The sequence below is a fragment of the Amblyomma mixtum genome, chromosome 2 (genome assembly GCF_055824585.1).
Source record: "Amblyomma mixtum isolate Tamu chromosome 2, ASM5582458v1, whole genome shotgun sequence".
In the NCBI taxonomy this organism is placed as follows: Eukaryota; Metazoa; Arthropoda; class Arachnida; order Ixodida; family Ixodidae; genus Amblyomma; species Amblyomma mixtum.
The window spans coordinates 301,985,329-302,057,097 of NC_143013.1; the positions used below are offsets into that span (position 1 = coordinate 301,985,329).

Sequence of the window (71,769 nt, forward strand, 5' to 3'; positions counted from 1 at the left end):
TAGCGACCTTGGAGGGTGCGAGCATAAAAAAAAGTCGCCGGAAAAAGTGTATTATTGAGCTCAGGTCTTTGTGACAACACAATTCAGCGATTGAGCTAGTTGATGTGCTCTCCTCGGAAGGTGTTTTAGAGCCCCTTTGAACACATGGCATAGCAATATTCTGACTATCATAACCAGGTAAAAAAACAGGAGCAATTTGAATAGTTTTGTGCCTTTTAATCTGAATAAACATGTGCTGGTTGTCTTTGCAAAGTTAGTGTCTTGCTGGGTTGATGTTGCCGTGCTGACATCACGAATGCGAACCAGCAGTCAGCCAAGCCTTCATTTTAGGCTTAAGAAATAGGACGTACGATGTAAAACTTGCCGCTATTCATATCGTGCAATGTGATTCACGAGACGCGTTCAGAAGAGAAGAACCAAAATTAAACCCTGGTTCGGCATCGTGAATTTGATTGCAGGCTACTGAGGCATAAATTTCACGAAACCTTATAGTTCTACGTCCGAACTGATTGAAAAAGTCCTACTGAACTAAACTAAAAAGAAAAAAAGAACAAGAAGTCCGGGAGCCATAGCGTTAAGCGCTAAAAACAAAGACAGGAAAAATGCTTAATGCTGCCAATTTATTCTGGTGGACTGCTTAAAAAATGGCAGGAAACAGCTGCTTTAAAGAACCCTCTGGCTTTCTTTCATGAGCTGGCAATTTATGCTGCCATAAAGTTCTAATCAAAGACAACAGAATTTCCGTGATGATACATACAGTGTGTTCACTTAGACAACGAGACATGGCTAAGCTTATAAGCAGATGGATGATATGGGCATGTAGTGATTTCTTTCATTGCTTATACTCTAGCTTTTGTCATAAAGCTTTTCCTAATACGGACTTGTTGTCACAGAACTCTGTAATTTCTTTGCCTAAAGCCTCCATCTATTTTGTTCTTATCTACCTCTACATCTCATGGTCTCGTTGCAACTTCTGCTTCCATGAAGATATCGTCGTAGATTACGGAGTCAGCGCTCACTAGGGACGTACTTAAGGCTTCCTACACATGTACAGTGCTCCCAGGATGCATAAATTACGCAATGTGCGGTGCCTAAACTCACCCTGAAAAGTGACCCTCGCTCAGGATGATTCTTGAGGCAGAGTGGCGTAGTCAAGTCGCCATTTGCGAGTTCTGATGCGAAAGCATTATGTATCTCATGGGAACGAAAAGCCGCCACCGGAAGTTGTCCAAAAACCACGTCCACAGGAAGTGGTAGCTTTCACGTGACCTCATACGTCATAATTAATTTCTTGATGATGATGTAGTACGTAGGAGCAAAAAAATTAGGCGAGGTTTAGCTCTGGTTAAGCCAGGCAAGTTGCGTAAGCAGTGTGGAGCCTGGTGGAGCGCAGCTTAAACGGTCGCTATGGCGACGGCGCTCCATCTGTTTGACCTCGCTGCGGCTAAATGTAAACCGTGAGCACCACCGGGAGCTACGCGACGGTCGAAACCTGGCGCAGTATTGTTTTCTTATTTTTATTTTTCATACTTTACTTTGTTTTTATTTTATTTTTAGTTATGTCTCTATTGTTATTTTTATTTTATTTTTATTTTCCTATTGTTATTTTCCATTTCTTTTGTTCTATTTATGAGACCCATGCATTCACTAGATGAGCCTTTATTCATGCTGAAACCCTGAATACCATGAAAGAAAGAACAAAAAAGGAAAGAAAGATCCTTTGTGGCGGAGTGGTAGCGTCTCCGCCTCAAATGCCAAAGGCCCTGGTTCGATTCCTAGCCTCGACACAGTTTTTCTTGAGTAGTAGCGGTCCTGCCGCCTGGTGGAGTGCGGCAGAAACGGTTGCTATGGCAACGGCGGTCCATCTGTTTCACCTCGCTGCGGCTAAAGGTTAACCGTGGCCACCGCCGGGAGCTACGCGACGGCTCGAAACCTGGCGCAGTATTGGTTACGCAATAAAATGAATAAAGGAATAAACAAAGACTAGACGCTTGAATGAAGTGCGTGCACAAAATAATAAAGGAATAAATCAAGAATAGATGCATGAATGAAGGAAAGTTCACACACCAGCTGCCTATCTTGTATTTGTACATAATGTAAATTGCCGCCCTGCCCCCACCATTTCTTTCTATCGCTCCCCCTTTCTTTCCCTCTTCTTGTCTTCTCCCTGTCATTTTATTCCCGCTAGCCGCAACTCAGGCGCTTCAGGTTTCGATGGCAGACGCCGCTGCTAGCAACATCTATTCCTTCCATTTTTATTTCTATTAATAAATAGCCACTAACAACAATAACACACCTGCCCACTGACCCGAGGTGACTCACATTCGCTGCCACGTGCAGACAGAAGAGTGTTGAAAGAGGTGTGAGTGGAATTATTGAAGTAAGTGACATTTTTTTTTTATTCGAACATCCTTTCTATTAGGCGTTCAGTACATCCTGGGCCAAGGCGACGAGGGCACGTTGTAATCTCAGATCCAGGGAGGCGAGCCAGATGGGCCACGGTGGGGGTGGGGGGAAAGCATAGGCGGGGGACTGGAAGGCTGCGTGGCACTGTGTGAGGCAGTGTTCTATGTCTGCATATGTGTGTGGACAGTTTAAGCACTCAGGTGCGGAAGTGTACAGGTATAGGTAAAATTTGGCTGGTGTATGTAAGAGATTAAACTGTATTCGGCGAAGAATGCGAGCTTCACGGATCGATAAGGATGAGTGCGGTGGTGGTAAATCAGCTAAATCCAATTTTTGCTGCGCGTAGTATTCGTCGACAGTACGTTTGTAAGCACTGACCGCCTGCTCCGTCGGTGGGCTCGTCCATGGGATCCCCGGCGACCGGTGTATAGTTTCGCAGGCAAGCTGGTGAGCCAGCTCATTGCCGGGGATGCCCATGTGACCAGGGATCCACCGAAGGGTCACCGGTCGTGGGCTTAATGCTAAGAGGGCGGCATCTATAAGGCCGATCGAGTAGGTAAAGGGAGGGCTCTTTCATGGAAGGCACGCAGAGCTGCCTGCGAGTCTGTATAGACAACGTATTGGGGGGCGGGGGGTAGGGTGGCAAAGTGTGTGATGGCATCGGCGATCCCGTGTATTTCGAGGGCGAGACGCGGCACAAAATAGCGTCCGTCGATGCGACGACGCCGGCGTAGAGCCCCCACTCGCTCGAAGTTCGGAACCTGTGCCGGTCTTCGTGCAACACAAGCCACACAGACGCACCACGTTGTGGAAAGAACTGCGGCATGCAAGGTTGTCCTTTCAGACTCGCGTTCACTTGCGAGAGCTATGTCAATGGCGAGGTATGTTCTCTAGCCTATCACATACTGTACAACGCCGTTAGATACGCCGAACCCACGCCTACACACATCGTGTGGGCGCCGTCCACGAGGGACTCCCTGGAAAAGAAGCTGCGAATGTGGCTGCTCGAGCACTTATCCTCCGGGAATCTACTTCCGCGACCTCCCCAACCGACGAGCCTAGCCGACCGCTTTTGTGGTTTCGAGAAATTATCGAATGTTACAAAAATCTGCGGAGGCTTAGCTTTGGTTAAGCCTGGTAGGTTGCGAAAGCAAAAGCGCAGCGCCTCCAACAGGAGGAAAACAGTGCGCCGCGTCTACAGGTCACGCGTGGCTACCGGCCGCCGCTGCGCGACGACTCGACTTGGTAGCCCATCTCTCACCCTGTTATGACGTCCCGCTATGACGTCACTACGCATACCATGACGTCAGAGGTCATAGCATGACGTCAATTGGTCGAAACGGTCCTGACGTCACAGGGCGCTAATTTCAAACGGGTCAATTGTACTTAGGCTAGTAACCATGCAACCAATTGAAGGGATCGTATAGTGATGCTCCAAGTAAGAGGGACTGAGCTTAGTTAATTGCTCAATTACCCAAATTAACTTTTCTAGTCAGGCCATGTAAAAAAATAAAACCGAGTAGGAAATTGGTCGAGCTCGGGAATCGAACCCCGTTCTTCGGCGTGCGAGACGAGCATGCTATCCACTCCGCCATGCCAGCTCGATGGTTTGCAATGAACAAAGGCGCGTCTAGTGAATACGGTGTCTTCGCTCACTCTCACCCTCCTCCCTTCCCTTCCGGCGAGGTTTAGGTGTCCACCGAGATATGAGAGACCGATACATTTCTTTTCCTCAAAAACCAATTTACCGACGAGCGAGGTGTAGAACCGAATGGGCGATGGCGTTCTATGGACTCCCTGGCAGCGTCGCAAGACGTTGTCGTGTTCCACTCATAGAGGCGAAGCTTAACATCTTAACCACACATCAGTGACCACACTTTAGGTCAAAAAAGTGCCCCCCTGAATTCTGGCGGGTGTCCACAGAGATATGTGAGACAGTTACTCTGTAATTTCCTTCCCTCAAATTGTACAATTTTCATTTTCTTTATTACTGGCCCTCTCCGTCTTCTTTCACTCCCACTTCCTCCCTTCCTGTACGGTGCGGTTCGAGTCTCCAACCAGATGACAGAGAATTAAAGCGCCATTACCTTTCCTCAAAAAGCGTTGCGTTGAAAAGGCAAGGCATCGCGCCGAACGGGTGGTGGTGTTACGTGGACTCCCAGGCAGTGCTACAACAAGCTCTCGCGTTCCACTCCTAAAGGCGAAGCTTAAGCGCCATTAATTAGCAGTTAATCAGTATTCAGGCATCAATCAGTAATTAACCATTAATTAGTGATTTGTCATCACTTAGTAATTAGCAATCCATTATATATGACGCCACCAGTGCCACAGAAGCAGCGAAAGTGGTGCGGCAAACGTTTTCGCCTCTACGCACTTTAGACAGTCAAAGTGCCCCCTGAATTTTTACCCGCTGCGATGGCTCAGTGGTTAAGGCACTCGTCTACCGAGCCGCAGTACCCGGGTTCGAACTCAACCCCGGCGGCCGCGTTTCGATGGAGGAGGATTGAAAAAGGCGCCCGTGGGTTGTGCGATGACAGTGCAAGATCACCAGGTGGTCGAAATCTTTCCGGAAACCTCCACTTCGCCATCTCTTTCTTTCTTCTTTCAATCCCACTTTCCTCCCGTCCCTTACGGCGCCGTTCAGGTATACAGAGAGATAAATGAGACAGGTACTGCGCATTTTCTTTCGTAAGTAATCAGTTTACCAATTTATTCAAAAATTATTCCGGAGTCGTCGACTACGGCACCTCTTTCTCTCTGTCTTCTTTCACTCCCAACTTCCTCTCTTCCCTTACGGCACGGTTCGGGTGTCCACCGAGGTGTGGGACAATTTCTGTGCCATTTTCTTTTCCTGAAAGACCCAATTTCAATATTTATTTTATTGACCTTAACAAAGATGGCGCACATCGACAATGGGGGATCCAGTGGGCGATCGGCCAATCGGGAAGCATGGATTGCTATTGGTTGTGTGAGACTTCATCTCGCGCACTAATCTCAGCTCGTGCGAGCGTTAAAGCGTGGGCGCACGGGATTTCAGACGAGTGGTAAGAGCTGCTCTCACTCCGCGTCTGTCGTGCTTTCTCTGAAACACGAGAACGCGAACGCGATAGCTTGGTGAGCTGACTGCTGAATCAACAGTTCGCTGTACATACTGAGGCAGCAGTTTCTCAGTCCTGTGCCTTCAGCGTCTGCGTAGCGTCAGATGGTACCGGAGGCAGGAAGAATGGTAGCCTCTTATGCTCTGTATGGGACCAGCAATGACGTGCAGTGTGGGCGGACGTGCTTCCTGGGGCCCCCGTATCCGAGCGCTCACTGCGTTCGGATGTGCTCGCACATGGCGATGCTCCCCTGCTGCCACGTCACCTGCGCCGAGCCAGTGCCTCCGAGAAAGTGCTGTATTACTGCGGTCGGGTGTGCTCATACACGGCGATGCTCCCCTGCCGCCCCGTCACCTGCGCCGAGTAGCAGCGCCTAAGCCGTTATTACACCTTTTTCGGCCGGGTGTGCTTGCACAAGGTGATCCTCCCCTGCTGCCGCAAGTCTGCGCAGAGCTGCAGCTCCCATGCAGGTGCTGTACGTACTGCGGACGGGTGTGCTCATACACGGCGATGCTCCCCTCCCGCCCCGTCACCTGCGTGTTGGAAGCGCAGGGCTTCCGCCAGGAAGACGTAGCAGTCATGACCTACACAAGCCAAGACCTGGCTGCACAACAGGTAAGCGACGACTACCGAAACTTTCCAACATTTCACAGCTGAACTTAATCAGAGGCCTAGCTACGTTGAGTGTCGGTAGATTCGAAGTCAGAACTGCGCAAAACTATTCAACGGGGACCGGGGCAAAAGCTGCGCAAGGCTCATTTTAAGTCCCGTCTTATGGCCTCCTCAGCCGTAGCCGAACCATTCATACCGTTGTGTTCTGCATCCCAAATATCTCTACTTTGGTGCAGTAATGCCAAAGGAACGCGCGCGTTCCTTTCGGATAGAACGCTACTCTGTTGGCAGCGCAGGTATTCGCATCTGTACAGCCTGAAAATATCGGGAGCTTGTTGTCTTGCAGGTCACCAGCTCGATCTATTCGATTTCAGTGAGAATCACTTCAGCTGCCAGCACCGGTAATCAAGCGATCTACTTCAATGCGTTCTCCGGCTGAGTGGCCGAGTGCTCTAACCACTGAGCCACGGCAGCGGGTGAAGCCAATACCTCCTAGAAAGACTTGAAGTCTTTCTAGGAGGTATTGGTGAAGCTAATAGTCTAGTTCCCAGTGTGGTCTTATTTGCAGTGTAAATCTTCCGCTGATTTTGAGGACAGCAAAGGCGCTGAACCGGCTTCCTGTGTCAGTAACCATTTCAATCTCCTTGGAAGTACGTGGCGGTGTTGTCCATCGTTTATAGATCCTTAAGCTTTATAAACGGTGGTGTTGTCCACCTAGCGCGTTGCGCTTAACGCGTTACAGGTCTCCCATCGTACCCTTCAAATTGCTGATACTAAATGGCATGTGCACAGCTGTTGCAGCTTTCGGTGTAAAATTCAGGAATATACACTTAGCGTTGGAAGGTTGTGAACAGAGGACATGAGCCTGCGTTCCTGAAGATGACTTGTTCAGGAATGAATTGCGTTCTTTCAGTACGCACGCTCTAAAAGCACTTTTTCGAGCATGATAACTGAACACGTTTTTCTGTCAGTCACCTGTACATTCTATTTGCAAGTGGAGCAACGAATCATATTGTTTCGCTGTTCCACAGTGAATAACTGAGATTTAATCTTTTTGAGTAATAGCTTTTGAAGTATTGCGTAGAGGGTACACGATGGTGTGCATTACAAATGGGTTACACTGACATACACTGTGCTTCGCGTCTCCCGCTTGCTTATGCATCATGATTCAGTGGCGAGCTATCCTGAGCGCCTGTGCAGTAACAGTCGCCACAGTTATTGCAAACTAGCTAGCGGCGACGTGGCGACAGTCTCTTTGCAGAAGGGCCATGCATACAGTCGATTAGCGGCATCGCGCTGTGAAGGTGCACGTATGTTGTAATATGGGATCAATTACTCATGGCCATCCAACCAAGCACAGCCATGCGGCTACAAAGGGAAGGTATACAGCTTCAACCGAAATTTTGTAGTTAAAGAACCGTTCGTCTGCTCAGGGCCCGAACCCGGGACCACCGCTTCATCGGAGCAGTCGCCCTACAATCTGAGCTGACGCTACCAACTGGCAGCTGACATCAGCGTCCAAAGCAAATACAACGTTTGCAAAAGCACGAGGTCAGAAAGTTACCGGGGCTCATCCGCATTACGACGGGTTCCATCTCTGCCCTTGTTAATCAAAAACCATTTTTTGTTGCTTGAGCATTAGAGGGGACATATCGGGGAGAAAATGGGGGATGAGTAAACAGAGTGAAGCCCTCGGAGAAGCCCTGCTCACCGTATTGGTATCAAACGGCCCATCGTCTCAGGTGGCCATTAATGATTGGTACCGAGAGACTGCCCAGAAAGAGCAACCCGGTAGTCACAATCCGCACAGATGGTAGCACCTCTGAACGCGTTGCAGCGGCGCATCACTTAATTCCCCTGCACCACGGCGGCAAGAGTGGTATGCGCGCTCCCAGGAATATATGAATGAGAAATAGAGATTGACAAATAGCATGGCGTTAAGATTTTGATCAAAAAAAGGAAGACTGCAAGAACAAAATATAAAATAAAAAAGAAATAGGTGTTTGGTCAATGAGCGTAGTTCGTAATGACGACCGCTCATGCACTTCCTACGTGTCGCTGAAGCCAGCGCCATTTAGTTTTTTTTTTTTACGCCTTTCTTTTGATCCATTCACTGACTGTTGCAGGTCCATCCTTTAATAACTGAGCGAGCTCCAGAGCACCCGAATGCCTTTCGATTCGTCGAATGCCTTGTAAACAAATTCCGAGCGCACATCAACAGTACCTCAAGGGAAAAACCCAGATCGGAACAATGCAAAACGATTCTCTGCAGGGTGCTCTCGGGCTTGTTCGAGTCACTGGCTTAAAGTGTACGGGAGGGTCTGTAATGCAAAACAATGCTCTGTTGTTTATTTTGCTGCTTTTCAGATACGGGGCAGGAAACCAGGGAGAGGTTGCAAGGTATAGGAGCCACCATTCTAGCTCATGGAACACTGCAGGTCTCCCAGGCACTGGCTCACTCGCATCGTCGCTGCGGTGTTGCGCTCTTCTTGCCTACGGCCGCCTAGCGGCCAATATTTTGTTTCGAAATAATAATTCATTTAATAAACGAATTATTACCGCTACGAAGTGTAGAATGTTCTCTTTTAAATCGTGCCTCAGACGACTTGCTCGGCTATTGAAACAAGCATGCGGGTGCTGCTTACCCCTTGCCGTGAAGAGGAATCGTTCAAGTTGTTGATGGTGTGGTAGAGCAGCTGTTCAGGCTTGCGAAATTAATGGCTTTCAACTATATTATCGTGTAAATACAATGAAATACCAGCAAGGCGTCAGTTCATGACTTTTTGATGAAGATTTTATAGTTGTGCGAGCTTTTTACATAAATAGAGAGTTTTAGTATAGCGTTAGCGTGATAGCGAACATAAGGGAAATTACGTTAGCGTGCCGCAAGCAACTTATCCCCACAGACAGTTTTAGTGTAGCGTTTTGAAAACGCTAAACGCCATCTGCTTGACATGGATGCCAGCGCTCCTTCTAAAATCGTTAACTTGCCAAAGTATAATATTTCCGAGTTTGTTAAACGAATTATTAGTGCAGCGTTCATTTTCGTCTGCAAAATGACCCCGAAATTGAAAATAAAAATGAAATAGAACCGTAAAATAGTGGCGCCATCTAGTAAAGGCAATGTTAACTACAAGCCGTTGGAGCAAAAATATTTGCCATCACATGACGTCTAATGTTCAAAAAACTTTTGTAAATTTAATATAAACTCTCTTTACATAATTTAAGTCCATAAAACATCGCGAAAAGCCTCCAAATCTATTTTTGTCTCCTTCGAGACGTTTTTGCTAGATTTCTGCTGCGTATCGAGCCGTTGCAGACGGTAGCAGTGCAGCTTGAGGTTCCATTAGGCTTGCGCGCTCCAGAATCGAGAGCGTATCTCAAAAACTGGGCTGAATTGCAGCTTAAACTTTATCGTCGAAGCAAGGTAAGTCATAGTGAAAAGCAAAAACACCAGTAGTTGCCGGTAAACATGCCAACCGGAATCGCAAGAGCTGCTGAATCGGCTGAAGCGGGCGGCTGTCGCTTGAAAGGACGCCGCCATGTTTCCACGCTAAGGGCGCAAAAGCCGCAACTGCCGCAACGCTAAATTCTGAAAATTGCGTGCGTACTCTAACGCTATTTCCCCGTTAGCGTTCTGCGCATGCGCACTCTGGACCCGCTATTCCGCAATGCACGCAATTACGCAAAGCCCGTAATACTAAAACTCTCTAATGTCGCCTTTCTTCCTGATATTGGGTTTTCACGTCACGGCGTTTCTTGTCAGCTATTCAAGATATTACGTATTGGGGCTAAACCAAAGCATTTGTTCTGTACATTTTGTTCTTAAAAGGCACCCGTTATGACCTGAAAATGCACATGTTATATTCAACACTGAAAGGGGGAGAAGAAAACAGAAGCACTAATCAGACGCTTCGATTAGATTAGTTTAGTTTAGTTTATGGGGTTTAACGTCCCAAAGCGACTAAGGCTATGAGAGACGCCGTAGTGGAGGGCTCCGGAAATTTCGACCACCTGGGGTTCTTTAACGTGCACTGACATCGCACAGTACACGGGCCTCTAGAATTCCTCCTCCAAAGAAATTCTAGCCGCCGCGGCCGGGATCGAACCCGCGTCTTTTGGGTCAGCAGCCGAGCACCATAACTGCTGAGCCACCGCGGCGGCTGGACACGAAGTCAGTTGCGTACGTGGACGCGGCAAGTGGCAAGGCGGGTGCGGCGGTCACCTCAGTGGTCGAGGGCCTCGGTGCCCCCGTATCGGCAGCCACCATTAGAGGTCGCAACGCGGAAACAGCTGAAGATGCGATAGCACTCGCTTGCGTTGGAACGGAAGTAAATTTTATAATTACCGATAGCAAAACGGCCATCTATAATTTTGGAAAGGGAAGGATCTCGCCGGAAGCGGCAAGGATTCTGGACAGTAGACGGCTAAACAGAAAAAATTGGCAGAGGCACAGCTTGGTTTAGCTCGGAAATTGCGAAAGCAACTTCATCCGTTTCTTCAGCCCGCATCCGCCGTGTCTACCGCCGCTCTGCGCCGATGGTTGTTGTTGTTGTTGTGACTGAGAGAATAATGAAAATGAAAGTGCACGGGCCTGCCAACTGGCTCCAGCCGAGCCACCACCCCTGCCACGTGCAGATAGAGAGGAGTTGAAAGACCAGAGGAAAGAGAAAAAGGAAAGGAAAGACGCCCGTCGCAGCAACAACCGCATCCGCCGAAGCGGACGCTGGCTGAAAAAAATTTGGCAGAGGCTTAGCTTGGCTAAGACCGGTAAGTTGCGAAAGCAATAGCCCTGGCTGCGCCTGGTTTGGCTGGTGGTGTGTCTTGGTAGTGCTCTTAGTAAAGCTTATGTTTATGAAAGTTTTGTCCATTTGTTTTACATGGCGTTATACTCACCACACGAGGGCCCCCACGTGCAGTGAGATTTATGTGTGCCTCGGTCGCCACAGAGCTCTGGGTCGCCAAAATGAGCGGCTGACGCTAACGGGTGATTGTCTGGAAGCTTCCCTCTTGTTTCACTCCCCCTTCCTCCCTTCCTGCACGGTGTGGTTCGGGGGTCCACTGAGATGACAGAGAATTTCCTTTCCTCAAAAAGCGTTGCGTTCAAAGGGCAAGGCATCGCGCCGAACAGGTGGTGGCGTTCCTCCCTTCCTGTGGTTCGGGTGTGCACCGAGATTTTTCGCAGCTAGTATGACGTCACGTCTAAGGTCACGCTAAAGGCCAAACGTATCCACCGCCGCGCTACGCTGAAGGGCTCGAACTGTGAGCAGTATTGCTTTCGCGTTAAAACTGGCCTAATTTGGACTCACGCACACGCGTCCGTTCCTGGCAACGACGCGGCCCACGAGTTAGCTCGACCTCTCTACCTCCGGGTAGCTGTGGAGCAGCCCGACTGCCGGAACATAAACGAGCGTCTGCAAAATTACACGGAGATGGCTGCAAACTATAGGCTACAGAGGGGACTGGTGCCACCAACGGATACAAGTGTAAACAAAATTCAGGGGGGCACTTTGCTGGCCTAAAGTGCGGCGAGGCGAATGCCTTAAGCGCGATGTTGCTGCTTGTGTCACTGGTGTTGTTAAGATGTTAAGCTTCACCTCTGAGTGTGAAACGCGACAGCGTCTTGCAACGCTGCCAGGGAGTATATAGAACGCCATCGCCCATTCGGTTCTACGCCTTGCTCGTCGGTAAATTGGTTTTTGAGGAAAGGAAATGTATCTGTCTCGCTAACCTCGGGGGATACCTGAGCCTCGCCGTAACGTGAAGGGAGGAAGATGGGAGTGAAAAAAGACACCGTATTCAATAGACGCGCCTTTATTCATTCGAAACCATCGAGCTGGCATGGCGGAGTGGCTACCATGCTCGTCTCACACTCCGGAGACCGGCGTTTGATTCCCGAACTCGACAAATTTCCTACTCGGTTTATTTATTATGCGAAGCATATTACTCGCACAACCGAGCTCTTCCTTGCTGCGCCGCGCACGGCCGCGTAGCTACCACTTGACCTTCATCGGCGCACCACGTGATATGACGTCACAACAGCTGTGAAAGCTGGGGCCTCGTGCGCTCGCTTGCGGACGCGCAGCCTCCGCCGGCGGCCTAACTCCCGCTCCTACCGCTAGAAGATACTGACGTCACGCAAAAGGCGACGCACTCGTTGAGTCAGTTGAGCAGCGAGATGTCGGCCAGGGAGAGGGCGGCTCGCCAGACCACCAATACACTCGTCTCACAAAGACAGCGTCGGGTCGCCGCCTTTTAGCCCGACTTCACATCCAGCACACTCAGTTCACAGAGGAGAGATGCCGCCTTCCCGTACACTGCAGACGCGCCCTTCACGTGCGGCCTCTCCCCACCAATATGTCCAAAGAGGATCATAATGGTAGGCGCCTGGCGCGGGCGCCATTTTCGGAGCAAACCAGGAGTCTTCTACGTGGACGCGTCCGGCCCGGACCCCAGGGGATGGTACACGGCCGCGGTTGTCCATGAGGGTAAAACAGTAGACGCCCTTACTTTCAAGGCCCAGTCAGCAATTCACGCAGAAGAGGTTGCCATCGCTTTGGCAGCCTCTCACACCTCCTCCAAATACATAATCACCGACTCGCGAGGGGCTTGCCGTAACGTCACGCAAGGGTGGGTTACTCCCCTAGCTTATCGCATTTACCAAAATTGTAGCCGAGACTCGGATCCCGCGCACCGATCTCTCGTTTGGGCTCCAGGTCACCAAGGCGTCCACGGAAATGAGGCAGCCGACGCCGCCGCCCGCGCGCTCTCTCTCCGGGCATTTCCCACGGGACCCGACGCCGACCAGGACACTGATTTCAATCCGATTTATACTTTTAAAGAAATATGCGAGTATTACAAATCCACGCACCAAACTCTTCCCACCCCGTGCAAAGGGCTGGGGAAGGTCAACAAGCGGGTACTCCTGCGCCTGCTCACCAACACGATGTTGTGCCCGGCAACTCTGCAACATTTCGATCCTCAATTCGACGGGCGGTGCTCACACTGTGGGGAGGTGTCTGACACTTACCACATGGTGTGGGCCTGCCAGCAGAACCCATCCCTACCCCCTATCCCAAACCCCACCCGAGAGGACTAGGAGGCGACCCTGTCCGGTTGCTGCACCCTCGAGGCCCAAAGGGCCTTAACGCAGCGCGCCCGGGCTGCGGCAAACGCCAATGGGGTACCTGTCTAGGCATCCCACCTAGTGGTTGTAAGGGCGTGACCCTTCAGGTCACGACCCCCCACACATCTCCCTATGATTTAATAAATGTTTTCACCACCACCACCGCCAGACCTCGAAACTATGCTTCGCATCCTAGGCTTAACCATAAGCTAAGCCAGGCCATTTTTTATCTGGCCTGCCTAGAAAGGTTAATTAGGCTAACTGGATAACTAAGCAATTAACTAAACTCATTCCCACTTACTTGGAGCATCACTATACGACCCATTTAATTGGTTGCATGGTTACTACCTAAAGTACAATTGGGCCCGTTTGAAATTCGCACACTGTGACGTCATGACCGTTTCGACCAATTGAAAAGCGTGACATTTCTGTCGACAACTCCTGCTTACAACGATGAGGCATTAAAAACTTCCGCCGTAATATGGAGGCAAACGCATGGCGGCGCGTCCAAGCTGGGAACTTCGTAAACCCGGTCTGGCCATATCATGTTCACAAAGATGACCAACAACACGATAAGTGCAAGCACTGCGGGGCGAGAGGGATCCTTGACCGCATAATCTTGGAATGCGCTAGCTCCCCAGGGGCTAAAGCAAATATAATCTGTAAAGAAACCTGGGAAGCCCTGCTGCGGAGCCAGGCCCTTGCTCCACACCCCCGACCCCGAGGTCCCGACCCCCGTCACCAAGGCCTGCGTGCCGGGGACGGGGAGTAGGGGGCCTCATCTAATGCAAAATAAAGTTGGTTTGGTTTATTGGAGTTTAGTGTTCCAAAGCGACTCAATCCATGAGGGACGCCGTTGTGAAGAGCTCCGAAAATTTCGACATCCAGGGGTTCTCATCATCATCAGGTTTCGATGGCAGATGGCGCTGCTAGCAACACCTTTTCCTTCCAATTTTATTTCTATTAATAAATAGCCACTAACAATAACAACACATCTGCCCACTGGGCGCCGAAGCGAGCCGCAATCGCTGCCACGTGCAGACAGAGGAGAGTTGAAAAAGATGAGAGAGGAATCTCAAAATTGAAGTAAGAGACGTGGCAAAAAAATTACCGACGATTACATTACTTCCTAATGCGAAATTTGAGCGCAGCAAATAAGCTGTTTCACCTTTTCGATAGATTGAGGCAAAGAAATCGAGCAACACATGTATGCGCTATCACAGAATTTTTTTTTATTTTTCACACGTATTCCTTTAACAAAGACTCCACTAACAGTTCTTGACAGTCATGAAGGAAGCTTTGTGGTCGGAGAAATAGACTGATATATGTTCGACTTGGTACACCAATGCTTGATTCTCAAAGACGAGATCTATACAAGTGCCTCGCGAGGTTGTCACAGACGTGGGACGCGTTACGAGCGAGAGGAACGGGATGTTATCCCGCATAAGTGTTAGGAAATTGCTGTTTGTCTTTATGTCAACATTAAAGTCCCCCACTACTAACATCGGTGTGGATCGATGGACGGTTAATGCGAGTTGCAGGAAGTGCACGACGTCTTTCGTGAGTGCGGTAGGGGCGATGTAGGCAGCTACTACCAGCAAGCCGTTGGGCAACTTTGCGGCGCACAGTTCGCCAACTTCATGTGACGTGCCAAACATTTCGACTGGTATTGCAGAGAGACCTGTGCGCAAGTAGATAGCGACTCCCGCCGCTCTGTTGTGGTCTCTGCGAGCACCACAGCAGTATAGGAAATCTATGATTTCGAGAGGCTCTTCGGGATCCATCCATTTTTCAGCAAAGCAAAATACAGAGGAGTGGCGCAGAATATGATCGTGGTGTACGTCCTTGGCATGTGCGGCAAGGGAGCGTACGTTAAGAATGTGGTTGTGAATGATGAATCAAGTGCTGCCAGCGAATGACGCGTCCATTGGCTGTCTGCGTGTGTTACTGATGTGTGGTTAACATGTTAAGCTTCGCCTGTAAGAGTGGAACGCGACAGCGTCTTGCAACGCTGCCAGGGAGTCCACAGAACGCCATCGCCAATTCGGCTGTACGCCTTGCTGGACGGCGGATGACTTCGACAGAGAAGGCTCCTGGGGGTAGAACCAAGATGTCACTGAAGATGCCCCCAAACCGCAGGAAAAACCATTAGTGTAAATAAAGTTTTCCCTTCCTTCCTTCCTTGCTGGACGGTAAATTTATTTTTTGAGGAAAGGAAATGTATCTCTCTCGCATATCTTGGTGGACACCTGCACCTCGCCGTAAGGGAAAGGGGGAAGATGGGAGTGAACGAAGACGCCGTATTAGCTAGACGCGCCTTTGTTCATTCCAAACCATTCAGCTGGCATTACGGAGTGGCTAGCGTGCTCGTATCGCACTCCGGAGACCCTGGTTCGATTCCCCAACTCGACCAATTTCGTTCTCGGTTTTATTGATTTATGCGGTCTAACTAGAAAGGTTAATTAGGCTATTTCATATTTATATTATTGAATTTCTATCCATCGTGTTCTGTCATTAACCTGTCAATTGTTGGAACTGTCTAGGATGTTCGACACAACGTATATGAAACGAGCAACGTCTTACTGAGTGGGGAAGTGCGTGGTGGTGGAGGGAACGCGGCTTCGTACTTATGTTTTTTTTCAGCAGCGTCTCCTTTCGCGGACGCTGTTGTCGCTGCGGCGCGCGTCTTTCTTTTCTTTTCTTCTGACCTCTTCATTCTCCTCTATATTAATTAGGCTAATTGATTAATTAAGCAATTAACTAAACTCAGTCCAACTTAGTTGCAGCATCACTATACGATCCCTTTGATTGGTTGCATGGTTACTAGCCAAAGTACAATTGGCCCCATTTGAAATTCGCGCACTGTGACGTCACGAGCATTTCGACCAATTGAAAAGCGTGACATTGGGGGCGGAGCTGGTTACGAGGCCGACGACGACGCGAAACCCAGGAACGGACGCCAAAGAGCTGCGCTCTAAAACAGCGTCTGTCGATGCGCCGACGCCGGCGCAGGCCCCTCGCTCGCTCGAAGTTCTAAACCTGTGCCGGTCTTCGAGCGCAACAGGCCCCAGAGACGCACCACTTCGCAGAAAGAACTGTGGCATGCAAGGTTGTCATTCCCGACTTGTGTTTTGCTTGCGAGAGCTATGTCAATGGCGAGGTATCCATCCATTGACTTGGTAGCCGATCTCTCACCCTGGTATGACGTCACGCTATGACATCACTGGGCATGGCATGATGTCAGAGGTCATTCTAAATGCCACGCGTGGCTACCGGCCGCCGCTGCGCGACGACTCGACTTGGAAGCCATTACATTCGCGGAGGAAGTTGCTATCGCACTTGCAGCTGCGGATCCAGCGTCCCGAGTCATTATCACCGACTCAAGAGAAGCTTGCCGCAATTTTCAACAGGGCCAAATTCCAGATCGTGCTTTCCAAATTTTACACAGATGTGAGTACCGGGATTTCCCAACCCGGCGCACCATCATCTGGGCCCCAGCACATGCGGGGATAGAGGGAAATAAGGTAGCGGACACTACCGCCCGCGGGCTTAACCACCGGGCATCGCCTCTCTCGCCGCCTGATCCGGCTACTGATTTTAATCCGGCTATTACTTTTCGGGAGATCTCTCTCCTGTATCAAAACGCTCACGACCGATACCCACCCCCCTGTAAAGGCCTCAATAAGGCAGAGGAGCGTTGGCTACTTCGCCTCTACACCAACACGGTACTGTGCCCGGCAGTGCTCAAACATTTCAATTCGGCCTTTTCGGGCGAGTGTCCACACTGTGGGGAAGTGTTTGCGGACACGTATCACATGGTGTGGGCATGCCCTGCCAATCCTGCTTTCCCACCCCACCCGAGAGGACTGGGAGGCTGCCCTGCTCGGCTGCTCAACTCTCCAGGACCAACGAGCCCTGGTGACATGAGCCCGGGCCGCCGCGGAGGCCACAGGGGTCCCGGACTAGGGATCCCTCCTAGTGATTGTGAGGGCCGGGCCCTTCAGGCACGGTCCAAGCAATACCTCTCTTGTATATAGTATAAATAAATGTTTTACACCACCACCGCCATTTATCACGCTGGTATGACGTCAGAGGTCATTCTAAAGGTCAAACGTGGCTCTCGGCCGCCGCTACGCTAAAGGACATTCATGAGCGTAGTATTGCTTTCGCAATAAAACAGGCATCGCGAGTTTCTTCCTCCGGAGAAGGCGGATGTCGAAGCAGACGGACGCATTCTGCGACAGCTATATACAGACGAACACCTACTGGTGTCTCGCAATGGGTGCTCACTGTGACCCGAAAATTAATTCTTTGTGCACACACTGTGACGAGCACTGGTGTATATCCCACATGGGGTGGGCCTGTAAACACAGTCCCCAATACCCTCTCCACCCATACCCCCACTAAAGAGGCTTAGGAGACCTCCCTCCTGAAGGCGGTGGGATCCCACGTCATCCCGGACTAGAAATGCGGACCAAGGAGATCCCAGAATTCACTATCTGCGCTAGCGTATTACCCGCCGCGGTGGTTCAGTGCTTAAGGCACTGGTCTACCGAGCCGCAGTACCCGGGTTCGAACTCGAACCCGCCGCGGCCTCGTTTCGATGGAGGAGAATTGCGAAAGGAGCCCGTGTGGTGTGCGATGTCAGTGATGATGATCAAATCAAATCAAATCAAATCAAATCAAATCTTTATTTCAGCATCGCAAAAATGCTGAAGGTCGTGGACAAAAAGCCTCTTTATGGGCTTGACTAGGCCCACGGCCCTTTTCTGCATGGCAGCATGGCATACAGCAAGAGAAAATTGTTCCAAGTTGATTGTACACAGCTCTGAGAAAAAAAAGAAAAAGGAAGACAAATGAAAGTTCACAGAAGGTAAGCAACTTGGTACAGTTATTAGCAATATAAATACAGGCATGTATGAAACAAATCTACGATGAAGGCAGTTCTTAATATCATAGAATATTGCATGAAATGTCAAAAAGAGAATGACTGAAATAAAAACTAAACAATGACTAAAGAAATAGAAAATTCGTAACAGAAAGAAAACCAAAAAAAAGAAACTTCTGCCTACATTTGTTTAGGTATGAGGGATGGAGATGACGCTGCATTTGAAGTCTATAATTTGTTCGTGAGAGTGGAATTTCCCACGTTTCAGCTTGTCGTGTAGAACGAATACTAGATTTTAGCTTTAGGTTTGCAATATTAACTAACGATGAAAAGCCTTTATTTAATAAAAGAGTTGAGGCTCTTTTAAAGAGCCCCGCAATGGGTAGAGTCCCTATTGCGGGACCCCGTTGGTCGAAGCCGCCAGCTTAGCCCTCTTGACCAAAGCCTTTTGGGCTTGAAGGCCCGAGCAGCCAAGCAGGGCCGCCTCTGGTACGGTTGGGGTGGGGTGAGATAGCTGAGTTGCGCTAGCAAGCCCAAACCATGTGGTAGATGTCAGCCACATCGCCACAGTGTTTGCACCTGCCAGTGAACGCGGGATCGAAGTATTTTAATTCTGCCGGGCACAGCATTGTATTATTGAATAGTGATAGTAGAACGCGTTCGTTTGCTTTACCCAGTACCTTTGCAGGGGCTGGGTACACGAGATGTCTATCCTTATAATAAGATGTTGCAAGATCCCCAGGTGGTCGAAATTTTTGCGGAAACCTCCCCGACGCCACCTCTTTCTTTCTTCTTTCACTCCCGCCTTCCTCCCTTCCCTTTCGGCGCGGCTCAGGTGTACACACAGATAAGTGAGACAGGCACTGCGCATTTCCTTTCCTAAAAAATCAATTTACCAATTTATTCAAAAATTATTCCGGAGCCGTCGACTACGGCACCTCTTTCACTCTTTCTTCTTTCACTCCAAACTTCTTCTCTTCCCTTACGGCACAGATTGGGTGTCCACCGAGGTGTGAGACAATTTCTGTGCCATTCTCTTTTCCTGAAAGACCCATTTTTCAATATTTATTTCATTGGCCTTAAAAAAAATGGCGCTTATCGATAACGGGGGATCGGCCAATCGGGAAGCATGGATTGCTATTGGTTTTGTGGGGTTTAACGTCCCAAAGCGACTAAGGCTATGAGAGACGCCGTAGTGAAGGGCTCCGGAAATTTCGACCACCTGGGGTTCTTTAACGTGCACTGACATCGCACAGCACACGGGCCTCTAGAATTTCTCCTCCAGAGAAATTCTAGCCGCCGCGGCCGGGATCGAACCCGCGTCTTTTGGGCCAGCAGCCGAGCACCATAGCCACTGAGCCACCGCGGCTTGCTATTGGTTTTGTGAAGCTTCATCTCGCGCAGTAGGGACACGGGTTTAGTGGACATACTTTGATACTCATTGTGTGTGTGAGAGTGCGTGAGTGTTGAGTATGTTTGATGTCACTTTTTTTTTTCACCCTTTTCTTTCATCCTCATCTGGAGTAGCATGCCAGGCCCATAACCAGGCAGACCTCTCCATTATCAATTAAAGTCTCTTTCCTCCTCCTCCTCCTCGCGCAGTAATCTCAGCTCGTGCCAGCGTTCCATCGTGAGCGCACGTATTTCCGACGAGTAGTAAGCGCTCCTCTCACTCCGCGTCTCTCGTGCTTTCTCTGAAACACCAGAACGCGAAGGTGATAGATTGGTGAGCTGACTGCTGAACCAACAGTTCGCTGTACTGAGGAAGCAGTTTCTGAGTTCAGCGTCTTCAGCTTCTGCGGAGCGTCAGAAGGTACCGGGGGCAGGAAGAATGGTAGCCTCTTATGCTCTGCATGGGATCAGCAATGACGTGCAGTGCGGGCGGACGAGCTTCCTGGGCCCCCCGTCTCCGAGTGCTGACTGCGTTCGGATGCGCTCGCACATGGCGATGCTCCCCTGCTGCCACGTCACCTGCGCCGAGCCAGTGCCTCCGAGAAGGTGCTGTATTACTGCGGTCGGGTGTGCTCATACACGGCGATGCTCCCCTGCCGCCCCGTCACCTGCACCGAGAACCAGCACCTAAGCCGTTATTACACCTATTTCGGCCGGGTGTGCTCGCACTTGGTGATCCTCCCCTGCTGCCGCAAGTCTGCGCAGAGCTGCTGCACCTAGCAGTTGCTGTAATTACTGCGGTCGGGTGTGCTCATACACGGCGATGCTCCCCTCCCGCCCCGTCACCTGCGAGTTGGAAGCGCAGGGCTTCCGCCAGGAAGCCGTCGCTGTGATGATCTACACAAGCCAAGACGTGGCTTCACGACAGGTAAGCGACGACTACCGAAACTTTCCAACATTTCACTGCTGAACTTAATCAGAGGCCTAGCTACGTTGAGTGTCGGTAGATTCGAAAAGAGAACTGCAGAAAACTGTTCAACAGGGGCCGAGGCAAAAGCTGCACACGGCTTATGTTTCTTCCCGTCCCATGGCCTCCTTAAGTCGTAGCCGAACTATTCGTACAGTTTTGTTCTGCATCCTAAATATGTCCATTTTGGTGCATTAATGCCAAAGGAACGCGCGCGTTCCTTTCGTACAGAACGCTACTCCGTTTCCAGCGCAGGTATTCGCTTCTGTACACCCTGAGAATATCCGAGGAGCTTGTTCTGCTGCAGGTCGCCTGCTAGATCTACTCGATTTCAGTGAGACCCTTTTCACCTGCTAACATCGGTAATTAAGCGATCTAGTTCAATGCGATGTGCGGAATGCTGTGTCCGGAACGCGGACAGCTAGTGGATGGGCAGCGCTTCCACCCTGCCATGCTGGCAGGTAGCAGTTAATGGTTGATCCTGAGAGGTTGCTCACCCAATGAACGCTGCGGCCATTGCTGCAGAGCCGCGTGTCTGGCACAACCTTGTCAGTGTAAACGCATGTAGCCCACATCTCTCTCACCACAACCTAGTTCGCGATTGAGGCGTCCACTCAACCACGGAGTCAGTTACGCGTATTTCGTTTGCTTTCGAAGATCGCTTTCAGCGCAACCCCGGAGCGGCTGAAGATCGCTATAGCTCTGAGTGACGGAGTCGGCGGAACTCGCGGAATATGGTGCAGTAAAGCTATAGCTTTAAAACAGACAGTGTTACTCCGCGCCTGCTTTGTGGGCGAGAAATTTAAGGCATGAAAAAGCCAGAGCATGTTGTCAGAGAAAAGCCCGCATGTAGTCATTCTCCTGACAATTTATCGCGATAAGCCTGGTGGCAAAGCATTTATTATCGTTTGGCCGCCACAAGGAACGCGCTACTGTTTGATCGCGGAAGTAGGCAGTGCAAACAAGAAGAGTAGTTTTTGAGTAAAGGAAATGCGCTGTAACAGTTTCACGTCTCGGCACCTCAACCGCGCTGTGAGTGAAGGGAGGAAGGTGAGAGGGAAAGAAGAAAAAAAAAGTGCTAGCTTTGATGCCGCTGCACTTGATGTATTAAAGCGAACGTAGAAGTCTTATGGCCTAAATTGTAAGGGGGTTGCGGTTGCCACACCACGTGGCCATGAGCCCTTGGCGCTCTGCGGATTCCAAGGCTCGTGTAACGGCCCGGAGTGAGGTATCCGGGTCGGAGCTGAGTAAAGCCGCCTCCTAGTGTTCGGGAGCAGACAGCTTCAAGGCCGATGAAGGGGGTATGAGTGCATGGCCATGGGTAATATCAGCATATATCACGGCATTCGGGAAATGGTGTGGAGGTGACAGCAAGCTACTTCTAGTCATCATTATCGTCATCATCCTGACTCATCAGCAGGCCCATTCTGACTTTTCATAGGCGACTGCCCCGATGGACGCCTCACAGGCATGGATTGGCGTCTGTACGCATGCGTGCATTCCTCGGCCTTTTTCCGCTTGCGGTCTTCGGCTCAATCTCGTTCCTAGCACACTTTAGGTACTTCAGTTCTAGCTTTGCACGAGGCAAGAAAATTGGAGGTTTTTGAAGGTAGGAAGTGCCGCTTTCACTCACTTCTCGGAGGACACCTCAATATCGATGTGAAGTAAGGGAGGAAACTGCAAGTGTAAGATAGAAAGAGGAGCTGTAGTGGAGGGCTCCGGAATAATTTAGACCACCTGGGCAGCTCCGGAATAATTTAGACCACCTGGGCATCTTTAACGCCACCGCACAGCACCCGGGTGCCTTTGCTTCGCATCCATCAAAACGTTCCCACCGCAACCAGGTTCTCCGGCTGAGTAGCCGAGTGCTCTAACCACTGAGGCACGGCAGCGGGTGCAGTTAATAGTCTAGTTCCCAGTGTTGTCTTATTTGCAGTGTAAATCCTCTGCTGACTTTGAGGAAAGGAAAGGCGCTTAACCGGCTTGCGGGGTCAGCGCCCATCTCAATAGCGTTCGAAGTACGTGGCGGTGTTGTCCATCTAGCGCGTTGCGCCTAACGCGTTACAGGACTCCCATCGTCCTTTCAAATTGTTTATACTAAATGGCGTGTGCATAGCTGTAGCAGCTTTCGGTGTAAAATTGAGGAATATACACTCAGCGTTGGAAGGATATAGGACATGAGCCTGCGTTCATGAAGATGATTTGTTCACATAGAGTTTCTTACTATTACCTAGAGGGAAAGCTGGCGGCGCTGCCCTTCAGCCACCATGGACGCTCAAAGCATCATGGGACGGTGAGCTACTTGTTGCGAGACAGTCGTATTTTTTTGAGAACACGGAGCTGCACTACTGAGATGTTTCATTCCGAAAACGCTGTTCGTGTGTGCGCAGACGACTTTCGCGCGAACGCAGTGTGCAAAAGCCATAGTAGTGAAAACGCAACCACACACGACGCTAATAAAAGGTTTCACTTTTCCGAAATGCCAATAAGTAACCTCTTAAAGTATCTAAGCAACAAATTTTTTCAATACATATTTACTTTATACATGGGCCTGTTAATTACGAAATATTAGCATTTGTAGTGTTCATTACTTGGCCAATCGGAAAGCTAGTCATCTCTTATTTTGGGCAAACATTGCATTTACATGCTTTTCTGCCCGTTTGTTACAATTTAGAGACAGGATATTGAATGTAAGGACATTCGTATTTATCGAACAGCTTTATTTTTGCATTATTTTTTGGCCAAAAGTTGTAGTTCTGCAGTCGGTAGCCCACCGCCCCATGATGCTTTAAGCGCCCATGGTGAATGAAGAGGTCTCGAGGGGCCTCCATGCAAACTCCCATAGACGGGGTGCCAGCTTTCCCTCTAGGTAATAGTAAGCAACTCCATGCTTGTTCAGTAATAAACTGTGTCCTTTCAGTACGCACGCTCACAATAAAAGCACTTTTTGGAGCATGATAACTGAACACGTTATTCTGTCAGTCGCCTGTGCATTCTATTTGCAAGTGGAGAGGCGAATCATATTGTTTCGCTGTTCCACAGTGAATAACTGACATTTAATCTTTTTGAGTAATAGCTTTTGAAGTATTGCGCAGAGGGTACACGATGGTGTGCATTACAAATGGGTTACACTGACATACACTGTGCTTCGCGGCTCCCGCTACCTTATGCATAATGATTCAGTGGCGAGCTATCCTGGGAGCCTGTGCAGTAACAGTCGCCACAGTTATTGCAAACTAGCTATTGGCGACGTGGCGATAGTCTCTTTGCAGAAGGGCCATGCATACAGTCGATCCGCAGCACCGCGCTCTGAACGCTGCACATATGTTATAATAATATGGGAGCAATTACTCATGGCCATCCAACCAAGCACAGCCATGCGGCTGCAGAGGGAAGGTATACAGCTTCCACCGAAATTTCGTAGTTAAAGAAACGTGCGCTCTGGTCCGGGGCTCGAACCCGAGACCGCCGCTTCATCGGAGAAGTCGCTCTACAAACTGAGCTAACGCTGCCAGCTGGCAGCTGCCATCAGCGTCCAAAGCAAATCCAACGTTTGCAAAAGCACGAGGTCGGAAAGTTACCGCTGCTCATCCGCATTACGACGGATGCCATCCCTCCCCGTGTTAATCGCCAGCCATTTTTTTTTTTTTGCTTGAGCATCAGAGGGGACATGTTGGGGTGAAAATGGGGGATGAGTAAACGCAGTGAAGCCCTAGGGGAAGACCTGCTCACCGGCTTGCGATCAAACGGCCCATCGCCCATCGTCTCAGGTGGCAGTTAATGACTGTTCCCGAGAGACTGCCCGGAAAGATCAACCCGGCAGTCACAATCCGCACAGATGGTAGCACCTCTCAACGTGTGGCAGTGGCGCATCACTTGACCGCTGCACCATTGCGGCAACAGTGGCATGACGGCTCCCAGGGATCTATGAATGTGAAGTAGAGAATGACACATAGCACGCCGCTAAAATTTTGATCAAAAAAAGAAAGGCTCCAAAACAAAATATGAAATAAAATAAAAAGAAATCTGTGTGTGGTCAATGAGTGTAGTTCGTAATGGAGACCGCTCATGCACTTCCTTAGTGTCGCTCAAGCTAGCGCCACTTGGTTTAATTTTTTTATTGCCTTCCTTTTCATCCATTCACTGACTGTTGCAGGTCCGTCTTTTAATAACCGAGCGAGCTCCAAAGCACTCGAATGCCTTTCGATTCGTCAAATTTCTTGCAAACAATTTCAGAGCGCACATCCCCAGTACCTCAAGGGAAACCCAGATCGGAACAATGCAAAAGGATTCTCAGCAGGGTGCTTTCGGGCTTGTTCGAGTCACTGCCTTAAAGTATAAGGCAGGCTCTGTAATGCAAAACAATGCTGTTTGTTTATTTTGCTGCTTTTCAGATAAGGGGCTGGAAACCCGGGAAAGGTTGCAAGATATTGTAGCCATTGAACCGGTTCATGGAACACTGCAGGTCTCCCAGGCACTGGCTCCCTCGCATCGTCACTGCGGTGTTCCGCTCTTCTTTGTTACGGCCGCCTAGTGACGGCAAATATTTTGTTTCGAAATAAGGTTTAATTCAATAAACGAATTATTATCCCTACTAAGTAGTGAATGTTTCTTTTTTTTTATGAATGACGCTTCACACGACTTGCTCGGCGATTGAAACAAGTAGGCGGGTGCTGCTTATCTCTTGCCGTGAAGAGGAATCGTTCGAGTTGTTGATAGTGTGATAAAGTAGCTCTTCAGGCTTGCTAAATAATGGCTGTCAACTATATTATCGTGTAAATACAATGAAATATCAGAAAGGCGCCAGTTCATGACTATTTGATGACCCTTTTGTGCTTTTGTGAACTTTTTACATAAATGCCGCCTTTCTTCTTCATCAAACTTTAAGGGAAGCCTTCATCCAATCTTGAAGTACAAATGTTATAGCGCAAGCAAAGACACGGACAAGAGAGACGAAACACACACACAAGCGCTTGTGTGTGTGTTTCGTCTCTCTTGTCCGTGTCTTTGTTTGCGCTATAACATTTCTAACTTCAAGATAAACGACGAACTCGCCAGACAGGAAGTTTTAATGCCTTCAGCCAAGAAGGCTCCACTACGCTCCCCTAATGCATCCTTTCACATGCTACATAGGGCGTTACATTACATACAGGGACATGAGAATGACACAAAGAAAGGTTATAAACAGTTATATCAAAAGAGGCCTCTTTTTGAGAAGTCGCGCGTTGAAATAAATGGAAGCCATTATAGTGTTCATACCAGTAGTTCTTTTCGGCTGCGGCATGAGCTATTCGTCGCCGCCGAAAATGGGCAACTGGATGTTGTGCTCGCCTGTATGGTCTGCTTGTGTATTACCGATGATGTCAGACCGGTAGAATCGTACTGCATTCGGGCAACGATGACTGCAACCGAGATTTTGGTGGCTTGTTACTTTGTTCCTCCCTAGGCAATGCCCGTTGAAATAGAATACACTATGTAAACGTTGACGCTATTCATATCGGGCATTGTGCCTCACGACACGCGTTTAGAAGAGAAGAACCAAAATTAAACCCTGATTCGGAAGCGTTAACTTGAATGCAGTATTGAGTCATCAATTTCACGAAATCTTATCGTACTAAGTCCAAACTATATAAAAAATTCCTACTGAACTAAACCAAAAAAAAAGGAAGATGACAGGGTGCCATAGCGTTAAACTTCAAAAGCAGAGATAGAAAATGTGCTTAATGCTCTCCAATTTGGTCTTGTGTACTGCTTCAGAAATGGCAGGAAATGGCTTCTTTAAGGATACCGCTGGCTCTGTACCTTGAGCTGGCGATTTCTTCTTGTAGAAATTTCTAATTAAAGACCACAGATTTTTCGTAATAATACATACAGCGCCGTTCACGTAGAAAACGAGACATCGCTATGCTTATAAGCAGATGGATGATATGAGCATGAAGGGAATTCTGTCATTTCTTTTACTCTAGCTTTTGTCTTTTTCTGAAGACGATCTCATTGCCGCAGAACGCAAGATACAGTCGTAGACTACGGAGTCAGCACGCACCAGGTACGTACTTAATGCTTCGTACGCAGGATGCGTAAATTACGTAATGTGCGGTACGTAAATGGCATTATTTGAGTATTTGTTTCATTTGTCAAATCCTTGTTTTGAGACGGCTTGGTAAAAGGTAGAACTCACACTGCATGATATGTCTGCTCTCTGACAAGTATTAATTTTGTAACTACATCTGCCAGAGACTAAACACGGCATGCGGAGTGTACTCAGTATTACTTACACGCTAATAGCCTACAACAAGCGTTCTCAAAAAGTGTTTGAACAAAGGTAAGGTTTCGTTTCTCTAAGCAAGATAACTTCGTTTCCGTTGCTTTGCTATGCGTCATTCAAATGGAGCGTCGATGCATAGGTACAATTTTTTTTGGTTATCGCTACTTGGGCCAAACTCCTCTAATTCAGTCGAATTGCAATTTTGTCCGCACGGAAAAAAACGCACGTTCTATAAGAAAAAAAATTGCTGAGGCTGAGCCCTCCTGAACCAAGTGAACGAACTAAAGCAAAACCAGTGTTATTTACTTCGAAGAATGGTGGGACGTCATTGCTACATAATCGCATAACAGCTCATCACGTGACGCGAATGTCATCTCCAAAGGTCAAGCTTAATGCTCAGTGCCAAAGGTTAAGGTAAAGGACAAGGTCGGAGGCGAAAAGTCAAGTGGCCACTGGTGATAGGTCACGCGGTTGCTAGTCATTAGCTATGACCATACCATACAGGCATATCATGGCCATGCGCAGCAAGACATATGGTTGTGCACTGCTAGTCTTGGAGAGGGGTGCTTGGTGTGACCTTGGTCGGGCTTCAAGGTCAAACGCGCTAAGATAGCCGAAACTGAGATGTACTTCGAGTAATACAGCTTTCGCTCTAAACATGCAGGACGCACTGTACGCATGGGTCAATTCGCTGATTTAGCTCGAAGCGCTCCCAACAACCAAAACGTACTTGCGCAAGGCGCGCAACAGTGATTTTCTCGCTCGGATATCCTTTCGCCAGAGTATGAATGCGCTATAATTTGATTCACCTCACCCACTTGGTTTCACCTCCGTAGGAAAGCTGTTGAATATACGCTGAACGCGTGCTGAACCTTCCAGTGTGACCAGATCGGAGAATAAAGCTTGTAAATCACGCCGCGTGTAAGCGGCTTTTCTCTAAGAGGATTCTGGTGTGGGCTAGTTGGTTCATTCTTAATAAACAGATTCACAACAGCGCTACGGAACGAGGACAGAAGGAACACGAAAAACACAGGACGGGCGCTGACTACCAACTCTTTATTGCGTGAAATAACCAGCACAGATTTATACTATTTCCTGGACCACGTGATGCACTGTCAGCCACGGGACACAGCGAAGGAACGCCTCACACGTTTGGGGAGTCATCACACAGCTCGACAGAACTCATAAAACGTGCATGCACTATCAAAATATAGCATTGCCAAGCTAATGATAAAGGGGCTAACAGATACAAATTCGCTTTACAGATTAATACAGATTCGCTTTTCTCTGGAGCTCTTTTTTGTTTTAATAAGTTGGTTGGTTGGTTTACGGGGTTTAACGTCCCAAAGCGAGTAAGGCCATGAGAGACGCCGTAGTGGAGGGCTCCGGAAATTTCGACCACCTGGGGTTCTTTAACGTGCACTGACATCGCACAGTACACGGGCCTCTAGAATTTCTCCTCCAAAGAAATTGAACCGCCGCGGCCGGGATCAAACCCGCGTCTTTCGGAAGTACAGAAATACTGAATTTTGTTTGCATAAAAACGAGAAAACAAAAGCCGCCGAATTTCATACGGAAAAAAAGAGTGGATTGTAGCACCATGCAACGTCCCGTGAAACGTCCCACTTTCCTGATATTGGGTATTCACGCCAGGTCGATTCTTGTTGGATATTCAAGATTTTACATATTGTGGCTAAAGCATAGGATTCGTTTTGTACATTTTGTTCCAGGAGAAGGTATTTCACTTTCAAGGAAGGCGCGAGCTGACTTGTTGAAAAGAGCGCTAGTCCCGAAACTGACCCTTGCTAAGGAGGATTCTTTATGAGGAGTGGCGTAGCCAGATCGCCACTAGCGAGTTTTTATTGCGAAAGCATTATTTACCTCACAGGAACGAAAAGCCGTCACCGGAAGTTGACCGCAAACCACGCCCACAGGAAGTGGTACCTCTCACGTGACCTTATACGTTATAGTCAGATTTAATTTTCTGGTGAGAGTGTAGTTCGTCGGAACCCAAATGAATAAATCAATACATAAGCAATAGAGGGATGAATGAAGTGCGCGCACAAATGAATAAGGGAATAAATAAGGAATAGAGGCATGAATGAAGGAAAGTCCACCCACCAGCTACCTATCTTGTATTTGTACATGGTGTATATTGCCGCCCTACCCCTACCCTGTCTTTCTATCGCTCCCTCTCTCTTTCCCTCTCGTTGTCCTCTCCCTTTCATTTTAATCCGGCTAGCTGCAGCTCAGGTGCTTCAGGTTTTCGATGAAAGACGCCGCTGCTGGCAACATCTTTTAAGGCGGAAGCCTTTAATGCCCCATCGTTGCAAGCAGGAGTTGACAGAAATGTCACGCTTTTCAATTGGTCTAAATGGGCGTGATGTCACAGTGCGCGAATTTCAAACGGAGACAGTTGTACTTTGGCTAGCAACCATGCAATCAACTAAAGGGGTGGTATAGTGATGCTACAAGTAAAATCAATAAAAAAAACGAGTATGAAACTGGTCGAGTTGGGGAATCGAACCAGGGTATCCACAGCGCGAGACGAGAACCACTCCGCCATGCCAGCTCGATGGTTTGGAGTGAAAAAAGGCACTTCTACTCAATACGGTATCTTCATTCCACCGAGATATGCGAGACAGATACATTTCCTTTCCTCAAAAACCAATTTACCGACGAGCAAGGCGTAGAGCCGAACGGGCGATGGCGTTCTGTGGACTCCCTGGCAGCGTTGCAAGAAGCTGCCGCGTTCCACTCTTCGAGGAGAGCTTAACACCTTAACCACACATCAGTGACACAAGAAGCAACACCGCGCTTAAGGCTTTCGCCCCACCGCACTTTAGGTCAACAAAGCTCCCCCTTGAATTTGTTTTCCTTCCATTTTATGCGAAGCATACTAAAATAGCCCAACCCAGCTCCTCGAGCGCGGCGGTGTCGTTACCATTGACCTTTCGTGACCTCCATGTCATACCACGTGATGCGTGACGTCACAGCAGATGAAAAACTGGGGCCCAACTGGCCCAACTCGCTCCATCACGCGAGGCGTCGTGACCAAGGATGACCACGTGGTGCGTGACGTTACAGCAGATGAGAAACGGGGGCCCAGCTCGCGCCGTCGCGCGAGGCGTCGCGACCAATGTGTTTCCTGCTTCTGCCGCTAGGTGCGCTGTAGTGAACACGTGATGCTGGAGCGGCCTCTGCTAGGCGTACACGGGATAGAGATGCCTCCTGGAGACAGGGCTGCTCGTTGGAATGAGAAGCAAAAGTTACGGCGTGCTACAGAGACTGATGAAGAGCGTGAAGAACGTCTAGCCAAGCGGCGTGCTCGATATGCAACTCGGCGACAATATGCTTCGCATCTGACTAGGCTTAACCCAAGCTAAGCCTCAGCCATTTTTTTATTTCTAATAATAAACAGCCACTAAGAGCAACACCTGCCCACTGGCTCGAGGCGAGCCGCAATCGCTACCATGTGCTGACAGAAGAGAGTTGAAAATGTGAGAGGAATTATTGAAGGGAGACGCGGCACAAAACCGCGTCCGTCGAAGCGACGACGCTGGCTTCAGCAACCCACATCCCAGACCCACCCACTCAGCGAGGTTCCTAACCTGTGCCGGTCTTCGCGCGCTACAAACCATGCAGACGCACCACCTCGCAGAAAGAACTGCGGCATGCAAGGTTGTCATTTCTGACTCGAGCTTGACTAGCGAGAGCTCTGCCAATGGCGAGGTATGTCCTCGAGTCTATCACAACGACGTTAGAGACCCCGAACCCACTCCTAGATGCCTCGTGTGGGCGCGGCCCACGAGGGACTCTCTGGAAACGAAGCTGCGAATGCGGCAGCTCGAGCACTTATCCGGAGGGCACCTACTTCCGAGACCTCCCCAACCGACGAGCCTGGTGGTGGTGGAAAACATTTATTTACACATACACTACTGGAGGTATTGCATGAGCTGACCCAGAGGGGGCCAGCCCTTACAAGTACTAGGTGGAGGTCCCTAGTTCGGGACCCCAGTGGCGTCAGCCGCCGCCCGGGCTCGCGCGACCAAAGCCCGTTGGGCCTGCAGGTCAGAGCAGCCGAGCAGGGTCGCCTCCCAGTCCTCCCGGGTTGGGTTGGGGTGAGGGGGGATAGCAGGGTTGGAGGGGCAGGCCCACACCATGTGGTAAATGTCCGAAGACTTCGCGCAGTGCGGACAGCTGCCCGAGAAAGAAGGGTCAAAGTGTTTGAGAGCTGCCGGGCACAGCAAAGTATTGGTATACAGGCGAAGCAGAAGCCGCTCCTCCGCCTTTGAGAGACCTTTACATGGGCGGGGATAAAGACAATGGCCAGATTGATAATGTAAAACAATGTCTTTAAAGGAGTAAGCGGGAGTGAATTCGAGTTCCTGATCGTCGGGGTCGGAGGGGAATGTCCGGTGAGAGAGCGCGCGGGCGGCGGCGTCAGCTGCCTCATTTTCCTAAAGGCCCATGTGAGCAGGAGCCCAAACTATACACCGGTGCGCGGGGTCCCCGGTGTAGACGCTGTTTTGGAGAATGCGGTAGGCTAGATATGGTACCCAGCCCTGCTCGACGTTCCGACATGCCCCTCGCGAGTCGGAAATAATTGTTTTTGAATTGGAATCAGATGCAGCCAACGCAATGGCGACCTCCTCCGCGTGTGTTATGTCACGGGCTCGGAAAGTAAGGCCATTCACTGTTTTGGATTGGTGGACGACTGCGGGCGTGTACCATCCCCCATGGTGGGGGCCGGAGGCATCCACGTAGAATACGCAGGGTTTCGATCCATAGTGGCGGGCCAGGGCTTCCGCCCGCGCCAGGCGCCGGTCATTATGGTCTTCACGGTTCATGTTCGCGGGAAGAGGGCGCACGTGGAGGGCGCATCTCCACTGGGATGGAATACGTACGCGCTCTTCCATAAGAGTGGTGTGTTAGCCGACCGCTTCTGCGGTTTCGAGAAATTATCGAATTGTGTTATAAAACAGGCATCGCCAGTTTCTTCCACTGGAGAAGGAGATGTCGAAGGCAGACGAACGCATTCTGCGACAGATACAGGCGAACACCTACCCGCAAAGGCTGCTCGCTATGACCCGAAAATGAATTATTTGCGCACAAACTGTGCGGAGCACTGTTCTCTCTCCCACATTGGGTGGGCCTGTAAGCACACTCCCCGATTGTCTCCCCACCCAACCGACACTAAAGAGGCTTCCTCCTCGAGGCGGCCGGATATCGCGTCATCCCGTACTTGGGACGCGTACCGTTGTTGTTGTTGTTGTTGTGACAGAGAGAAGGATGAAAAGGAAATTGCACGGGCCTGCCTACTGGCTCGAGCCTAGGTGGTGTTGCTCGAGCGAAGCCACCACCGTTGCGACGTGCAGATAGAGGAGAGTTAAAAGATCAGATGAAAGAGAAAAAGGAAAGGAAAGACGCGCGTCGCAGCAACAACTGCGTCCGCCCGAGCGGACGCTGCTGAGTGAGTGAACAACTTTATTAAGCTCTAGATTTGCTTTTCTTCTGCGGCTGTCAGATGGCCTCGTCCATCTGCTTGTACAAAGGTCGGCTGCCCTTAGTCCAGGGCTCCGCTGGAAGCTGCTCCCAGATGTGCTCGCCGAATCAGACCTTCTTTGTCGACTCGGCGATCGCTGGAGAGCACTCCCTCCCATTGCTCCCCACTCGGGTTTGTTATAACTGGTACCACGCTAATCCTCTGGCATGCCCACGTTATGTGGTACAGCGTGGGTGGTTCTTGGCACCAAAGGCATTTGTCAGTGATTTTGTTAAGTAGGTGTAGCTTCGGGTACGAGCCCGTTTGTAGCTGCCTCCACGCGACAGAGTCTTCTCTGCTAAGGGAGATGTGTGGTGATGGATACCGCTTTCTGCTGCCCTTGTAATAATTTAGTATCCCCGAATAATCTTGGGGTGCAGGTTCGTTCTCCTCGAGATCGGCTACTTTGTATGTTCGGTAATAAGTGTACCCTCGAGCTATCCTGTCCGCCTCTTGGTTCCCTGTTACTCCCGCGTGTCCAGGCGTCCATACTATCGTATGCCTGATTGGTTCTTCGTTTGGTTGTCGTTGTGTTATGTGGCCCCCAGAGCGGAGTATGCGGAGCGTTTTGTGCCCTATTCTGCCGCGTAGGTAGTTGCAGCATGCTGTTTGTGAATCTGCAAGTATTGTAATGTCACGCTTTTTCAATTGGTCGAAATGGTCGTGACGTCACGGTACGCGAATTTCAAACAGAGCCAACTGTACTTTGGCTAGTAATTATGCAACCAATTAAAGGGATGATGTAGTGATGCTCCAAGTAAGTGTGACTGAGTTTAATTAGTTGAATAACAAATTAGCCTAATTAACCTTTATACTCAGACCAGATAAATAAATAAAACCAAGTAGGAAATTGGTGGAGATGAGGAATCGAACCAGGGTCTCCGGTGTGCGAGACGAGCAGGCTAACCACTCCGCCATGCCAGGTCGTTGGTTTCGAATGAACAAATGCGCGTCTAGTGAATACGGTGTCTTCGTTCAGGCCCGAGCACTGACATCGCACAGTAAACGGGCCTCTAGAATTTCTCCTCCAAAGAAATTCAACCGCCGGGGTTCGATCCCGGCCGCGGCGGTTGAATTTCTTTGGAGGAGAAATTCTAGAGGCCCGTGTACTGTGCGATGTCAGTGCACATTAAGGAACCCCAGGTGGTCGAAATTTCCGGAGCCCTCCACTACGGCGTCTCTCATAGCCTTAGTCGCTTTGGGACGTTAAACCCCATAAACCAAACCAACTTTCGTTCACCTCCACCTTTCTCCCTTCCCTTAAGGCGAGGTTCAGGTGTCGATTGAGACATGCGACACACACACACGTTTCCTTTCCTCAAAAACCAATTTACCGACGAGCAAGGCGTACAGCCGGACGGGCGATTGCGTTCTGTAGACTCCCTGACAGCGTTGCAAGACGCAAGACGCTGTCGCGTTAGAGGCGAAGCTGAACAACTTAACCACATATCAGTGACACAAGCAGCAACACCGCGCTTAAGGCTACCGCCTCACCGCACTTTAGGCCAACAAAGTGCCCCCTTTACGGCGCGGTTCAGGCGTCCACCAAGATATGTGAGATACTGCGCCATTTCCTTTCCTCAAAAACCAATTTTACCGGCTTATCTTCTACATATGATGAATAAATGTTTGCCCTCTCTCTATTGAGGCGGAGTTCTTGGGTTCGAATCTGTCCGCTGCGGCCGTGTTTCGATGGAATCAAAACGCAAAGGTGCGCGTGTGATGCCAGTGCACGTTAAAGTTCCGCAAACGTGGTAAAAATTAGACAGTGGCCCATCTCTGGTTAAGCCTGGATACACAAGCGAAAAGCTGCAGTTGTGCTTGGTTTGACGTCATGGCTGTCGCAGTTGGCGCACAATGCACTGGGAGCAATAACAGTAGACCCCTTCGGCCGTCCACACACTGCCTGTGCGGAGGCGGAGGAGGAGACGCGCATGTAGTGAATAAGGTGCTGTCTTAACTGTATTCCTTTCGGGTGTACACCAAAATATGAGAGACAGACATTTCTTTTCCTTAAAACCAATTTTCATTTCATTTTCCTTAAGGCCCTTCTCCTTCCCTTACGGCGCGGTTCGGGTGTCCACCGAGGTATGAGCTTCCTGGCCCACTGTTCGTCTTTTATTTTTTTATTTGTGCCGCGTGTGACGTCACTTGTTTCGCGCATGCGCAGCTGTGGCAAATCTTAGCTCCGACGGCTCACGCGAAGCGTGGCTGTGGTGAGGGTAGTGAATCTTTTCGCTTCAGAGAGAGAGAAAATTTTATTGCCGGAAAATAAGGGTTCCTGGATTCTTAGCAGAAGGGCCAGGTGGCCGTTAGCTGATAGCTGGCGGCGACCTCTTCGGCGCGCTCGACGGCTCCTGCCTGGACGACGGGGTCCGAGCTGCGCAGCACTTCTTCCCAGGCGTCTGGTGAGGGAGCTTCTATAAAAGCTTCCGGAGGAGGATCCTCCGGGCAGTGCCATAGCCAGTGTTTGGTCAATGCGCTGTTTGGTTTCGGCGTGGTAGCGATAATTTACGGAGCCCATGCGAAGCGCGTCCGCATGTCTCGGAGTCGGAGTGGAAAAGCCCCTTTCGCTTCAAAAAATTAATCGGGAGCTGTCTACTACGGCACCTCTTTCCCTCTTTCTTCTTTCACTCCCACATTCCTTCTTTTCATTATGGTGCGGTTCGGGTGTCCACCGAGATGTGAGACAGTGGGTTTGCCGGTCGAACCCTTCAGCACGCCAGAATCTTACGGGGAGGCAATAGGCGTTGTTGGGAGCGCGCAAGAAGTACTCGGCTCCGGCGGATATCCTCGACAGAGAGCAGGCCACCACGCTCAGACGACTACAAACAGACACCTACCCAAGCAGAGCCATGTATCACAAAATGTGGCCGAACAGATACGCGAAAGAGTGCGTGTGGTGTGGGGGCTACGCCACAACGTACCACGCCACCTGGGGCTGCGAAAAAAGCCCTTTACTACCAAAGGTAAATAGCCCTAGTCTAGAGCAGTGGGAAGCCCTCCTGGCTGACTCAGACCCGAGCACACAGCTTATGCTGGTGACGAGGGCCAAGGCAGCGGCGGAGGCCAACGGGATCCTGGACTAGGGAAGACCGACCACTGAAGCTCCACATCTATCTATCCCCAACCCCCTACTCCCTAACTCTTCCTTTTGAAAAAAAAAATAAATGTTTCACTACTACTACTACTGTGCCATCTTTTCCTCAAAAACCCATTTGTAATTTTTATTTTTGTTGTCGTCGCAAAAGATCACGGATACCGTCACTGGGGGATCGACCAATCGGGAAGCATGGATAGCTATTGGTTGCGTGAGGCTCAGCTCGTGGCAGCGTTCCAGCGTGAGCGCACGTGATTGCAGACGCCTATATAATCAGCGCTCCTCTCGCTCCGCGTCTGTCGTGCTTTCTCTGAAACACCAGAACGCGCAGGTAATAGCTCGGTGAGCAGACTGCAGAATCAACACTTCGCTGTACTGAGGCAGCAGTTTCTGAGTCCAGCATCTTGAGCTTCAGCGGAGCGTCAGATGGTATCGGCGGCGGGAAGATAGGTAGCCTCGTATGCTCTGTATAGGACCAGCAATGACGTGGAGTGTCGGCGGACGTGCTTCCTGGGCCCCCCGTCTCCGTGCTCGAACTGCGTTCGGATGTCCTCGCACATGGCGATGCTCCCCTGCTGCCACGTCACCTGCGCCAAGCCCCTGCATCCGAGCCGGTACTGCGACTACTGCTGCCTGGTATGCTCTGCCGCGATGCTCCCCTGCTGCCACGTCATCTGCGCCCAGCCAGTGCCTGCGAGCAGGTGCTGTACTTGCAGCGTTCGGGTGTGCTCATACACGGCGATGCTCCCCTGCCGCCCCGTCACCTGCGCCGAGTACCTTCACCTAAGCCGATATTACACCTATTTCGGCCGGGCGTGCTCGCACATGGTGATCGTCCCCTGCTGCCGCCAAGTCTGCGCAGAGCTGCTGCTGCCAAGCAGGTGCTGCACTTACTGCGGCAGAGTTTGTTCGCCCATGATGAAGATTCCAACTACGGCGTCATGGGCGTCATCAGCGCCGGCTGCTACGGCCAGTGCACGAGGAGGGACTACGCCTGCGCTTTGGAATCGCAGAGTCAGCGCTGCGCAAGTCTGCGCAGAGCTGCTGCACCTAGCAGGTGCTGTAGCTACTGCGGTCGGGTGGGCTCATACACGGCGATGCTCCCCTCCCTCCCCGTCACCTGTACGTTGGAAGCGCAGGGCTTCCGCCAGGAAGGCGTCGCAGTGATGACCTACACAAGCCAAGACCTGGCTGCACGAGAGGTAAGCGACGACTACCAAAACTTTCCAACATTTCAAAGCTGAACTTTCAGAGGCCTAGCTACGTTGAGTGTCGGTAGATTCGATAAGAGAACTGCACAAAACTGTTCAACAGGGGCCGAGGTAAAAGCTGCAGAAGGCATATGTTACGTCCCGTCCTATGGCCTCCTTAAGTCATAGCCAGGCCATTCGTACCACTGTGTTCTGCATCCTAAACATGTCCACTTTGGTGCAGTAATGCCAAAGGAACGCGTGCGTTCCTTTCGGATAGAACGCTACTCCGTTGCCACCGCAGGTATTCGTATGCCTACAGCCTGAGAATATCCGAAGAGCTTGTTCTCTTGCAAATCCTCTGCTAGATCTACTCGATTTCAGTGAGAATCACTTCAGCTGCTAGCACCGGCAGTTAAGCGATCTACTTCACTGCGATGCGCGGAGAGCAGTGTCCGGAACGCGGACACTGAATAGACAGCTGTGGTGGTGAAATACATTTATTTAGGCTATTTACAGGAGAGAGTGGAGACTAGTCTTAAGGGCCAGCCCCTTACAAATTCTAGGAGAGGTCCCTAGTCCGGGACCGCTGTGGCTTCTGGGGCAGCTCAGGCCCTAGCGACAATGGCTCTTTGGCTCGGTAACGTAGAGCAGTGGCTCTGTAACGTAGAGCAGCCGAGCAGGGCAGCCTCCCAGATCCCTCGTGTAGGTGAGGGGAAAGGCGGGTAAGCAGCGTTAGAGGGGCATGCCCACACCATCTGGAACACGTCCGAGAACGCGAGTCCACAATGCGGGCACTCGCCGTTAAAAACCGAATTAAAATATTGAAGCACTACCGGGCATAGTACCTTGTTGGTATATAAGCGAAGGCAGCGCGCCCACCCCTGCCATCCTGGCAGGTGGCAGTTAGTGGTTGACCCGGAGAGGTTCCTAATGCTTGATCCCGGGAGGTTCCTCCCCCAATGAACGCTGCTGCCTATTGCTGCAGTGCCGCGTCTCTGGCACAAACTTATCAGTGTAAACGCATGCAGCCCATATCTCTCTTACCACCGCCTCGAACGCAAGTGAGGCGTCCATTGACCCATGCGCCCTTTCATGCGCCCTGCAGTTATGCGGCATTCCTTTCGTAAGTCTAGAGCATTGTCAACGCCAACGCCAATAAACACAATGAACGCTGCAGCCCATTGCTCCAATGCCGCGTTTCTGGCACAACGTTGCCAGTGTCAACGCATGCTGCGCCCATCTGTCTCTACAGGCGTCTACTGTCCCAGGGGGCCAGTTAAGCGTCTTTCATTTGCTTTCGAAGATCGCTTTCGGCGCGGCTCCGGAGCGGCTGAAGATCGCTGTAGGTCAGAGCGACGGAGTCGGCGGAACTCACGGAGCATGGCGCAGTAAAGCTTTATCTTTAAAAAAAAAAAAGAGTGTTACTCCACGGTTTTTTTGTGGCCAAAATCAAAGCCATGAAAAAGCGATAGCGTGGTGTCAGCAAAAAGACCGCATGTGGTCGATCTCCTGACAAATATATCGCGATAAGCCTGCAGGCAAAGCATTTATTATCGTTTGGCCGCCACAAGGAGCACTAATTTCTGCACCCGCCGCGGTGGCTCAGTGGTTAAGGCTCTCGGCTGCTGACCGCAAAGACGCGGGTTCGATCCTGGCCGCGGCGGCCGAATTTCGATAAAGGCGAATTTCTAGAGGCCCGTGTACTGTGCGATGTCAGTGCACGTCAAAGATCCCTACGTGGTCGAAATTTCTGGATCCCTTCACTACGGCGTTCCTCATAGACTGAGTCGCTTCGGGACATTAAACCATACTAAACCAATAAACCAAACGCTAATTTTTGATCGCGGATGTAGGCAGTGCGAACAAGAAAATTGGTTTTTGAGTAAAGGAAATACGCTGTAACTGTCTGTAACCGCGTCGTAAAAGATCTCGTTCCTAGCACACCTCAGATGCTTCAGTTCTAGCTTGCAGGAAGGAAGACAATGGCGTTTTTTTTAAGGAAGGAAGTGGCACTGTAACACATTTCAACCGCGGCGTGAAGTAATTCCGAAAGCTTTCAGTGTAAGATAGAAAGAGCTTCTGTAGTGGGAATCTCCGGAATAATTTCGACCACCTGTAAATGGTAAATTGGTTTTTGAAGAAAGGAAATGGCGCAGTATCTCTGTCACATGTCTTGGTGGGCACCTGAACCACTCCGTAAGGGAAGGGAGGAAGGTGTGAGTGAAAGAAGAAAGAGTGAAAGAGGTGCCGTAGTGGAGATCTCCAGAATTTCGACCACCTGGGAATCTTTAACCTGCACTGGCATCGCACAACACATGGGCGCCTTTTGCGTTCCGCCTCCATCGAAACGCGATCGCCGTGGTCGGGTATGAACCCGGGTACTCTGGCTCAGTAAACGACCGCCTTAACCACTGAGCCACCGCGGCGTGTTACGACCACCTGGGGATCTTTAGCGTTCAGTGACTTCGCAAGCACACGGGCGCCTCTTTCATTTCGCCTCCATCGAAACTCGGCCTCGCAATCCAGGTTCTCTGGCTCACAGTTGCCAAGTGCGCTAACAACTGAGCCACCGCGGCGGGTGAAGCTAATGGTCTGGTTCCCATTGGTGTGTTATTCGCTGTATAATTCCTCCGTTGGTTTTGCGGAAAGGGAAGGTGCTTAACTGGCTTCCCGGAGCAGTGACACCTCAATCAATCTTTGAAGTATGTGGCGGTTGTGTCCACTTAACGCTTTGCGTGTAACGAGTTAACACCTCAATCAATCTTTGAAGTACGTGGCCGTGGTGTCCACTTAACGCTTTGCGCGTAACGAGTTAACACCTCAATCAATGTTAACTCGTTACACGCAAAGCGTTAAGTGGACACAACCGCCACGTACTTCAAAGATTGATTGAGGCGTTAACTCGTTACGCGCAAAGCGTTAAGTGGACACCACCGCCACGTACTTCAAAGATTGGTTTGGTTTGGTTTTATGGGGTTTAACGTCCCAAAGCGACTAAGGCTAAAAGTGACGCCGTAGTGGAGGGCTCCGGAAATTTGGACCACCTGGGGTTCTTTAACGTGCACTGACATCGCACAGTACACGGGCCTCTAGAATTTCTCCTCCAAAGAAATTCAACCGCCGCGGCCGGGGACGCGGGTTCGAACCCGGCCGCGGCGGTTGAATTTCTTTGGAGGAGAAATTCTAGAGGCCCGTGTACTGTGCGATGTCAGTGCACGTTAAAGAACCCCAGGTGGTCGAAATTTCCGGAGCCCTCCACTACGGCGTCACTTTTAGCCTTAGTCGCTTTGGGACGTTAAACCCCATAAAACCAAACCAAACCAATCTTTGAAGTACGTGGCGGTGGTGTCCACTTAACGCTTTGCGCGCAACGAGTTAACACCTCAATCAATCTTTGAAGTACGTGGCGGTTGTGTCCACTTAACGCTTTGCGTGTAACGAGTGAACACCTCAATCAATCTTTGAAGTACGTGGCCGTGGTGTCCACTTAACGCTTTACGCCTAACGAGTTAACAGCTCAATCAATGTTTGAAGTACGTGGTGGTTGTGTCCACTTAACGCTTTGCGTGTAACGAGTTAACACCTCAATCAATCTTTGAAGTACGTGGCCGTGGTATCCACTTAACGCTTTGCGCGTAACGAGTTAACACCTCAATCAATCTTTGAAGTACGTGGTGGTTGTGTCCACTTAACGCTTTGCGTGTAACGAGTTAACACCTCAATCAATCTTTGAAGTACGTGGCGGTTGTGTCCACTTAATGCTTTGCGTGTAACGAGTTAACACCTCAATCAATCTTTGAAGTACGTGGCCGTGGTGTCCACTTAACGCTTTGCTCGTAACGAGTTAACACCTCAATCAATCTTTGAAGTACGTGGCGGTTGTGTCCACTTAACGCTTTGCGTGTAACGAGCTAACACCTCAATCAATCTTTGAAGTACGTGGCCGTGGTGCCCACTTAACGCTTTGCGCGTAACGAGTTAACACCTCAATCAATCTTTGAAGTACGTGGCGGTTCTGTCCACTTAATGGTTTGCGCGTAACGAGTTAACACCTCAATCAATCTTTGAAGTACGTGGCCGTGGTGTCCACTTAACGCTTTGCGCGTAACCAGTTAACACCTCAATCAATCTTTGAAGTACGTGGCGGTGGTGTCCACCGTGCGCGTAACGAGTTGCAGGACGGCCGTTGTACCCTTTAAATTGCTTATCGTAAATGGCTTATGAAAGGTGTTGCAGCTTTCGCTGTAGTAGAATTGACTAAAGCGGGCTTAGCGTTGGAAGCTTTGAACAGAGGAGATGAGTATGCGTTCCTAAAAATTTGTTCAGCAATAAACTGTGTTCTTTCAGTGCGCACGCACACAGTGCAAGCACTTTGCGGAGCATGATAATTGAACACGCTATCCCGCCTGTCACCTGTGCATTCTATTTGTAAGTGGAGAGAGTAATCATGTTGTTTTGCAGTTCCACAATAAATAACTCATATTTAATCTTTATTGACTAATAGCAGTTGAAGCACCGCGCAGAGGGCACACCATGGTCTGTTGAACAATTGGTTTACATTGATATAGACAGTGCTTCGCGACTCCTGATTGCTTATTCATCATGACTGAATGGAGAGGTATTCTGGGCGCCTGTGCAGTATCAGTCGCCACAGTCGCGACGTGGCGACAGTCTCTTTGCACAAGGGCCATGCATACAGTCGATCCACGGCATCGCGCTCTGAACGCTGCACGTATGTTGTAATTTTGGAGCAATTACTCATGACCATCCAACCAAGCACAGCCATACGTCTACAACGGAAAGCTATGCAGCTTCCGCCGAAACTGTGTAGTTAAAAAAACGTTCGTTCTGCTCCAGGCCTCGAACCCGGGGCCACTACTTACTTCACCGGAGCAGTCGTTTTACCAACTGAGCTTACGGTACCAACTGGCAGCTACCAAGTGGCATCAGCATCCAAAGCAAATGCAGTGTTTGCGAAAGCACGACGTCAGAAAGTTACCGCTGCTCTTCCGTATTACGACGGGTACTATCTATTCCTGTGGTATTAGCCAACCATTTTTTTTTTTTGCTTGAGCATTAGAAGGGACATGTCGGGGAGAAAATGGGGTATGAGTAAACAGAGTGAAGGCCTCGGGGAAGCCCTGCTCACCGAATTAGGTTCAAACGGCCCATCGTCTCAGGTGGCAGCTAACAATTGGTTCCGAGTGACAGCCCGGAAAGAGCAACCTGGGTGTCAGAATCCTCAGAGATGGCAGCACCTCTGAACGCGTTGCAGCGGCGCATCACTTAACCGCTGCACGATTGCGGCGAGAGTGGTATGAGGGCTCCCAGGGATCTATGAATGTGAAGTAGAGAATGACAGACAGCGCGGCGTTAAAATTTTGATCACCAAAACAGACTGCAAGAACAAAATAGAAAGTAAAATAAAAGGAAATTGGTGTGTGGTCAATGAGCGTAGCTCGTAATGGCGACCGCTCATGCACTTCCTTCGTGTCGTCCAAGCCAGCGCTATTTAGTTAATTTTTTTGACGTGTTCCTTTTCATCAATTCAGTGATTGTTGCAGGTCCATCTTTTAATAACCGAGCGAGCTCCAGAGCACCCGAATGCCTTTGGATTCGTGAAATGCCTTGCAAACAATTTCAGAGCGCACTTCCCCAGTACCTCAAGGGAAAAGCAGATCGGAACAATGTAAAAAGGATTCTCAGCAGGGTGCTCTCGGGCTTGTTCGAGTCAGTGCCACAAAGTGTACGGCAGGCTCTTTAATGCAAAACAATGCATTCTTTTTTCTTTTGCTGCTTTTCAGATAGGTGGCTGAAAAACCGGGAAAGGTTGCAAGATGCAGCCATCGTTCCAGTTCATGGAACGATGCAGGTCTCCTCGGCACTTGGTCACTCGCATCGTCGCTGCGGTGTTCCGCTTTTCTTTGCTTCGGCCGCCTAGTGGCGGCAAATATTTTGTTTCGAAATAAGATTTAATTTAATAAACGAATCATTATTGCTGCGAAGTCGAGAATGTTTTTTTTTATATATAAATGGCGCCTCACATGACTTGCTCGGCGATTTTAACAAGCATACGGGTGCTGTTTACCCCTTGCCGTGAAGAGTAATCGTTCGAGTTGTTGATGGTGTGATGAAGCAGCAGTTCAGGATTGCGTAATTAATGGCTGTTAACTATGTCATCGCTTAAATACAATGAAATACCTGTAAGGAGCTAGTTCCTTTAATAAGAAGCCGTCCGAAAGCCACTTTTGCCGCTTCCGGCGTCGAGTAAGAAACTTCAGTTTTCAGAGGGCTCACAAGCAGGGTTGTCAAATTCGGATCTTCCAAATTGTTGCGAAAATTTCTTCATGACTTTGCGCCGAGTAGAAGGCCTTGCAGTAAATAATCAAAGGGAAAATTGCTGACTCCCTAAAATACGTTGCAGCCTTCACTCGTTCTCTTCTTCATGGTTGGCTCTGCTGTGTTCTAACAGCAGTTTTTGTTTCAGTAGGAAATAGATTAGTTATGTTACCGTGGTTATTGATCTTTAACGACAAAGAAGCTGGTGCATTGTGGGGTCGTATTATGTAACTTTGCATATTATATGTTCGTTTGGCCGTGACGTCAGCCGAGAGGAAAGCAACAGGTGGTGGGTCACCACCACCTGGCCTTGAGTTGCGAAGCAAACGGCAGATCACATCCACGGTAGGTCAGTTAGCGGAGCCGCCACGAGCCGCCCCACTGCTGCCTCACAGAATTCGACCTAGTGACAGGAACCTTGCTCCGACCCACCAGTGCGGCAAGCTCCGGTTCAGGATCCGCCCATGTCGGCTTGCTGTGGAGGCGAAACACAAAAGGCGCCCATGTGCTATGGCATATCAGTGCACGCCAAAGGTCCCCAGGTGGTCAAAATTATTCCTGAGACTTCCACTACGGCGCTATTTTCTCTCTTTCCTATTTCACTCCGCGCTTCCTCCATTTTCTTTCCTCAAAAATTGATTTTCATTAGACTATGTTCGTGTGGCTCGTTTATGCAAGGAAGTGGCATCATTGGACCATGCTTCTGCCGCGACCAGCGGGACGTCTTTACCTCCCCACACCCAGTCAACGGCAGCACCGACCATTTGCAGAGAATGAAACGAAATGAAAACGAGAAGAATCCTAGCATAATGCGGCGCATGGCTACCATCTTTACCACTTTTTTTTTTCAAAATTGGGTACCACAGTTGCAGCAAAAAAAAAAAAGACAGTGGTATCCAAAACAACTTCTCAGAAGTATGTTTCTGAAGCAGGAAAACGATAATGTTAAACATGACAACGATGGATGACCAATTTTCATATGAAGGGGCAGATTTGGCCAAAAAGCGCCATGGCGCAAGATGTTTCATTCTGCTCATTGTGGGCTCAAAGACCAGTTTTCTAAACATTTCACCCTATAGAAGCAGAGCACCAGGCCAAGGAATAGCTTGTACACATGTTACCACCGGTGGGTATCAAGCGGAACTAGTGACGAAACAGATTAAATCCCGCACCTCCCGTACGAGGCGGATAATAAGACCACAAGGCCACCACCGCGGTACGCGCAGCAGGAAAGGGTTTTAGACCACTTTGCCTCGCGCTTGTAGGCGTAATGGCAGTGCGCGTACAGCGTCCTTCTATCTTCTGAATGTACAGGTGCGGACAAAAGTAAACGGAGCACGCAACTGTCTTCAAATATTTTTCACGCGTCACCTAATTGAAATTTCCAGCAGTGGTACGCGCATTCTGGTAGCGGAGGTTGGTGGGCTTTCTTGTAGACAAACAATTCTTCTTCGTTTCCAATCGAGAAGGTGGATTGCACTTCGAACGCAATAGCGTGTTCAGTTTACTTATGGCCGCGCCTGTGCATGCGCATAACTACATGAAGGCGCGTAAGCGGTATCCTATACTAAATTGTTTCATGCGACAGCTTAGTAGAAACTGCCTCATTTCCAAGGGCACACTTCCGCCGCGCCATGATGCAAAGATCTAAGGCGGAAGTGAAAGAAAGAAGGGAGAAAGAATGACTGTAGTGGAGGGCTGTAGTGAACGAAACCCCATGAAGGCCCCCTGAAGAGTATGTCAGGTCGACGCGAATAGGAAAGCCAAAGGAGCACTAAGGCGCCTAATAAGCACAGTCACTAAAAAATAATGATTTGCCCATTTGAAAAAAAAAAAAAAACGCGAAACAAGCTAACGCACGAATAAGTGAACAAGGCCTGTCATTGAGACTTTAGACAGGGCGTCACAACGCATGGGCACCCATTGGGAGCGCCTTACGAAATCGCGACTATTCTGTGCATCACCTGCACTTCATTTTCTCGTACAATGTAGAACCTGCAGTACACAGACAAGTTTTACAAATAAAAAATATTGAAGATTTCATCCCGAGCAAACGCTGACAGTTCCCTACTTATCCAAGCCTAGGTTTATCGCCTCATCGACATTATATTTGTATCCCGTAGGCGCCACTAAAGCGAATTTGGTGCAGAGGAACTCCTTGGTTCTGAAGGGTGCCGCAGTGCCAGCTTATGCCACCAAAATGACTTTTCTTCCGGCCCCAGTCGCCCAACCAGAATCCTTTCGATTTATCTAAATTAGAAGCCTCACCTGATACCTCGAGAGAGAGAGAGAGAGACTCTTTAATGAAATACAGAGAATTTAGCCGACGTTTAAAAATCGCTGGCATGCTACTCTGCGTAGGGAGGGAAATTGGGAGATAAAGACAGAAGGAGAGCAGCGTGGAAGAGGTAAAAAAAAACGAAGATAAAATGCGGCCATGAAATGGGTACTAAGGATGCAATGGCGCATTATTATTCAGTGAAATTTAATGCCTCAAGTACACTCTTTTTATCAGAACCAAAGAGGGCAAAATCATAAGGATAGGCTAGAATCTTAATCCCACATTGAGCCACGGAGAAATCGCGGATAGTAAAGCTGTAACAATACCGAGGCAAAAGGGTTCAGGATATAGGGCAAAGAACAAAGGTGATAGTGGACAACCTTGGCGCACAGATGACTTCAGTGGTGCAGGTATGGTTATCTCTTGTTTACCAATATGTTTCTTGCTGCTGTTGCGCAGAGCGAATAGAAAGTGAACCGCTTCCAATCATCGCCCATCGAACCGCAGGGTGTCTTACTCCTGCAGGCATACCTGAAAGCAGGATGTATGTATACCAAGAAAAACAGGTGCGCTGCGTTGACTTGAGAGCGACACAGAGTTACCAAGAGAAGCACTGTCCACGCTTTCAAGTTCATATTACGAAATGTGTTCTTTCTTCAGTAGCATGAAATGAAGACTGAAAGCGAAAATGCAAGAAGGAAGGGTATGCGCCCACATACTGGTTTAATATGAAGATTCAGGTTCATGAATGGCCTAAGAGCGTCTCAGACACCAACGCTTCATGTCCGGAACACATAAATTTGAGAGCACAACAGTAGTTTTAGATGTCCTAACGCAGATGTCTTAGCGAACACGATTCCTCCAGGCAGGACGCGTTGACGACCTGCATATTCCTTCCTCTGTCTGGCAGGGTAACAATGCGAGGAACTCCGACTCATGTATGCGATCTCCCGAAGCAGTGACGACGCTCGGAAGTTCTCCACAGTATCCAGGGAGGCGGATAGTCTATTGCCAACCGCTTCGAGCAAAGAGACCTAGCATGACACATTGCGCGTTATCGTAGTTATCGCTATCATATTACTAGTTCCTCAAACTAGGAATAACGGACATCCCTAGTTTCCCTCGCGGTCTTCTTGCTGACGGCTCGCCTCAATGTGACATTATTGGAATGCCAAGTTGCCAGAGAAGCACGTAAAGGCATCCGTTCGACATCCCTTGTAGGGTTCCATGGCCATTGTACAGGATAACAATCCTAAACTAGTCTGCCCTTTGACTATGCCTTTATTGTCCGCGTCGACTGTCGGCGGGTTCGCGCACTTAATTCACTTTCTGGATAGCGGAAACTGTTTTTCGCAGGAATGATTACAAAGGTGCATACAGCGAGTGGGGCAAAATCATTAGAGTCGCCTGAAGGGGCACGCCAATTTCCCGAGTTCTTTGTGAGGTTATGAGCTTTTTATGCCCTTTTCCTACCTCCTCGAATTTCCTCTGGCATACTCGAGATAATCCTGAATAGTGCGCGTACCTTAAAAAAAAATTCTTCTAATACTCTACGTACTTCAAGCATGCACTGTTGTTATTCAGCCTTATTTTAGCTGAAATAAAAAAAAATCACACTTTCCTTTCACAACACCTGGGTTGGCGTGAAGGAATTGCCAGTAGCACAGTGGCGAATCGCATATTATTTTGAAGAAAGCGCAAGCGCGCAGAGATAACCAAAAGCTGAAAATTAGCCGTGTATGTTCCTCGTAGCGCAAGTACGAAACATATAATTTTACTTTTCTTACACAGCTCTTTGGGGGTCGCAAGTTTGCCTCAGAAATTCAGTGCTTTGATGTCGAGAACGTTCCATCTGCAATTATTTCATCCAAGCACAATTATAAACGAGCGTTCTCATCCCTTAAAAATTTAATAGGGAGTCTACGGAACGCCCATGACTGTATACTGAAGTTTTTGTGAGGGATAGCAGAGTGGGTTATGTATAACAATCTATTTCGTTACTTCCATACATATATAAAAAAAGCATTCCTAAGAATAGTATGCGAACAAAGAAAACCGCCACTCATTTCCGAATGATAGAGAATGGTCCACGACGACGCTTATCTAATCTCATGGGCATCAACAATGCGTTATCAGCGTTAGGTAAAACATAATATTGCAAAGTATCTCAAGAGAAAAGTTTTTCACGAAAGTCAAAGGTTTAAGGTGTTTGTCACGTGCCCTAATAGACTGCAAGAACTGCTTTAGGAGGCGGAACAATGTTCAAGCATTATTAAAGTGAATTTTCTCACACGTACTGATACACGATGCCTTTCGTTTTCGAAATTTCATATCGGTCCACGCCAGCGTTCATTGCTCAACGGAAGGATGCTTGCGATTAAACTTCAAGCACAGGAGAGAAACTCAAACAGCAAAAAACAAACCGCATGCTATAGGAAAGAGTGCAGCAAACATCAGGTGTTCCTACAGCAATGCAGGATATGAAAAGTAAAGCATTCGGATTAATAACAAAATCATTCGGACAAATCTTTCTTGTTGGCAAGGGCTTCCCATTGGTCGGCGCGCCCGTACAGCCGGGCCACTTGGAAGACGGCAAGGTTACGGGCGTGTTGCTAAGGCCACCGTGAGGCAGGAACAAGAATAGCCTAGGTCGTACCTAAAAAACGCCAACCACAATAAAGGAATAAAAAGGGGAAAAAAGAATTCGGAAAGTACTTTTATCCGCTCAACAAAGAGCATAGGAGCACCAGTAGAACGCAGGTAACCATAAGGAAAGAAAGACATTCCTTAAAGGGGAAATGGTTCACCTCCGAAAAAGGAAAATTACTATTACTCAAAATACTGAAAAGCTGGCAACAGCGACGAGGGTTCTCTTGGTTCTTGCCGTGGGAAATATTTCGCAATGATTTCAGCCCTCGATTTGGCTGGAAAGCACTTCGTCGAGCAGATTTTTGACGTTGGTAGGTCCACTAATGAGAATTTCACTCCGTTAAGGCTTTCTTTCCACGAGCTCCACCCTTCCCGTTATCGAATGTGACCGGATGCCGAGCGCAGCAAGTGTCGCTACACCTGAAATAGTTATTTTCCACAAATAAATTCTCTGACCTCCCGTCACATCCTGCAATCGCCTTTTCAAGCGAGAAGGTTCCCATTTGAATAAGGAAAAAAGATGTATTCCTTTCTATTCAAGTTTTATTTTACCCGCTCCCACAGCTTACTAGCAACTAGATTGAAGTATTTTATCGCTTGATACGAACGAGACCACACAACTGTCAGAATAGACCAAATGTTTAAGGAAATCCCCCAAGGTGGAGTACATTTGTAATAAGGGAGTAATTACTCATTGACGTCCATCCGAGCGCAGCCATACGGCCACAAAGGAAAGCTATACAGCTTTCACAGAAACTTCGTAGTTAAAGAAAAATTCGTCCTGGTCCCGGGTTCGAACCCCGGACCAGGACGAATTTTTCTTTAACTACGAAGTTTCTGTGAAAGCTGTATAGCTTTCCTTTGTGGCCGTATGGCTGCGCTCGGGTGGACGTGAGTGAGTAATTACTCCCTTATTAACTGTCAGCATAGGGCACCTTACCTAGCCGTCCTTTTCCTGCTCCCGCATTGTCCAAAAATGGATCGTTTCACTGCAGTTTCTAGAAGTATAAAGTCAAGGGAAATGTGCATAGGTTTTCTTCAAAGCTGAGTGAATGAGCCCAGATGTCTGTTGATGGCAATCAGTACCGTGCTACAAACGTACATCTACATAGGCGACTGCTCTTCGCAAATGTTTGTACGCCTGTATATTATGCGCTAACCAGAAGAACGATAGGTCCGTGAAAAAAGAAGGTGCTTGTTCCAGGAGTTGTTGTATTTCCTTTTTAATTACGTGATTGCAATGAATGAGATCTCCATTAGCTAAGTTGCGTCCCCTTTCGTTCCTTTATGCCATAAAAGTCATCCCCATTTTGTCTTGGCTAAACAAATACTAAAAAGAAACAACAGAAGCCACCTATGCCACTATCACTCAGCTACTTCTCAAGCGATTTCTCTAGCTTTGCACTCACGTGGTTTCAACCTGGAACGTGATTTGCAAAAGCACAGTGTCCCTATTATACAAACAAAAGCAGTAAGCAGCTTTTCTTCCTGAGCGAGAAATCGTCTATCGCAATTGCAACACTTGCTCTGTCCTTGCATCGCCATGTATTGCGTCAGGCGATGGTCAGCAGAAGTAAGCGGCTCACGTAGGCGCAGTGTTATAGCTTTCTCTGAAAACACGGCCGCCTTTTGTCGGAGCAATACCCTTTCCGATAAAAACTGAAAGCCAGTTCTCCTGCAGGAGTTAAAGGGAGAAATGTATATATTAACAATAGCCATTTAAATTATCTTTCAGGCTTTGCTCTCCCTCTGATCGTTCTTGTTTTCTTATTCTCAGGTTCACTGATAAACGGTTCCTTATCAACTTACTTTCAAGTACACTTTGCATATTTTGTGTGGAAGATAAAATTTATTGGGAAAGTTGCTATGATGCACTTAACTCTATGAAACATTTCACGCTTCATATTTGTTTTCACAGTCGAAAACGAAATCACATACATTCTTAAAAACATTACAATGACAAGTTAAAGCCCGGTGAATACTATTGGCTTGGAAGCCATGCAAATCTCAAAAAGCAATTCAGTTGTCTTAGAACTTCCTCTGTATTCAGTAAAGCACTGCAATAAACTCATTTTAAAAGCCAAACTCACTAGAGACTGTTGCCAAGTTTCGCCGCGGCTGTAGCCGGAAAGGCATTTTGATTTAAGGCATACGCAGCAACATTTATTTCTGCAGTCTATCTATTCAGATCATCCATGTTTTTGGCACCTCATGTCGCACTGGCATTTTACGATCCTAGAACTTGCGTTCCACGATGTCTTACAGTTGATGAAAACGACTGAGCAGCTCTAACAGACCGGACCGAAGAAAACACGCACACATGCGCATGTTTCTGTGGTCTTCTTTTCCGTCCGGTTTGCTAGCGCTGTTCAGTCGTTTCCATCAACGCACTCCAATCAGCCCTACTAAGTCCTCTTCTTGTCTTACAGCGCTGCTGGACTCAGCAGAACGTTTATGTCCGCAGACGTGTGCACACTTCAACAAAAAATTCAGATAATGAGTCGAGTTTCGCTGCTGAAAATACCAGGGTCGAAAAAATAAGGAAAGCTATGATTGCTATCGGCACAACATTACTGTTGTTTACGGATTATTACAAGTAACTTGCGTTGAACGTCATACACTGACCGGCGAAGACAAACGGCGCAGTGCACTGATGCTAAAAGCATTTTTTAATAAGATATTGAACGCATGCTTACTCCTTTGGATATGCGAATTTCAATGACAGCGGGGTGGCGTAAAATTGTCATGCCTGTCGGAGTATTCATAACTTTTAGCAGAGGTGCCCTCAGTTGAGAGTGCTGAGCAGCCCGGTACCGTAAATAGTCCTCGGGTGTGGAGGTAGGAGTAGAATGGTGGCGAGTAATAATAGGAGGAAGGGGGAAGTTGGGAGGGTTGGATAAGCTTGGGTCATGCGTCGGACTGTGCGTCACTCAGGGTCGCGCATGGTCGCTATCAATCCGTCCATATAAGACGGGCGTCCAGCATGACAGATGCAGACACGGAGAACTCGTGACGTCACTATAGAGACTTCGGCTTGTCTCGACCAATCATTACTTGGCATTCAGCGCAATCAGCGCAAAGTGTTTTCATGACGCCATATTTGGCGTAACTATGATCGGGCTACTCGGCGTAGTACGAGGTCATGACGTTCGTCACACTGATTACCCAGAATGGCGCAGCGTCACGCATGACGTCCCTCCATTGTGACCAATCAGCGTGACTAATTACATCTGGTCTGTAACAACGACTGCGGCCCCTTATAAACGGGAAACATCGCATTAACAGCTGTCGCTGTAGATCAGTAACTGGAAAAGGGACAGTCGGAAGAAAACATAAAGCCCGTAATTCCACAATGGGAAGAAATATAACAGCGCTTGGATTCGTACGGTGTAGAGTTGGAGCACCCATTTCGCTCTGATGAACAAAAGTTAGTGTGTATAAAAGTTTTCTTATAAACTTCCGCATGTATTGCAGCTCTAACTGTATTAGCCTATTTGTCTCGCGTCTCTTTTCACATCACTCTGCACGGACCATCGCGAGTGTGGAAAGCGCCATGCAAACCAAATTTGGTGACGTCAGACTTTTTTCTTCTCTCTCTTATTATGGTATAGTTGATAAGCTTTCACAGGTTTTGTCCGCACTTTATTGCCACAACATAGACTTCTTTATCATTTCAGTCTTTATTCACTTGGTCTTTGGCAGAAAATGCTTTTTTTCTGTCGTAGTGAGATATGAAAGAATAGCACTTGCCCCACCACAATAGAACGCAGAGTCTATTGTGTGGCGGAGCGGCAGGCATTAGGGCGAACAAGCTCTTTTTTTTTTCCCTATGGTAACGAGGACTACCTCTAATCACACAGCCGATCAGCAACGCACGAGGTAAACTAAGAATTGCGATCAGAAAATGCAATCATAAAAAGACATCACCATTGTGATGCGGCGTGGTGCTGTAGACGTGTTTCTCATGCCTTCTTTCCCCATTTTCCACCCTTAAATTAAGCCTTTTTTTTTGGCATCGCTACAGCTTCCGGCCGGAAAAAAAAAAGATATTGCTATTAGCGCAAGAATTTCTTTCAATGTAAAAGGCAGCAAAAGAAACACAAACTTCTCTGCGTGGTCTTCTGTCACTTCTAAAGGCGTCTCCCCTGGTCTGTTAATACTTCTATGGTGAATATTTTGCTGTGGATTTCCGTAACGGTACCTTATAATATTCTGATATTCGAAATTCTTTTCCACGTATGCAGGGTTTGTGGCCTGTTTTAGTTTTCAGCCATTTTGGCGCTTCTTTGTGCACTCTAGTGAATGCACTCTAGTGCACTGCTTTTACGAGCACTAAACAAGTACTAACAAGAACAAGCCTCTGTACCCCTTACTCTTTCTTTTTGTAAATGAAATGAAATCTTTTTATTTGCCATCAAATACAGATGGGGGCATTGCAGAAAAAAATCTGTCCTTGGACAGCTTGACGGGTCCACAATCTCTTATTTCGGGAGAGTGGCAGCATCACATAAGCAAACATATTCTCGATACCCAAACATATACATACATATTTAATATGATGCAGATATAGTACTCATAGTAAACGAAAACAAAAGAAAACAAAAAGAAACAGAAAACACCAGCGGTGCTCACTACAGCAAATGCAAAAGAAAACAGCAGCAAGGCTAGACAACATTACATAGATACCAAATACACCTGCCTGAGGTCCTTATAGGTTGCCGTGCTGAAGCCAAACCGGACCGAATTATAATAATATAGTACGAAAGCGAACACTAACTGCGTTGCTTCTTCGACCTCTTGAGAGTTTCTGTTTTTGGGAGTGTCCAGTACCTTGGGGGACAGAAAGCTTAATAGACACAGTGAAGAGTAGAAGCCTGCAAATGGAGAAAACCGAAGCAGTCATTGCAGCGCAGCAGGCCGGAGCCCGTATGTGGTTCACGCCAGCCAGAATCAGCTGTTTTCAACCTTGGGCTTTCGCTACGACGCACTTGAATACATTCGCTTTCTGCCATGCCTTCTGGGACGGCATCTAAAGGCTTAAGTGGTGCCGGGTGGGGTGCGGACGTAAGAGGGCAACGCACTACTCACGCTCCAAGTGCAGCCTCTTGCGAATTGCAGCGGCCAAACTCTGGCGCGCATCCAAGTTCTCTTGCTTCACTTTCACGCTTCGTTGGTTTCTACCCATTATCATCAAACTTGGAACTACAGACGTTTGTGAAGGCAAATAGCTCTGATCCCTGTGCCAATCCAGATGCTTGACGTAAAGTAAGAAAAATGACGTTATTAAAGATATCAGGTCTGCTAAGAGCATTTAACTGGTGTGATCTCTTTTCGAGCTCGTGATTAGTGTGATTTATAAATAATCATGCGCTCACCTCCTGTAGATGTGCTTAAGAAAATTCAACTCCAATGGGAATATATTCATCAAACCTTCCGAACGAAGAATGCCAACTCCTCATAGCAACTGTCTCATGCAGCTACCTCTAGGTCGTTCTGGAATTCTGCTCTGTACCCTGTTTTTCAGACACAAAAATCTCATCAGCTTCGTAGCCCCAGGCGGTGTAGTGTTTGCGGAACATTATTTCGCCAACTTCCTCTTCAAATATGGGTTTCTGTGCGTGCCTTTCAATTTCCGTGTTGCTGACAGTACGTACAAAAACGCTTTGTTTAGAATAGTCCACGCCGACGAGGACAGACGCTGAAGTTATTGCTCGCACCGCTACCCTTATTTGCGTCTCGATGAACAAACACACCTCATTATCTCGCCGAAGTCTGAAGGAAACAAATGCGCGTATCGGTGTTACGGCCCGAGAAGATTGCTTCGATCGTAGGAACAAATCCAAATTGTTAATTCTCGTGTTTAAAGCACCGAAGCGACACATGGGCTACATGGGCTACGAGAGTCGCCGTAGCGAAGAACTCCGGATTAATTTATACTTCGACGTGGTGTTCTTTAACGTGCACTGGCATTGCAAAACACATAGGCGTCTTTTTAAAAACGGCCGCCGCGGTTTGACCGAACAACTCACGACTTAGGGATCAGCAGCCGAAGGGTGGTTATAGGAAACACCATAGTAATGATCGTTAGATTTTATTGCGTGCAGTCTTTTATGGGGCGGCATCATTGAATATTCTAGAGTTGTCTTGTGAGCGTCATATAAAAATGTGACGCGGAATCGGGGCTACCAAAATAGGTGCTTCTCATTATTAAACTTCGAATGCATGGCTGCGCTGTTTTAATGAACCTATCTTCTCTTTGTCCCGATCTTAGCACTTCTAAGCGAATGCGGTCGGACTGCATCTCCAGCGTTTCACACAACAGACATGGGCCTCTAAATGTACACCTTGCTTCCATTTACATTTCAACACCAAAAGTTGTTTTATTCTCCAGTCATTTATCTTGCATCACCCACTTTATTGGTGTATAAACTTTCTGCTGTACACAGGAATTTTTCTCTGTGGGCGTGCTTGCGGGTGAGCATGTGTGCGTGTTTTGCGTGTGTGTTCTCTTAGGAAAAAGGGGGGGGGGGGTGTAAAGCATCTTGTGAAGGGCTCACAGGCATGCAAATATTTGATTCTTTTTGCGAGCATGAAATAGAAAATACAAAAAAGCACCTGCACTGCTCGCAAAGGCAATTTTTTATATTTTTTTCAATTTTTGACTAATCAAAAGGCTCGCTAATTTCACAAATTCTTTCCATGAGAAAAGTGAATTGACTTTTCTCAAACTGAGGTACATCTAGGGCAGTACGGAACACTAGACAAATGGGCGCTTGGACGCAAAAGATGATCAAGCGCCAGGTAGGGCAGAAATCCTGCCTGAGAAACTTGTGACTCCCACAAAATAAAGGGCGAATACATAAAGTCGTGGGATGAACTTTTCCGAATTCGATAAGGACCTAAAATGAGCACGCATTAAAATTACGATGCCAGACAATGTAAGGGTGCTGAAAAGCATAGGAAAGTGGTGAAAAATGTGTCTGCGGAATTACATAGCTGGGGCGTCGCGCTGGCTTATTTGAGCACCTTATAATGATGAGAAATCCTAATGTTTGGACAATTTCCTCAGCACTCAACAAGCGGGACAAGGAGTAAAAAAGAAAGCGCGTGATAGTATCGAAACGCTGTTCGTCTGCTATTTTCCTGGCCCAGTAAACGTTTTTGAAGGCGCTTCTTTGGTGACCTTTAAATTGTTGCACGCCCTGTTGCGGGGTAGCATTAGATTAGAAGAATTCTGTGGGGAAAGATAGAAGAATTTTGAGTGGAAACACTTCTCCAACTTCAGCATTTTGTCATCGTCAATTTGTCTGCTATTACCGAAAAAATTACAAATGGGGCACAAATAAACTTTTTTTGTGTGTGTGAGAAGTTTAGTTCGTGGTTTCGAGGGGTTTAACATCCCAAAGCAACTCTGACTATGAAGGACGCCGTAGTGAAGGTCTCCGCAAATTTCGACCACCTGGGGTTCTTCACCGTGCACTGATATGCCACAGTACACGGGCCTCCATCGAAATTCAACCACAGCGGCCGTGTCAGCAGCCGAGCGCCATAACCACTGAGCCACCACAGCGGCTCACACGGGAGTAGTTGTTTTTAATATGAACTGTAATATAAACGAGAAGGTCACGATCGGTGAGATCCCTCTACGTAAGGTGACGTAAGCGCAAGACAGACAAGTACAGCGGAATAAAACGCACACAAAAGTAAATGGTCTCAGTGGTCGTGCGCTGTGTGATGGTCGCTGTATCACCGTGCTGGGCCCACTGTGTCGTTGCAACTATGGTTCAGATCATCGACTAGTATTCATCATTTCAGTCATATTCCACTGCTTCGTGTTTTTTTTTTTTAATCTCATAAGTTTTCGGCTTCTGGGCAGCTGAAGAGAGAACACCTTGACCCCCGCTACAATTGCTTCACCCGAGCAACAATTTCTTTGTAGGAATGGCGACTCACTAAGCGATAGCCGTAACAAGTGCAGCTCTAAGTACATCGATTTAATGTTCCTCTATGATGCCCAGAAATTCTGTGCAAGCGAATTTTTTTTTTCAACGGGAAGCTGTAAGACTACAATTTCTTCGCATACTATAAGATTGCAACCCAGCAATCAATATAAGCTGAAATACCCCTCAGGTCTCATGTAGTTTTTTAGTATTGTCAAAAACTCACCCCCTTTGTTTTCAATGGCAGTCTTACCTACTCGTTGCGAGCGCAGGGCAGACTTTAAAAGCAAGATTTTGCTACTCTTCGGAAGATTAGACCATTCCCATCGATATGTTCTCAACAGTATGTGACAATTTGTTCCACATTTGCCCCGCATTTAAAAGGGATGTCGAAGAAAGCTGGAGTCGTTTCGCACATAGCTACACGACGAACCCTCAGCGAATAGCCATTTAAATGAGCAGGCCACTTACTGCACATAGGCGTAGCGATAAGCTAAGAGGAGCCAGAAAAAAACTGTCCCCAGAGGGCGAGACAATCGCAAGCTGTGTCGGGCATGTCGAGGCCAAACGGTGGACATGAAATTTGCAGCGCAAGCAATTACGTCGGCCTTGGGCAGCGGAACACTAATAATGAGATGTGAGCGCTTCAAAGAAGTAAAAAATAAGCCGTTAAGTGAAGCACACCAAATGGCGCAGTCATAAGGGACAAGGGGGAGAAAACGAAAAAAAAAAGGCCATTTCACGAAATGAGATGGCCTTCTAGATGGCTCGGGGAACCCCGATGAATGTAGCGCGTTGGCGGAAATGATATCGCAGAGTCGGTGTCGCTGTGAGAAAAGCTGGAAGTAGGCGAGTTGTATGCCTTCTTTCAGGTCCATTCATAAAAAGAAAAAAAAAAGAAAACAGGACGGAAGGTGGCTGGCGCACTCTCGCGTGTTTGCTGAGACTAATGCAAACAGGGAGACCACTACCTGGCTAAGGAACATATAACCGAGAAGTCAGAAAGCATAGGACGAAAAGTGTAGAGCTGAGGCAGGCTTCCCTCTCACTGCTGTCGTAAGAGACCACGAGGCGGGATGTGGGGGGGATAAATTGGGCCAAAGAAATAGCTGGCGGCTGCGAAGGGCTTTCCACAACGGCCTCAGTCGCTAAAGTGTTCCTTTTTTTTTATCCCCTCAGCCTCTTATATTCTCACAGCTTCTGCTAGATGTTAAGTGCAAAGTCTGGTAGAGAAAGGATTGACTATCCGGAATTGAAAGCGTTTCCAGGACCTCAGGAGATTCCCTTTACCCTTTGAACGTTCGCGGACAAATATCAGAGTACCTTTATTAGTACAAATTTCCGCGACAACAAAAGAACTGCGGTTGAACATTCGCTCTTCCTGAAGCCTGAGACGCCGCAATTTCATTCAATAAAGCATTATTTGTTTCACTTCTGATGGGGAAGGCCGGAGTATACCACAGTCCTCGAGGTCATTTCACCACTACGCGAAAGCGAGCGAAGAGTTGAGAGGTCGCGTTTTAATCTAAACGTTTCTGAATTCTGTCCTTGAAAACATTGTCCTTGTTTTCAGCCAGCCATTCCTTTAAGAGGTTTCAAACGAGAGCGCAATAAATTAAACCAAACGCAAATAAGAAAAGTCTTCGGGAACTGCTATCTTTATTGCAATTCTAAAATTTATTCTTTGCTCTTTACGGCGACAAAGTTGACTTATTCATACATAGTTTAGAATAAAATGGAAGAGGAAATTACATAAAAAGCTGAGGCTACGGTACGCAAGGCACGCACGAGCCGAAAGGAGCAATATCCGCGCAGAAAAAGAAAGCATTTTAGGGACACAACAGATTCCCTGAAGAACAAGAAGTTTAGTCGAGGGTCTGGCGTAATCTAATCAGGAAAGCGCGACCTTGTTGCATGCAAAAAGGCAAGGAATAAGTTTCGTTTCTGAAAACAAATTCAGATTGTTTCTCTTTCTTCATTCCCGACGGACACACAAACCTTCACGCTGGCCCCATTCTATGCCTTAGCGTCTGATGCTCACGTTCTGAATGGAAATGCATGGTGGCATATCATTCACCGATAACAAAACATAATCTTTAAACAAAATCAAATTTCAAAACCAAAACGGAAACTCCGCAAGGTTTTTCCAGTCGAGCAAAGCGTGGTCGCCATGCATGCCTAAGAAATTGTTTCAAAAAAAAAAAATACAGCAATTTTTCATCGAGAGGGCTGGTTCCTGTGTTAGGTGCAGTTGATTCGGTACGCCTCCAAGGTTCTAACAGCTCTGCCCAGTCACTAAAACTGAAGGCCACCTGGCGGGACTTCCTTGCTTACTGTTGCTCGAGGTTTGAGAAAGCCCGGCGGTTATTAAACAGCCAACGTAAGAACACTTGCGTGCATGCATGAAACCAGGTTCGTCAGAAATTACGCTGGGCGCATCATGAAATACCCTTAAAAAAAAATAAAACATGCATAAGCAAGCCAAGATCTGCTGGTTCTTTCCGGCGCTTTACCTACATAATTATCCGTTTTTTCTGTTATATGACTTTCGCATTTCTTTGCAGGTTACTAAATATTGCGAAAATAAACCTACCAAACAATTCTGGACAGAAGCATTTTTCAGCGGGAAACACTTTATGAACGCAATTTTTCATATAATGTAAGATTTCAGTATAACAAACAATATATCCACCGACCACCCGAGGACTGTCTTGCATTTTTTTATTGCCATTACCGTTTTAGCTATGGTCACGAGCGTTCCCCGTTGGTTTTATATGGAAGTTTGAACTGCTTGAAGCGATCAATAGAAGCATGTTAAAAGAAAGATTTGGTTACACATCAGAAAAATGAATCATTAGCTTTAATATTTTCCTAACAGTATCGTACAATTTTTCAATATGCAAAATTTTTTGTCCGAAAATGCTGTGCATGTTAATGTTATACTCTACAGCTACACGCTTCAGCTGCCCTGACTAGGAGGAAGTTAGTTTTGCAAGGACAAAAAAACCTTAAGAAAGACCAATGGCCTACCAGCACCACCAGCCTTAACCACAAATCATTGAGAGAGCCCTGAATCGGAGACCCAAAGAAATAAATACTTTGTAGTGCTCCTCCTTATGCATGAGCTAGGTGAATAACTGAGGTAGGTCATTTGGCTTCGGAGGCGGTGGTCTAAGAAAAATTTTGAAAAAGTCAGTGAAACGAAAGAGAAACACGAGGACTAGCAAAGGAAACCTCAAAGAGGCATCTCTGTGTTTGTAAATTTTTCTTTTTTGTCTGTGTGCTAGCACGTTTCTCATGGCTTTCAAGAGTGTCTTTAAGCTAATGGCGCACCGCAAAGAGGCTCCAAAAATCTGTCTTCATTTGCGGCAATTCTTCGCAGTGCTGCTTGGTTAGTCTCCCCGGCAGAGAGTATGCCTGCACCGCAGTGCTAGCGTGGTGATTCGTTGTCAACTTTGTGCTAGCTGGAGTGAAGCTATTCCTCTCCCCTGCAAGAGGAGAGGGGAGGGGGAGAGGGGAACAGTTGCCAGGCGGCAGGTGGAGAAAGGCAAAGTACCCCTAAACACCACCTAGCAGACGGAGGTTTCACACGCAATCCGACGCTGACGCTGGACAGTTTTCGCCTCCATGGCCCTCCCAATGCTATCGTATTGAAAATTGAAATGATGTTGAGATGTAAAAATGACATAAATGCGACAATGACGCAGTGCAGAAAGCAAGCAGCGCCCCTCTGTAGCAGAAAGAAGTGAAATGGGTACGTGAGTTACCCCTTTGCAGGCTAGTCAGGTTGCCTCCTAGAGAAGTCCCTTACAGAACAACCATTACTCCCTGTTAAACCGACAGTATGCAGCTCATCTGTCACAGTCCGGCTCGATAGGGAGTAATCGTTTCTTCCAAGGACTAAACGCCGCAGTTTTACTGCCTTACAAAAGACTGAACCACAGCGCGCATTTCGAATTTTTAATGCTTAACGTGTCCCTCTTTTACAGCGTCGCGGCTCGCTGTGTTAAGCCAGGGTAGTGACAGCGAGCAATCTGTTCCACATATCACGAATAGTGTTCATCATAAACTTATCGCTTTTAAAAGGAGTGCGATATGCGCTAATACCACGTGATATGGCCCTACATGCTTACGAAGATATGAGATTTTCCTGCCACCACTCTTAAACGGCGCGACATGTCTCTGACCGCTTCGTACACGGCTCAAAATGGCCTCACGTGGGATAAACGAAGAAAAAATTGGGGGGACACTTAACCTTCGCCTTAACGTGTATGACGCAGAAGCGTTAGTGGTTATTTGCTGTTATATTAATATTTTTTTTTTATTACACGCACTCAGTAGACTACATCAGTAGGCGTAGTAGATAACGTCAACACAAGACGCACAAGGCACCCCTTTAACCATGTTGACCTAACGTGCCTCAATGGCCAAGGGTAGCGTGTCTGACTCGAAAGCCAAGGTCCATTGGTTAGATCCCTAATTATTGACTAAGTTTCTGCCAGCGTAATTACATCTGTACATGTCATAATCACATTTAAGTCATGCTGCGTCCTCATAGTCACAATGTAACTCGACTTTTAATAATTTTCACTCCGTGACGTCACAACTCTCAACGCGTGACGTCGCAACCCTCTTGACCAGACTTGAATTAGTGCAACAACGCGCACAGCATTTTCATCCGGATATCCGCTCTGACACTGCCGCGTTGAAATAGGTAAGCGGAATTCAACACTATAGATTGCTTGGACATCTCACCGATATGCGCTCGAGAGTGCGCGCGCGGTTCCTCGTGTCCCCTTTATCTTCGGATCTGGAGATATAGGCCACGCTCTGCAGCACAACTTATCCGACCGTGGTCAGTGTCTAGGTTGTGTTTCCCAGCCGACCGCTCTCTCTCCCAGGCATGCAATGGTGACTACCCTCAGTGAGGATTCTGACAAGAATGGGGGAAATGTATAGGTGGTGTTGCCGCGCACGCATCGCCTCTGCTTAGTTTGCCTCAGACGGCACGAGCTATGAATTCAGCCAGTTATTTTCCAGTGCGAATGCGTGCTCATCAGTCTTTTTTTAACTTTCAATCACGAAAATAATAATTATTGCTTCTTTTTAGGCAGCAACGTTTTATTGCAACGCTGTTGAGCCGTGGCGACACGTGTGTTAGCGGTCCGTCCATCAATCCATTATGAAAAGAGACTGCCTATCTGAAAAAGTGGCCTCTCATGGAGCACTTCTTATCTTTTTAACCCTTTAACACGGTCCTTTTTTACCCAACCGAATGCCGATTATCCATCCATCGCCAATATCTTGTAGTTTTCATCTTCTCATGTCACTCTCCCCTCAGGTATCGTTCACCGTTATAATCTTTTATAGCTTTCAAGAATACATCACTTTCATCCGGCCTTTTACACCGCCCCTGGTATTGTCTCAGCTGACAGCTTGCCTCTAGACTACTTAATGTGTGTGCACCTATCGAATAAGCTTCAGTTGTAAGCCAGCGCCTGTGATGTACGTTCCTCTCTTTGTCCTGTATTCGCGCTGTCCTCTTTTGAGCTCTGTATTGTAGGCTATTCGGGGTTAATTTCGACAACCGGGTCTCCTTGACGCTTGCAAATGTCTCATTACATGGCCATGAAATGCTGTTCGCATTTCCTGTCCACAGAAATGCGGCAGCCGCGGCCAGGTACAAGCTCAGAATCGCGTGTAGCTGGGCAGAAGGTCCCCTCATCCACTTAGCCACCTCGACAGGCAGTAAATCTTTTGCCAAGCAATAAATAACTAAACAGCTCGACTGCGGTCTTTAGATTGAACTGACACCAGCAAACTGAGGCCGATCAATGCCACGGACCCAACATCACCGGGATGACGCCCAGCCGAGATAAGAGACGTCCGTCTTTGCCCTTTTTTTTCCCCCTTGTTTAAGCCTGTGAACCAAGAAGCCCACGACACAAACTTTGTACAAGAGCGATCACCACAAGATTGGAACTTCACTGTCACTGTCTATCTAGCTACGTGCAACAAGGACAGGAACGAGTTCAGCCGAGCTCTTAAACACGGGGACCAAATAGCCAACTCTATCTTGTAGAACAGAAAACCAAAAAAAAAGAGAGCGAACAACAAACCACGTAAATGCCGAAGCAATGACGTCAGTGTCCGGCACCGGGTAAAGTTGTTCCCAGGGGAGACACCCCGCGTCTGGAAACCTTGAGGGACACAGTGTCGCAACGGTTCCTTCCACTTCCCACGGTTCACTGATCTCGGAACGAGTGTACGTGCGGTATAAATGGGGACGCCTCGCAGACTTCTATATCTTCCGTTCCTTCCACCGCCCGTTCCGGGCATGGCAGTTCTTATTCGCTCTTTTCTAGACCTCTCTAACGTAAGTGCCATTCCACTGCCCTTCTTACCTGCAGCGGGACGAACACGATATCAGCAAGAAGGCAACCACCGAGAGGTCATTTTTCAAGTAAATAACTTAATACTTCTTGCGCCACTCAAGTTTATTTTAAGCGCTTGTTTGGCAAGGCTATACGCAGCTTTTCAAAATTCGGGTTTGTCGTTTTTTTAGTACAAATACCTAGAGAAAATAGGGCAATATCGGTGCTATGCGCGACGCCTACCGCAGGGATCCCTACGCTTCTGAACTGAGAGGTTTGCTCGAGCCAGCTCATCTAGAATGAGAGAAATTCGTCAGCAATGAAGGTTTTACCTTGGTTACAGCCGGTTACCAGCGAACGAGATGACGAGATGCCCTCTCGAGCACGAGGCAGCAGCTAGGACAAATGCACTAACGAAGGCGCACGCATATAGTCACGCGATCCATCACAAGGAAGATTACGGAGGCAGCAGTGCTGACGTCATTTGTGCAGCCATCAGCGAAACACAATGACACGCCAGCTCCACCTGGCAGCCCCAGGAGCACGGTGGCGTGACGGCATCAGTAGGCAAGAAGGATCAGCGCGGTTGTCGCGCAGTTCGCTAACCCTCCATGTGTCGGGAATATGCGCGGATCTAGTTTCATACCAACACGCCCAAGGACTGATTCAGTCCTGTCGAGTTTCATCCGTGAAGGCCGCAGTCTTGTTTGCTCTTCTAGTACCGGGATGTGCTATGCAGCGAAATCGGCAGAGACAACAGCACTGATGCCATTGCGCCGGTGCGAAACACAAAGGTTCGTGCCAAACCTTTGGGGAGGCGTAAAGAAAGCTGGCGATGGTGATAACAGCAGCGACGACAAGGCGAGCTTTTCCGAGAAACGGAGAACATGCAAGTGAGGCCCAGCTGGGCGATGGTGTCAGATAAGCAGGTGATGATGCACGGCTATCTCTGATCGAAAGGTGCCGAGGGCGGTAGGTGGCGCTCCGGGGGTGAACCATGGATCCTATTGGTGGGCATTGTTTTTGTTATTTTGAAACACAGCGCTAGCGGACAACGGACGAGAATGAAGACACACAGAAGACACACAATGCGCAGCGCATTGTGTGTCTTCTGTGTGTCTTCATTCTCGTGCGGTGTCCGCCAGCGCTGTGTTTCAAAAGAATGCTCTACCAACACGCCCAGCATTATGTCTTGCTCATTGTTTGTGAATCGTGTTTTTAAGCACGCAGGCTGCAAGGATAAGCGGTAAAAAAGGTTGAGACATGAGTGTGGCTTTGCACTGCGGCTTTGCACTACTTGTTAAGACTTAACTCCAATGAATAAATATGTGTGCCTCTTCTGTCAATTGTCGTCAGTGCGATGCGCCGGAAAGTATCGAACACTCTTTTATTGGCTGAAAAGGTGCAAATTTGTTTCAAAACGTACCACAAAGGACAGCGAAGAAAGAAGTTGTTTTGAATTCTCACAGCGTACAATGCCGCAAGTCACTCAGCATGACAATGGACCATACCAGGACTTCACAGCCTGTGCAAAACGCGCACGTTGGACCGAGATGTTGAGCCTGTCGCTTCCACATGAACATTTTCTTCCAGATGATGCAGCAGCTGAAGGACACTTAAGATGAAAGCGACTTTCTGCTAGGTTGGTTTCTCTGCCACCATTTTAGTTGTGCTTGTGTCTAGTTGTGTTTTCTGTTTAGTTGCTGCAGCTCAGCCACTAGCTGGCTGCTTTGTAAATAGATTCTGCTTATAGCTCGTTCCTGTACATAAACGGGCATCATAAACACCGTGCTTGAAAACAAAACAAAAAAAGAGAGAGCAGGAGAAGGCATGGCATGGAGGTTAACCACAGAAGAAATCAGTTTTCTACCTTGCACTGGGGGTAAAGGGATGAGGGGATATAAAGGTGAAGGAGAAAAAGGAGTAACAGGAAAATGAAGGCGGTAAGCGTGCAGTAAGGTTAGCCAGCCTCGATACAGCCTCCTTTATATTTAGGCACCCTAGGAAAGGTCTCAACGGAGCGTCTTCTAGCTTAATGTCCTCCTGTATTGTAGGGCGCCTTAACAAAGCCTTGTGCTCGACGAGATACGCACGACTTATTTATAGCGAGGCTCGAGGTCTACTCTTTTGAAACCTTCACTCGCGGTACAGTTTAGGAGTCCACCCTGTGTGAGACTGCTATTGCGCCTTTTCATGCCTTAAAACTACTAACCCATAAACTGACCCGCACTCTGGCTTCAGCCTTCTTTGCTGCGTTACGCTACCGGATGTAGCCTCCGCAGTGCAAAGGGACACTGATGTCTCAACCTTTCTTACGGCTTGTTCTGTCACAACACTGCTTTGATTCCGCCTCAAAGTTGCTTCTTATGGTCTCCAGTTGGCACTAGTCGACTTGGCCGGAAAGTAGATATAAGGTCTTTATTTGATTTTTGATGACCTATTTATTCCTCTCCCACTCTTCGATCAAAAGGCTGTGCACTGGGACGCTGCCCTCAGATTGAGAAACTTCATTGCCAGGAAGCGCTGATGTTTTGCGTCAAGTTCCGAAGTTGCCGTGTGCGGGTGAATTTCGCGTCGGCCGCATGGAGGAACAACGTGGGGCAGAAGCTCTTGCGAAGCACGCTGAGCTTGAACGAGCGGCGAGGGCTTGCAAGCGGGAATAGGCGTAAGCGGTGCAAGGGCCGTGGCGTCCGATAGTCATTCGCGCCCGCAGCATTGGGCCGAAATCAAACGCCAGGCGCGTACGAACCCGAGGTGCGGGTGCTCCAAGCAGCTCATAAAACAGAGAAAAGTCTGCAAGTACGGGCTCATCTTGCAGTAGCGACGCATGCAGGATACCAGAACACTGAAGCTAATGACTAACCTGCAGTATACGGGTGAATCTATCATCACTGCTTGATATCGACTGGCTCTATTATAAACCCCAAAAGCATAAGTCGTTAAATAATTACATTTGCAAAAGCACAACGAAAAACCTGCTACCCTTCATTATCCACGTAAAACCCACATAAACCTAAACCTAGGAACCATATATTCTTATTTTTGTTTCGCAGGCACGATTGTTGTTGTAGTGTGTTCTTTTTTATTTCCCTGCTGAAATTCCCTTTTGTGGGCTTATTAAAACTTTGCGCAACTTCGGAATTGCGCTGTTTCGTAGAAAGCAACGGGCAATCTGATACGTCGCCTAAAACCAGGACAGTGCGCCGTCTTCACTTCCCTTCGAATTCCGATGGAAGCGAAATTCTAGGGGCCCGTGTACTGTGCGATGTTAACACACGTTAAAGAACCCCAGGTGGTCGAAATTTCCGGAACCCTTCACTACAGCGTCCCTCATAGCCTGAGTTGCTTTGAGACGTTAAGCACCCATTAACATTTTCTGTTGTTCTACGGGTGCATTTTGCTGATGTAACTGGATGTTGCCTTTATGTAGCCTTGTCCTGAGAGTCTCTACAGCTGCCATAAGAACATCGGCAGGGAATCCAGCTTACTTAAGTCTTTGAACCTGACTGTAAAAACTTATTCCCACTCTGTGAGTAAAGGCTTCACCAGTGACCTTATTCATTTGTTTCGAAAGCACAGAAAACAATGCGATTAGGAAGAAAACTCTAGAGGTTGCAAAAGACGTGAGATTTCTCGTGTTCAGAATGAACGCAGCTAGAGCTGCCGTATACGTGTAAAAAGAGCTTCGAATTCTTTCCTAACTCAGGAAACGTTTTTCGATAGCAACAAAGGAGAGCAAAAAAAGCTCTGTCTTAGCCTTTACTTTTTTTTCGACTAGCTTGCCTCTTATTACACTAGCTTTTGTACAAATGACGCACTATTAAAGTAATTGCCCTTTAATTCTTATCTGACTAGTTCTTGTGGTCATTATACTCGACAGGGACCTCAACTTTCGTTTTCAGCAGCGTAATGAGATTACAATAAGCTCAAGCACTATGTGGTTTCCTGGATGTTACTTATTCTCTGAGGCACAAGCAGAGTCCATTGAGAGCTCGTGTTTTTGTTTTTAGCTTTGCTATTTTTCACTCTATGCACGGCGCTTCTTTCCGCTGAAAGGTCTGAAAGACGCGAGGAACGAACGATACAAAAATAAACAAATTAAGGCTTACTTTTCAAAGGGAACGTTTTGTTCGAAATTCTTGGGAGCGGGTTGAGACCCATTCTTCGTGGTCTCTGGAGAAATCACGCGCGATAGAGACGAAGAAAAACTGCCCTCGAAAAGAAGTTGAGAGCGGAAATATTTGTGGTTTTGGGCACTACTTCCACGCCTACAGTTAAAACAAAATGCAGCACGAAAAAATAAAAGGAAATTTCGTTTTTTGTGTGGTCAAATAAATATCGGAGTGAGGGGATCTTATATTTCCTCATCGAGTTTATTTCTTTTGGATTAGATGAGACTGCAGCGTTTTTAATTAGGAAATTTCAACGCACGAAGCCGCGTTCACCTGCTCCGGCTGCTCTTTCACCTGCTTCGAAAAATTGTTGGTTCTTTATTCTTTTTATGGATTGAAATAGAGTAGAACGTTTTTGCTCCTATGTAATAAAAGGGGCCATCCTAAGATGAGATTTCCTTTAAAAAATTATTTAGACTTACGCTCAAAGACTCAGTCGACCGCCTTAGTCTGTGACAAATGGTTAATAGTTCGGACCTATAGTACATGTAAAGTAAGAGCGGTTACCACATTCTATCAATGGAGTAATATGCCTCCCATCTGGCCTACAATCCATTCAGAATCTCGTGCTCTCGCGTTACGAATGGAACCAAATCACATGTTCATTTAGTAAGGCATAGCTGAAGAACGACTGTGAAAACAAAGTAGTAAAAGAGTAGTGACGAATGCAAGAGGTTATAAAATATCGCGTCGCCAGGCTACCCGCAGAAGCCGAGCCTAGGCTGTAGTGGGTCACGGGGAGCCGCAGTGCAATTCAATTGCAATTCAATTTCAATTTATTTCGAATTTCTTTTACAGTAAATACAAACACTTTTTGGACCCATAGCCAACGGCTAGTTCGGGTCCAAGTACACAAAATACGTAAAAGCAAATTCAAAAACGGCGGACGTACACAAAAAAGCATAAGCGTAGTACAAGATTAAAAGCAAAGCAGTCTAAATAACACAAGCAGATAACATTCGGTGAGGCACAAAAAAAATAGCTTTGAAAACATGACATGCAAAAAGAACTTTCGGACATGGAGTGATAGTAAAAACTATTGTGTTACATTCGGCCTGGGTACAGTCTCTATCATTTCCTTAGGACCTCAAAGACTCCCTACATATTCATGGAGCCAACTTCACCTGCATTAATACATCAAGGATGATTAATATCACAGTCCTTGATATCTTGATTTCGGAAGGGCGTCTCACTTCTCCCCATGCGTTATCTAATTCCGCCCCTCGGGGTGCGAGAAAATTCATTTTAAAGATTTACATCTGAACAAGTTTTACAATGTTCCTCTTTACCTGACCTTTTCACATTTGGCCGGCATGATATCAGGTCGGTGGGAAAATGATTCCGGAATATTTCTTTTTCACTTGCTATGAATAACAAAAAGGAGGCGAAAAGATGCCGATGATTAGTAAATTTCTGTCGCGTTTTGTCCAACTTTCCTCTAAGCCTCGAGGAAGAAGTCGACGAGGCCGTAGTTAACGCGAATTTCTTACAAGACCGGAAACAACGCTAAAAAACGTAAGTACGTGCGAAAAAGACAACGAACACTTTGAAAGAGCTGTAGGGATGAGACAACTCTGTGGAACTGTACAAAGAAAAAAAAAACCAACCTAATTCACGCCTTGACGAGTTCTGAGTTCTTGGCGATCTTCATTTAATAAAAAGTAAGCAATTAACGGCGTATATGTAACGCTGGCAAATGCAAAACGAAGCAAAAATTCGGAATTTCACCAAATAAATGTTTATGGTAAGCGTACAGGACGTATTAATTAAGCGCGAATTTTGATAAGCAGAACGGCAGGAGTTACTATGTTGTAGTGCAATGAAGATAAGTCATTAGAAAACCAGTGCAGCGCACAAAGCAAAATACAGTGAGAAAGTGCGACTGAAGTACTAACCCACTGCGGTGCTCTCTTCCCCCCCCCCCCCCCCCCCCCGCCAAAAAAAAAAAAAGACGCCTAACGAAGTTAGCTGAATTTGAGCGCGTGCTACAGAGCGTAAAGTGTTCGCTGAAGCGCACTTCCCGAAAACTGCCATAACAGCGACGGTAAAGAAATTACGTTTTTGTCTTGCATCGCAGGCAGGGTACTATAGTTCACTTTTTTTTTTTTTTTGGGGGGGGGGGGGGGGGTAGGCGGTGCTCTGCTGGCGCTTGATACACCTGCGCTTCCACGCTGTGCATTTATGCACGTGGTAGCAAAACCCACTCTTTTAGCTAAGCTCACTTTCTTCGTCATCGTTAAGGGGTGTCTTCGCAGACAACGACGAAGAGGCCTTCCCGCCTGTACAGAAGAACTCTTACGGCATGTTTACCGCGATCGCTTAACCCAAGCTGGTCGTGTAGTTTTCGGGTTACCGGTTAACGAGTTTCGCTTGCGCCCACAACGAAGAGCCTTGCGCGAGCTTCGCATGCTGAACCACTCTGGATGGTTTTCATGGGCTCTGGTGACGTGTTTTATGCGAAGCATGCTACTTTAGCTACCACTTCAGCCCTTCACCGTGGTTATGCGCCTCCAAATCACGTGATACATGACGTCACACCACGTGACACGATGACGTCACGACAGTAGAGAAACGGGGGCCCACCTCGCGCCGTCGCTGTGGTTGTGCGCCTCCAAATCACGTGATACATGACGTCACACCACGTGACACGATGACGGCACGACAGTGGAGAAACGGAGGCCCACCTTGCGCCGTCGCTGTGGTTGTGCGCCTCCAAATCACGTGATACATGACGTCACACCACGTGACACGATGACGTCACGACAGTGGAGAAACGGGGGCCCACCTCGCGCCGTCGCTGTGGTTGTGCGCCTCCAAATTACGCGACACGATGATGCTTCGCATTCTCCAGGCTTAACCAAGTTAAGCCTCAGCCATTTTTTGGCTACGCAACGCGCATACTGGGTGCGTTGCGATTGTTCTACTGCACAGCTGGAAACTATCGCCGACAGTCACATGGGTTGCGACAAAAATAAAAGCGCATTTTTAACTATGAGAGGCGCGTGCCTAATTGATGGCATTCCCTGTTTCGGGGCTTCCGGCAGGGCTTAGTCACGCAGACACACGGGCGGTCGCGGCAATGGCGGACGGCGGCGTGCAAGCGTCACCGCGCCCTGTGTGCCTTTTGCTATCTTAGCTTCATTGCTGTCAGCTATTATAGAATCAATTCTCAAATATTGAACAGCAAAGCCTGTAAACTTCTTTCGTCGCGGTCAACCCTGAAATCTAGTCCTTAAGGCTAGCTGGATTAGTCCTCTTAATTTGAGGGGAATCCCGGAAATTATTTTGGAGCTTCCATGACATCATATTTGCCGCGCAAAGAGGGCGTGATTCGCGCAATATAGTCACGAAGATATAACGAGCTTCACCTTAAGATTGGTTCTGTGACTGGTGCAGGTCGAATTCATTACTCCCTAGGTCGCGCGTCTTACGCTATATTGTAACTGATATCGATCTTTTCATGTCACTTTCTCATCGAATGCGGTAGTTACTAGTTAGTGTCGAGTCTTCATCGCAGACATCTCAACATCTACTCAGACTGACGTGCTCTACAGGCCAAAATTTCTTCCACTAATCCCACGAAGCTTTAATTTTTGTTGCTACAGCAGGCCTCTGTATGTGTCAGGTATCTTAATACGAAATGGCGCTACAAATATATCAAAAGCGAGACTCAATTTGGTGAATTGACCATTTATTTAACAGGCTCATTGAACTGTGGTAACGGTCTTCCCAATTCTCATTGTTGCCTTCTCCAAGAAATGTGTGCTAACTTGTGCTAACTTGCCCCGGGCTTCGGCAGCACGCAAACGCTACCTCTGCTATACCTCGGGTTACCATGGCCGGCCACCAGACACTCGAATCTGGACTCGTGGGCCTCACTACCGGGCCTTGTTGACATTTATAGCCGACACCGGCCTGCACATGTACAGTCGCTGTCAAAAGTAAATGGAAGGCGACTTTGTCAAAAAAATTTAATTTCTTTAAATCTAAAGCATAATGGTCCAAGTTTGTTGGTGCACGGTGCAATTCGCACAAGCACAATTAGTCTACACATATGTATTCAAGGATGCATGGATTGAGCGGGCAATGATTTAAATTTTTTCGTTAATATTGCCTTCCATTTACTTTTGACGGCACCTGTACATATAACTCTTACGCCGAAGGGCATATTTGCCTGCTAAAAAAAATATCCTTAAATTAACTGCCACCTGCCACGTTGGGAAGTTTGCTCACTATCTGGTTGGCAGGTTGCGCTGACGCCGCTAGGTCACGTGACCTAGGTGGCCCACCTGTCTCCTAGGTTGCTCTCTGGGGACCACCTGCCAGAGCCATGCTCGTGATTTTTCGCCCAGAACGTCGAAGCCGAAAACGCCGACACTGGAATTTCTGGACAATGGGGCCTTCATCGCTAAAGCTTTAAAATATAAGGGCCCCAAAGGGCTCAGTGCCTTTTCACGCAGTGATTTTTCATATTAACGCGGCGTGTATAAATTGAAAAAAAATTTAGACCTCAGAAGAACTGTCTATAATTCAAGACGTCTATAGCAACGGGGACTGTGCCACGGGCCACGGCTGTATACCGGACACTAACGAGCCAAGGAAGAATTCTAAAAAAATTTCCAGACAGTTTTCTGTCATGAGGCGGTTGTGAGATGTTTTGCAAGCAATTGCTCTGGAATAAAAATTCTATTTCGTTCACACATGACCGTCGAGGCACAGCGTGGTTCAGCAGGATTGTGAATGGAGAGGGGGTGAGCATGAAATTGAGCAAGAGGGGAAAGCTGGGAGGAGCATACCAAACTACACCTCCACCATGGGGGTCTGGGGTACTGAGTGGTGATGATAATCATGTGGCCCCGGCTCCTTTGGGTCTTCCTCTTTCGCTGCGTGCCTAGGTTCCATACAGCAGGAACCTTACACCTCGCTCCTATTGAAGGCCATTGTACGCCTTCATGCAGTACCAGATGCATGGCGGCCCATTACAGAAGTTATGCAATTAGTCACTTTCACGGTGTAAGAATACCCTGGTTACTCTCTGCTTTACACTTATAGATCCCTGGGAGTCCTCATACCCAGTCCTGTTGCAGTGGTGCAGCGGTCAAGCAATGCGCCACTGCACTGCTATGGCAGGTGCTGCCACTGGTGGGGCTTGTGCGGGTTGCTCTTCCCGAGTAACGTCTTGGGAGAAATAATTAATTTCACTGCACCTTCCACGGTGGGAAGTTTGCTCACAATCCTGTCCACAGGTTGGGATGACGTCACGAAGTCATGTGTCTTAGGTGGGGCAGCTGTCTCCTAGGTTGCTTCTACGGAGATTTTTCGCTCATGGCCAACAGCGCCATCGCTGACGCCCACGTAAATGTTGCAAATAAGTCTTTGCGTGAACTATCTGAAGGGTTAGCTATTAATTGAAGCCCGACAC

The 71,769-nt window shown here is 48.1% G+C and overlaps 2 protein-coding genes and 2 long non-coding RNA genes across 4 annotated transcripts; 3 read left to right on the forward strand and 1 right to left on the reverse strand.

Annotated features, from left to right (window-relative positions):
- The first annotated feature begins 5,147 nt into the window (after positions 1-5,147).
- LOC149364705 (uncharacterized) lies at positions 5,148-8,680 on the forward strand. The gene is made up of 2 exons (XR_016288627.1): positions 5,148-6,119; positions 8,484-8,680. It is a non-coding gene; the product is annotated as an uncharacterized LOC149364705 (long non-coding RNA).
- A 5,830-nt stretch (positions 8,681-14,510) lies between these two features.
- On the reverse strand, positions 14,511-15,134 carry LOC149364706 (uncharacterized; the record flags this gene model as incomplete). Its single annotated transcript, XM_089568742.1, has 1 exon — positions 14,511-15,134. A coding segment is annotated over one exon (624 nt), but the record flags the coding sequence as incomplete, so codon positions are not given.
- A 4,644-nt stretch (positions 15,135-19,778) lies between these two features.
- LOC149364707 (uncharacterized) lies at positions 19,779-25,083 on the forward strand. Its single transcript, XR_016289214.1, has 2 exons — positions 19,779-20,450; positions 24,884-25,083. It is a non-coding gene; the product is annotated as an uncharacterized LOC149364707 (long non-coding RNA).
- Positions 25,084-35,886: 10,803 nt separating this feature from the next.
- Positions 35,887-42,597, forward strand: LOC149364708 (uncharacterized). Its single transcript, XM_089574656.1, has 2 exons — positions 35,887-36,601; positions 42,397-42,597. The coding sequence occupies exons 1-2, from the start codon at positions 36,038-36,040 to the stop codon at positions 42,406-42,408; spliced, it is 576 nt and encodes a 191-aa protein (XP_089430782.1). The 5' UTR covers positions 35,887-36,037; the 3' UTR covers positions 42,409-42,597.
- The last annotated feature ends 29,172 nt before the right edge of the window (positions 42,598-71,769 follow it).

What these genes read in the sequence shown, in the direction of transcription:
- LOC149364708 (XM_089574656.1), top strand. Translation starts at nt 36,038, where the DNA reads ATGCTCTGCCGCGATGCTCCCCTGCTGCCACGTCATCTGCGCCCAGCC.